General features: G+C 42.5%; 1 protein-coding gene and 2 long non-coding RNA genes across 3 annotated transcripts; 2 read left to right on the forward strand and 1 right to left on the reverse strand.

Annotated features, from left to right (window-relative positions):
- Positions 1 to 14,943: 14,943 nt before the first annotated feature.
- Positions 14,944 to 42,542, reverse strand: LOC117499363 (beta-1,4 N-acetylgalactosaminyltransferase 2-like). Its single transcript, XM_034151706.1, has 12 exons — positions 42,443 to 42,542; positions 34,140 to 34,276; positions 30,327 to 30,467; positions 27,676 to 27,782; positions 27,389 to 27,426; positions 23,339 to 23,405; positions 22,823 to 22,942; positions 22,521 to 22,607; positions 22,178 to 22,359; positions 21,686 to 21,829; positions 15,662 to 15,890; positions 14,944 to 15,542 (listed from the first exon to the last, which is right to left on the reverse strand). The coding sequence occupies exons 2-12, from the start codon at positions 34,274 to 34,276 to the stop codon at positions 15,349 to 15,351; spliced, it is 1,446 nt and encodes a 481-aa protein (XP_034007597.1). The 5' UTR covers positions 42,443 to 42,542; the 3' UTR covers positions 14,944 to 15,348.
- Positions 42,543 to 46,730: 4,188 nt separating this feature from the next.
- LOC117499370 lies at positions 46,731 to 48,246 on the forward strand. The gene is made up of 3 exons (XR_004557706.1): positions 46,731 to 46,794; positions 47,778 to 47,845; positions 47,978 to 48,246. It is a non-coding gene; the product is annotated as an uncharacterized LOC117499370 (long non-coding RNA).
- A 2,083-nt stretch (positions 48,247 to 50,329) lies between these two features.
- On the forward strand, positions 50,330 to 56,168 carry LOC117499371. The gene is made up of 3 exons (XR_004557707.1): positions 50,330 to 51,122; positions 55,690 to 55,760; positions 56,130 to 56,168. It is a non-coding gene; the product is annotated as an uncharacterized LOC117499371 (long non-coding RNA).
- The last annotated feature ends 11,240 nt before the right edge of the window (positions 56,169 to 67,408 follow it).

A 67,408-nucleotide genomic window follows, 5' to 3' on the forward strand; every position in this document is an offset into this window, starting at 1 on the left:
CTCCCTCTCCTGACAGCCCGTCAGTATCTCCTGCAGCTCACTGATCCAGTAATGAGTGACCCGACAGTGAAGAATAAATATATGTATAACTAGTTTAGCTTGTTCCAGAGGTAGATCAAATAGCTAAGTGTGTTAGGTCTAACTCTTAATGTGTGTTCTGCTCCGCTCACCGGTCCGTCACAGCGGGTGGAGCTGCAGGGTTTCTGCTTCACACACACGTTGCATACCGCTATTTTACTGTCTTTTTCGGACACCTTAAAATACTGCCAGACCGGTGAAGCCATTTTGGCGAGCTTGTTTTGCCGCGCAGAGAAAAGTGTCATGTATTTTACGTCATGCGATCGGCTCTCGCGATCGGCATGTTTAGAGAGCACCGATCGATCGGTAGAGAGTGAGTATCGGCAGATCTCGATCGGTGACCGATCGATCGGAGCATCCCTACAGAATACCTTTATTAGTCCAACAGAGGGGAAATGTACATTGTTACAGCAGAAAATAGCCAAAGACAGCTAAATGGACTTAATTGAATGAAGGGGTTATGGTGGCTCTACTCTGTATAACAGGATCGCTTGGGAAAAGGACGGTCCATATTGGCTTGTTCTCAACCAATGACCTCCTGACTCTCACCCCCAGATTCTACCGGGTCCGTCTGCGCCGCGTTGCGGTTTTGGTCCGGCCTCCTCCGGCGTCATACCCTACCGGGCGCGTTTCAGAAGCATTTCAGAAGCGGAGCGTCGTGCCTGCCGGCTCGCAGTTTTTGTTGATTTGGGCATATTTCCTGGACAGGCTACTTTGTACAGACAAAGTTAATAATAACTGTAATATTCCAGTTATAAACGACATGAATCAAAGATGTGTTGCTGTATTTTAGTGGTAAAAAAATGCATTCATCATCATAATTATTCTATAATTTACACAGTGCCTGTAAACCGGAGGAGAACGCTGGCATTTCTCCTCCTACTTGAAAGACTACGGAGGGATAGGGTCTGCACAATTAGTTTGTGTGTGTGTGTATATATCTATATATATATGCTATATATGCTCTGAAGGTTCCACTTCCTGCCTGCCCGACCTTACGTTACGGCTGCGCCGCGACAAAAATAGGATTCGATCCTAATTTTAGAGGAGCCCTGCGCCGAGCCGCTTCTGGGACGCTTCTGAGCCGTAACGCGCCGCGTGTGGTGGAATAGCACCCATTGACTAGAGTGGCCGCGATCGCCGCGATCGCCGTGAGCACCGCGGCGCAGCCGTAACGCGCCCGTAACGCGCCCGTAACGCGCCGCAGACGGACCCGGTGGAATCTAGGGGTCAGACATCCATTTACCCCTTGAGACAAACAAGTGGACATATTTCAATAAAATGTCACCGGCTGGGCTTCTACGTAGATTAGGGAATGCTCTGGTTTTTGGACAAAATTAACATGGGATCACTCCCGTCACCGGACGTACTTCGTCTCACTGGAATAGTAACGGTCATAGTGAATATAAAATCGTCCCCATGTATCCGGCCAATGACGGGAGAGTTTTGAAAGAGACAAAACACTGTTCCATACATTTAAAAACACTTAAACAATTAAACAATGTTTACCCCAGGATTCAGGCCTCTTCCCTGGCTTGTAAAGTGCAGTTATGCGCCCTGGAGATATTATACTATTTCAAACAACTTTTCCCCCCCTTTCAAACACTTATTCCTGGGTACAAGTGTTATATTTCTTCCCCCTGGGTGTGTGTGAGACAAGTGAAGTGAGTCAGCCTGCCAACAAGCAGCAGTGTGCTGTCATTTCAAACATGTTACCCCACTGTTTAACACACTTTTACCTGTGTTTTGAAGACTCTTTCCTGGGTCAATGTGTGCTCAAATGTGCCCTCTTTCTCCCCCCTGGGTGTGTGTGAGACAAGTGAAGTGAGTCAGCCTGCCAACAAGCAGCAGTGTGCTGTCATTTCAAACATGTTACCCCACTGTTTAACACACTTTTACCTGTGTTTTGAGGACTCTTTCCTGGGTCAATGTGTGCTCTTTCACCCCCCCTGGGTGTGTGTGAGACAAGTGAAGTGAGTCAGCCTGCCAACAAGCAGCAGTCTGCTGTCATTTCAAACATGTTCCCCGACCTTTTAACACACTTTTTACCCATGTTATGCGTCCTGGAGGTATCAGCCTATTTTAAACAACTTTTCCCCGCCTTTCAAACACTTATTCCGGGGTTTTAGTCAGTCATTTTGCGAGATATCATTTAACATTGACAGTCTCCTGAAAAAGCACATATTCTGTGCATTTTCAGGAGAGCGTCTATGTTAAATGATTTCGTGCAAAATGACTGTCTAAAACTCTCTTCCAGACATTTAAAAATACTTTCCCAGACCATTTAACCATTATTTCTGGCTTGTAAAGTGCAGTTATGCGCCCTGGAGATATTATACTATTTCAAACAACTTTTCCCCACCTTTCAAACACTTATTCCTGGGTACAAGTGTTATCTTTCCCCCCCTGGGTGTGTGTGAGACAAGTGAACTGAGTCAGCCTGCCAACAAGCAGCAGTGTGCTGTCATTTGAAACATGTTACCCCACTGTTTGACACACCTTTAGCCACGTTTCAAGCACTTACTGCTGGGTCAATGTGTGCTCCAATGTGTCCTCTTTCACCCCCCTGGGTGTGTGTGAGACAAGTGAAGTGAGTGCAAGGTTATGGAAGTCCCACTGTTGGGGACTGCTGCTGGAGGTCTATAGTCCGTCCTTGGGGGCTCTGTGAGCGGGCTAGAAAGGTGACCTCTCTGGGTGATTTAGTCAGTTTATGGAGCTTAGCCCACAAATCCTGGATGATCCAGGCCGAATTTGGGTGCTCATAGGCGGACATCGAAGCACCATAAAAACCACCCCCCCTTGTAAGACCACCAGGGGCACGAGAATACCCTCCACAGAAGGGGGGGTGATGCCGTGAAGAAGGCCGAATATGGATGCTGATGGGCGGACACAGAAGCACCATAAAACCACCCCCTTGTAAGACCACCAGGGGCACGAGAATACCCTCCACAGAAGGGGGGGTGATGCCGTGAAGAAGGCCGAATATGGATGCTGATGGGCGGACATCGAAGCACCATAAAAACCACCCCCCTTGTAGAGTCACCAGGGGCACGAGAATACCCTCCACAGAAGGGGTGGTGGTGCGTGAAGAAGGCCGAATTTGGGTGCTCATAGGCGGCCTGCTGCAGTCATTTTCAGGCTCCTCTCCACAATTGTCCCCCCTAAAATGATTTAAAATCATTATTTTTGCATTTAAATGCATTTATTCTATCATTTATATGGTTCCCCAACACAATGCACATAGTCTGGAGCTCACTGGGGTCCTGCATATAATTTAATCAGGCGTTTTAACACTTTTTCCCATGAAAATGATTTTTAATCACTATCATGGGGCTATGAAAATAAAATTCCGGGTAATGCAGAGCACAAGTGCACCTTTTACTATTTAAATGTATTTGTATTATATATATTTGGGCTAGAAAGGTGACCTCTCTGGGTGATTTAGTCAGTTTATGGAGCTTAGCCCACAAATCCTGGATGATCCAGGCCAAATTTGGGTGCTCATAGGCGGCCTGCCAGGCGCCCCCACCCGTGGAAAGCAAAACAAAGTGAAGAAAACGCTTAATTATATCTTAAAATAATCAAAAATGAAGTTTTGAAAAATTGTCAAAAAAATGACAGAGTGCCAACGGGAGAAGGGGCCAGACTATTGGCGCTTCGGGCCGATTTTTCCCCTTCTCCGATGGTTGGTACAACGGAGAAGGGGAAAAAGTCCCTGGGCTTCATTTCCACTTCTCTGTCAAAAAGATTCATCCATACTTTTCAAACTACCGTCTGCACGAAATCGGAAACCCAGTTTTTGGGTGCACTCAGAAAAAAAACGGCTGTTGCAAATCATGGAAGAATGTATCCGCTCACCAACCACTCTGAGTGGGCCTAATTTTGTGGCGCAAGGACCCCCCAGCCTGGTTCTCTCAATACTTTAAGTTTGACATGGAGGAATGCGAGGGCACTTTGCAGGTGACTCTACCCGATTATGAGACACTATTTTGGGGCGTATTTTTTACATTTTCCTGGTTCTCAAAATAGTTTAAGGCGAGACACGGCAGGCAAAAACATCGTTTTTCCTGCACTGGTCAATTTTGAGATTTTGTGCTATTTTGATTCCATAACGTGTTTTCTTTCAGGCTTTTGGAAGGAAAACGTACAAAATACACATTTAAGTGTTTATTTTACTATAGTTTGTCTATTTGCGTCTGTAGATTTCTCCTAAATTCACCAAAAGTTAGCATTCTAACGTAACATAAAGTACCGCGACCGCTGTTTGCACCATGTCATCAGAGGTATCGTTGGAAAGCTCCGTCTCTTCTGCACAATCTCATCGGATCCAAATATGGTCATTTCCTTTGTATCAGCAACCAATCGTGAAAGTACAAAGGGGTCTTAAACCAAGAAACGAAATCTCATTGGCTGGTGTCAATATCTGACAACGTGATTCGTTCAGATGCGTCACGTGGTGTGCTAAAGCACTTCCTGGTTAGCTTTCCGCTAGAAACATAAATCTGAAAATGGCAAAATAACGGCGAAAAAAACGTTCACAGAGAAGACGACAACAATTGTCACTTGCACAAAGCAAGGTTATACAAAAAACAAATGACCCCGAACATGAAATACCTTCATGGAGTGCGTCGATGCGCAAGCTATCATCCAGATAACAGGAGGGTTTAGCTAGCGTCACACTGCAATCTTTAAAGGTCCTTTTCTCAAAATGAGTTTTTTCTCCTACTCTGAGTTCGAAATTTCCACTTCAGTAGCAGTTACATACACCAAACCTTCCAGTTATATTCCTATCAATATTATGAAGGCTTTTACAGACGGGTTTGGTCATATATAATTCATAGCCTGAATTATATAACATTTTATACCTAAAAACATGGTGAAAATTGATATTTTAGGGCTGTTGACAGTATTTTCTGATTTATGGAGTGATACAAAGAGATATCCAAAATCCCTTCTGTAAAAGCCTTAGATACTAATATGACTACAAAATGAAACAATCATTTTGATCCTGGCTTTATCCAAAGTTCAGATTTCGGTTCCTGAAATGTGTTAAAATATGCCCATATTTCATGAGATAATGGCTCATTTGCATATTTAAACATGCTATTTCAGAAGACTTGTAATACAAAAAACAATTGCCTTATTGTAAGTAATTAACTGGAGAAATTTCTAGCTGATATCTTTAAGTTAAAAAAATTACCCTATTCACCTGGGGTGTCTCGCCTTAAGTTCAACATTTTGAGCCATGGAGGAATGCGAGGGCACTTTCCAGGTGACTCTACCCGATTATGAGGCACTATTTTGGGGTATAATTTTTACATTTTGACCCCTTTGCCCGGTTATCACCAAAGTTGAGTTGGATGATTTCGACCATGGAGGAATGTCAGGGGAGTCCGCGGGGGACTCCTGCGGGGTCATGAGGCACTATTTTGGGGTACAATTTTTATAATTTTGACCCCTTTTCCCGGTTCTCACCAAAGTTGAGTTGGATGATTTCGACCATGGAGGAATGTCAGGGGAGTCCGCGGGGGACTCCTGCGGGGTCATGAGGTACTATTTTCGGACACTTTTTTCCCATTTTCCCCCCTTTTGCCTGGTTCTTTTATTTTTATTTTTTTTCCTGTTTTGGCCCGTTTGACCCGGTTCCTTCTGCCGGGGGCACTGCCCGGTCCCGGGTGCCCCCCCAGGGCTCGCGTACAGCCGTTTCACCCCCCACATTGACGGATTTTGACCATTTTTGGCCGGCTCTCACAAAAGTTGAGTTTGTTGATTTTGACCATGGAGGAATGTCAGGGGAGTCCGCGGGGGACTCCTGCGGGGTCATGAGGCACTATTTTCGGACACTTTTTTCCCATTTTCCCCCCTTTTGCCTGGTTCTTTTTATTTTTATTTTTTTTCCTGTTTTGGCCCGTTTGACCCGGTTCCTTCTGCCGGGGGCACTGCCCGGTCCCGGGTGCCCCCCCAGGGCTCGCGTACAGCCGTTTCACCCCCCACATTGACGGATTTTGACCCCTTTGCCCGGTTCTCACCAAAGTTGAGTGTGATGATTGCTGAGTCATGATGCACTATTTTGGGGTACATTTCCCCCATTATCAACACGGACTAGAGATATCTCGGAGATGGCTCGGAGCCCACACCCTGGTTCTATGTAACCCTGGAGGAATGTCACATGAGTCGACAGGGGACTGCTGCTGGCTAATGAAGGACTATTTTGGGGTACATTTCCCCCATTATCAACACGGACTAGAGATGTCTCGGAGATGGCTCGGAGCCCACACCCTGGTTCTATGTAACCCTGGAGGAATGTCACATGAGTCGACAGGGGACTGCTGCTGGCTAATGAAGCACTATTTCCGGGTACTTTTTTTTCATTTTCACCCAAATTTCCCTGGATGAAATATTTTTTAGTTTTTTTAGTTTTTAGCCCAGTTTTGGCCACAGCGTTGCCTGGAGGATAGGACCGAGATATGACAGACTCTCTGGCCGCCTCACAAGTCACTATTGTCGGACACTTTCTTTGCTTTACCCCGGTTCTATCACTCTTTCCTCCTTTGACCATACAACCCGTTTCCTGCTGGGGTGGTGCCTGGTTCCGGGGTACCCCAAACCCTCTCCTGGTCGGGGCACCATGTATTGATGCATCGGACCCAATGTTGCCATCACCAGCCCCGCGTTGGTGCGGAAGTGGGACCATCTGACCCGGTGGTAACCCAATACTTCCCTTCGTCCATGCACCATGAATTGATGCATCGGACCCAGTGTCGCAACCACCGCTCACGCTAACGCATATAAACGGAGAACTATAACATAATTTTGATCAAATTCATTATGTGTGTTTCAGTAAGGATGTCATCTGAATGCCCGGTTGAACAAACACCTTAAGCACAAGCATGCAGTGCGGAACTTGGAGGAGAGGGGAATCCTCCTGAAAATAGCCAGTGGAAGGATAAATGTTCGGACCAAACCCTGTCCCATCGCTGGGTGTTCGTACGCTGGGAAGAGACTGGACCGTCATGTAAAACATGACCACCCTGAGTTGTTCCGACATGAGGCACATCAGGTCATGGCAAGGCTGAAGCATAGTGTGGCACTGCAGTTGCTCCATGACCTCCGTGAGACTAACCCAGGGGTCGGCAACCTTTTTGATATGAAGTGCCATTTAAAAAAAAAAAAATTATCAGCGTGCCAACGATCGAGAATTATCAACGGGGGGGGGGGGGGGGGGGGGGGGGGGGGTTGAGGATGTTGAGGAGCTTGACGCTCGTGATCTATCAACAGGAGGGCGGGGGGGGCCTCGCTGCCGACCCCTGGACTAACCCCATCCATACATCATTGGATATAGACAATGAGGAGGAATACCCCGGGCACCCTCCACCCTTCTCCCCACATACCGAGTGTGACAACGAGGACTGCAGGCAGGTGATGCTGGAAAATGTGGCATTGAGGGCTCAGAAGGATGCCCTCAATGATGAGGTGAAGACCCTGCGCTCCAGGCTGAAAAAGGAGCTAAAACCCAGGAAGCAGAGTGCTGCTGTTCTTGAGGAAGAGGACGAATGTATACGATTTAAGGGCCTGGCAATCCCAAGTACCTCCGGCATAAACACAGTAGCCTCAGGCAGCAATACCCCTGTGAAGAGCCCGGTGAAGACTGTCATGCAGTCCCCAGTAACCTCCGGTAGCGAGACCCCTGTGAGGAGCCCGGTGAAGACTGTCATGCTTGCAGTAGCCTCCGGTGGGAAGAGACCGGTCAAGAACCCTGTGAAGAGCCCAGTGAAGACTGTCATATTACCAGTTTCCTCCGGTAGCGAGACCCCTGGGAAGAGCCCGGTGAAGACTGTCATGTTTGCAGTAGCCTCCGGTAGCGAGACCCCTGTGAAGACCCCGGTGGAAACTGTCATGTTTGCAGTAGCCTCCGGTAGCGAGACCCCTGTGAAGACCCCGGTGGAAACTGTCATGTTTGCAGTAGCCTCCGGTAGCGAGACCCCTGTGAAGACCCCGGTGGAAACTGTCATGTTTGCAGTAGCCTCCGGTAGCGAGACCCCTGTGAAGACCCCGGTGGAAACTGTCATGTTTGCAGTAGCCTCCGGTAGCGAGACCCCTGTATGCCGGAAGACCCGTGCCTCTAAGCTGGCTAATGACTTGCCCTCTCCCTCAAATTACTGGTCCACTGGGTATGGACGGGGGAATACCATGCGTGAAATCACGTTGCCTAGAAGCATGGAGGCGTACCTTCAGACATACTTGGATCACTGTTTGGGTGTCGCTCCGACAGTAAAACAGAAAGACAATGTTGTGTCGAAGATCAGCCGGATAAAGAACTTCATAGTATACATGGCCCATGGTGTTAACCGCCTGTCAGACTGGCTGTTCCTAAGAAACATGAAGATGATCCGTGGCTGGAGCGAGTATATTGTAAAGCCGGGCCGGGCAGTCACAACACCCGTCCTTCGGGGCTCTGTGAGCGGGCAGAGAGAGGTGATTTCCCCCTGGTCTCTCCTGGAGGTGTGAAATAAACAGAGTGCTACATTTTGTAAATAGTGCAATATCTCCAGGGCGCATAACTGCACTTTACAAGCCAGAAATAATGTTTAAATGGTCGGGGAAAGTATTTTTAAATGTCTGGAAGAGAGTTTTAGACAGTCATTTTGCACGAAATCATTTAACATAGACGCTCTCCTGAAAATGCACAGAATATGTGCTTTTTCAGGAGACCGTCAATGTTAAATGATTTCGTGCAAAATGACTGGCTAAAACCCCGGAATAAGTGTTTGAAAGGCGGGGAAAAGTTGTTTAAAATAGTCTGATACCTCCAGGGCGCATCACCAAAAATGTACAAGCCAGGGAAGATGCCTGAATCCCGGATACTTTAGGTCTGTCACTTAGGGTGACCGCACCACTCCGACGCTCCCAGGAGCGGACGTCCATCGTTTGTAAGGCACCTAAGAGGGATTAGGGTAAGGAGGTGACGGAATACATTACAGCAAAGAAACCGTTAACCCTCATGCTCTGTTCGGGTCAAATCTGACCGATGAACTACTTTGATCAATCACAAATATTGTGTTTTACATCTGATTACCTCAAGACCTCATGATATCCTCTACAGAAGGGATCTGAACAATAACATTGCTGATCACCACTTCCATTGAATTGGCGTCAATGGTGTCAAAAACGACCCTTATAGGAAATGAATGGGTAACCCTAGATTATGTTCATCCATCAGAGTATACACATACATGGAGAAGAGGTTATTTTGGAACACATTTCAGTATCTATTCTTTGTCACAGTTATTCATGTGAACCAGTAGTCTGTAGTAGACATGTTTACAGCTTAAAATGTGGTGATGATTAGTGGATCAACACGTTCTCACTCCCAACTCGTCACATGTTGACGGTCGCCCCTCCCCGTCACCCTATTACGCACATGGTACCCCTTGAGCGTCAGTTTTCAACGGGCAGGGCGTCCCATAGACCTTCATAGACCTCCCATAGCGTTGATAATAGACGCCATGAGAATGCTCCCCACTGCATCGAAATTCCGTTCTCAGCTGAAGCGTATGGTGCGAGACGTCATTGCAACACATTATGCTCTTTATATATTGTTTATAAAAAATGACAAAATTGTAATTTACATACTCTGTGATAGGTCTCGGCGACAGTTAGGCAAAAAGAATAGGCTTATAGGCATTTTTTTCTCTTATGTGAAGTTGAGATGATGGGTAATGAATTATTTACGTGGACGTACGTAATATAGCCAGAAAATGTTCTAAAATTGTGTCTGATTTTTCAATCCATCACATTTAACATGGCATTACGTAGTGTAACTTTTGTACAGATGCTTCAGTGTTCCTGAAACTTTTTTTGGCCGGCTTTTATAGAAATTAATGTATTCATAGCGTCTGTAAATGAAGTTTTCGGCGCTGTTATGACCCTGGATCATTATGTCATTTGTGTGCAGATATTTTTCCCTCCTCCTGTGGGTGTCAGTGGGTGTTTCTCAATGTCGAGGAAGGCTGTTCCAGAGCCACTATTTCAAGCATACTACATCATCGAGTCCCGCCGAAGGACTGTTCCAATGTCCAGCATACTTGGAATTCTACCGAGGCCGGCGTACTTCGTAGCGAGAAATGTCGAGGCTGCACATGTGTAGACTCCGCGGTCTTAAAATCCCCACAATGCTTTGTGCACGGACCAATAGAGTGGCGAAGTCACGCCCACTTACTTCCGGGTAATGGGACCTTATTTCGGAAAAATTATGCATTGAAGTCAATGGGGAGAGAAAACTTATCTTTCTATCCCGTTTGAATTGTGCCATGAATTACACATATGATGTTTGTCAATCTTAAAAAATCATTTCCATGTCAAAAAAGTCACAGTTTGTCGTAAAACTGTTGAAATATAAGACTATGAAAAATACGCAACTAGAAAGACTACAAATCCCAGAGTCGCGTAAGTGATGTCACAATTGAGACACTACGATATACGTATAATACCGTATATATACGATCAGCGCCATATAGATAGAATCTATCTATATGGATAGAATCTAGATAGATATAATCTATCTATATGGCGCTGGCTAAGATAAGATAACTTTAACAAGATGCCTGTGTGCTTAGTACCAGGTTGTTATCATACCAGCAATGGGTCTTGCTCGTTCTTTCGCTTCCCGTCTGATGAAAGAGGAGTACTCTGGATCAAGCTAGCTAGTAGCTAGCACGTTAGTTAGCATTACAGCCTTGTCATTTTTATTAGCCTTAACATGAAGTAACATTAAGTAACCCAAAATGTTAAAGTGTTACTTCACAGTTTTACGACAAATTTTTTTTTTTTTTACTTGCAAAATTATCTTTTAAATTGACAAACATCATATGTGTAATTCATGGCACAATTCAAACGGGATCGAAAGATAATCTTTCTCTCTCCATTGACTTCAATGCATAACTTTTCCGAAATAAGGTCCCATGGGGCTCAACCGGAAGGGGAGGGACTTCGCCACTCTATTTCCAAATCTCTCTCGCTCTTTCTGACCGTTAGAGCCAATAGAATCGAAGGGGGAGTCCCCCACACACACTCATTGTAAAACAAAAAGGCTTTGCGCATGTAATTTTGCATTAGAGTGAAACTATCTCTCGCTCTGACATCTAGAAACGGAAAAGCAGTCTCAATGCTCATGGATTATCAGAAATCATTTCAAAGGGACACAGACACATTGGATTAACCTATGGATTAACTTCAGCAGCGTTTTTATCGTTTTAATGCCATTGAAGACCACTTTGGAGAGACTACAGAGCCAAGGTAAAAATGTTAGCATTTTTAGCTACCTAGCGCCACCTGTTTTGATGTCCGTTTTTGTTTATAACGTCACGATTTCATATAATTCAGTGATAATGAGGGTACCCTTCGATTCTGTGTCACCTCACGATGTGAATCGATGTCATGGATGTGGGGAAAAGATAAATAATAATAATAGTTTTGTGAGTGACTTTCGGTGCAGTAATCTGTTAGCATTTTTCGCTCATTGCTAATTCAGAGGCTCAGTGTTAGCATTGTGGGTTTTCTTTTGAAAATAAAATAAAAATGATCAGTTAGATGAGTTTCTTCCCGTTACATGGATATAAAACATTCATAGTTTATTAAATGAACATGCCCTCAGACACTGTTTCCTGCAAGATGTTGCGGCAGTGCCCCGGTTTGATTGATTGATTGAAAAGTTTATTAACAGCTTGTATATTGGGTACAGTACAGTACAGCTCAAAACATACAATTGTTAAGGGGATGCAGACCAGAGAAAGACTTTCGTCTTGTTTACATCAGGGTCCCCCATTTCCAATTCATCACCGGTACCGGGGTCTCTCGGGCTTAACAGGTTAAATAACATCTATTTAGACAAAGTATTTTGATTTTTCTAGTTTTAACTTTTGCATACCTCAAAGTGTGTCTAAAAGTATCTTGGCAAGAGAAAAAAGCCAAAATCTGCCTAGTGTCAGTAAAAAAGTGTTAAAATCACAAAACTTGTCTTTTAGAGTGACAGTCCTTAAGAAAATAAAATGTGTTACACAGTGATTGACATTTTACCAGTTGTAAAGTTTTCAGACAACAAACTGTATCCAAAAGTAAGTAGCAGAAAAAAGCAAAAATCAGTAAAGTCATCAAAAACGACATTGTTTAAGTGGATTGTCTTACTTAAATCAAAAACTGCCATTAAGAGTCACATTCTTAAATAACATCTATTTAGAAAAAGTATTTCATTTTTTCTAGTTTTAACTTTTTGCATACATAAACGTGTATCTTACAGTTCCTTTGTGAGAGAATTACGCACAAATCTGTCATATCAAAACATTCTATTGCAGTATTTTATCTGTTGTATGTGCTCTATATATATATATATAGTTGAACTGTTGGAGGAGCCTGTGACCTATATTTTTCATTGACATATCTGCACTGTAGCTAATGGGGATATGACCTAAAGCCTTGAAAGTTGAAACTTAAAATCAAAACTGCATTGTCTCACGGAAACAGCCCTAAAGAAACCCAATTCCATACAAAGTACTTTATATTCTACCAAGAAACTAAATTCCTTACAAAGTACCAGTTGTAAAGTGTTGCTCACTTCAAAGTGTATCTAAAAAGTATCTTAGTAACAAAAACAAAAGCAAAAAGCATTAATGTTAACAAAAGCCTCAAAGGGCGGACTCCTGAGTTCCGTAATGTCCCCCCTAACATGGCACTTAGACTATTTACATCATCCAGGGATCAACACCAGTAAATACACCTCTTTGTCCGCTCTTCAAGCCTCAAAGGGCGGACTCCTGAGTTCCGTAATGTCCCCCTAACATGGCACTTAGACTATTTACATCATCTAGGGTAGCACACCAGTAAATCTTCCTTATAGTTAATAAAGTAATTAAACAATAAAAAAAGACAAGATCAAGGGGTCATTAAGATCTTTAAATTATTATTACCCTCTTCAAAGAGACTTCCTTGTAGTTAATAAAGTAATTAAACATTAGTTCACAAGCCATACAACTTAAGAGAACATCCCGTTAACAAGCCAAACTATTTCAAAAGAACAACAACTTCATAGGGGCTTCTTTAAAGTTGTGTGAAGTAATTAAACATTAAAAATACAAGATCAGGGGGGTCATTAAGATATTTTAAATTATTATTACCCTCTTCAAAAGAGACTTCCTTATAGTCAATAAAGTAATTAAACATTAGTTCACAGGCCATACAACTTAAAAAGAACATCCTTAGTTAACACAAATCATATTAAAAACTAATCTAATTTAGAGAGGACAATAAAGTTTTAGGTGACTTAGTGAGTCAAAATTAATGGCTGATAACAAAATCAGGGGTTGACAGGAAGGGGGAGAGGAAGGGGGGAGAGGAAGGGGTGTGAGGGGGACGGGGGGAGACAGTCTCACACATCCAGACTCCATTTTTCATGAAGAGCCTCAGACGGAGGGGTCTGAACCCGGCACAGATACTGCATCCGTTTCTTGACTGGCACTCCCGACGGATGGCGGTAAGTTGTCACAGGCGTCTCGCTGATTAAACCCATATCGATGCGTCTCTTAGCCATTTTGTTTTTGAAAGTTTTAGGTGACTTAGTGACTGGAAATGACTGGCTTTTTATCTAGTTTGAACGGATTTCTTTTTTACCTAACTCCACCCCCCCTCTATCTTCTGGCATCACAGCAAAAGGAAGGGGGGTGACAGGAAGGGGTGACAGGAAGGGGGAGAGGAAGGGGGGAGAGGGGACGGGGTGTGAGACAGTCTCACACAACTTCAAAGAGACTGCCTTAATTAACACTAGTTACAAACACTGATCAAAGGACGGACTTCAGAGGCTAATTCGATTATAGATCAAGGCTAATTAGATTGACATCAAAGGCCTATAACATGCCGGTGTGATATCGCACCGGCACGTTATAACACCTCACATCAAAGGACAGACATCAAGGGTAATTAGATTAGACAACAAAGGACAGACATCAAAGGGTAATTAGATTAGACAACAAAGGGTCTACTACAGGGGGGCATATCACACCTACACGCGATACCACCTCAACCCTCACATCAAAGGATATCACACCTAACTGTGATATCACACCTACATGTGATAACACCTCGAACAAAAGGGTCATTAGCATATCAAATGGGGTCATTAGAATCATTAGGGGGGGTGGTGACCTGTCACTTTTTATGCATACTAATGTGATGGAAACAGCATCCTTATAAGCCACAGAAACTGGCTGGAGCGCAGGCTCTAAGCGCATGCCTGTTACCATCTCACTGTAGGTCACAAATGTAATGTGTGTAGATCCCTTTATTACACGTGTCCTCGCCATCCATAGTCTCTAAAGAACTTATTTCACGTATATATGATATTTAGGCTCGCTGGTCTCATCATACAACGGAAATAAAAAAAGCACCAGGGGAGGCAGCCATAACCTCTGCCGCACTGAAGGGGGCGCACGTGAGCCCATAGGTTCTTGTTGCTACTGTTATTTTACGCAGAGACGATAGACGCAAACAACAAGCTAGACTTTTGAAAGTAGAGGAAGATAATTGGAGGACTTTTACAAAAAAGTAGTAGAGATTGTTGTCCAGAAGGATAGCATGGACTTCATCTTCAAGTCAAGGTAAGACCACAACTGTAATGAAAATGGGATCTTACTAAGAGAGAACAATCCAATATTTAAATGTTGGGTATCCTTTTGTTGAACGGTCTGTTTAAAATTAAACGAAACATCAGACTAAAAAAGCTTTTGAAAATAACAGAATATTTCGATTAAGGTCAAAATATAATATTTGTAAATCTGGCTCTGAAAGAGTCAGTGCCTCACCAGCCATGAACCTCACCACACGTCACTGGCAGTAGGTCAGTAAATACCCCACTTGTGGTTCAACAACGTATCAAACAACATTGGTTTACTTTCTTATCATTTCCCTTACCTTGTTATATTGTAAGATAACATGAGAGCTTTTGTCCAATACTATATAGTGCAGTTTAACACAGTGACAGTAGGCTACTTAACACAATGTAAAAAAGCACAATACATAATATGACCATCATTAATGATAAATACAAACTCCTGAGCTTTATTTATTTAAAAAAGAAGAAGAATTGGATATCTTTTAATTACACTGTTGAGGAACCTTTGACCTAAGTGTTTCATTCATTGCATATCTTCACCGTAGTAGTGTATATGACAATACATCTTTGAATCTTGAATCAAAAATTAACATATAGGTTACTTTAATACATTATCCATATTTTATACACTTCAGGTGATTTTTGAAGAAGTGAAGCTGCAGCTTTGAGGTCACATCACTCTTTGGAGGGTATCTGAACTCTTGGTAGAGCTTGGTGTCCTTGTGTTTAAGTCTGGCCTGATGGGAAACAGACACATGGCCACATGTTGCCACCATCAAGGAGCCCAGGCCATCCATAAAGAACTCTAGAGGCAGAGACAGACATTTGCCATTTAGGAAAAAAAAGCCAACTACGATCATGGACAGCAACAACTGAAAGAGTGTGGACTTACTGCCACTTGGACTGCAAACCATCTAGACCTACCTGAGTGTGCTACCCTCTTGAGCTGAGGGTCGAATCCCACCCTCTGTACGGCATCTGTACGAGCCAGGAAGAAGTTGACCACCCCACTGACCAATGAGCATTCTGGGTAACCAGGAAGAGAGCGGTACCTCCCTCTGGACTTCCTGTACATGCAGCCACCTTCCACTTCGTCTCCTTCCTCATAGATGAGAGAGAAATAAAACTGGTCTCCTTGTACTTTACCGCCAAGCTGAAAGGAAGAGAGAGACAAGAGAACTGCTTATAATCTTACTACCTGCTCATTGTGTACCTGCTGGAATAGGCTCTTGTTAACACATTATCAATCAATCAATCACATTTTGCAAACGGTGAGAGACATGCCCCTCCATTTGCGTAATGGTGATTTCAAAAACAAAAATAACGAACCAAATAATACTTCTGTTAACCTGTTACGCACGGCCCGCCCGGTACCGGGCGGAAAAACGCGTTATTTGCAGGAAACAACGTCTAAGGAATGTTAATATTTAATAAACTATGAATGTTTTATATCCATGTAACGGGAAGAAGCTCAGCTAAATGATCTTTTTAATTTTTTTTTCCAAAAAAAACCCCACAATGCTAACACTCAGCCTCTGAATTAGCCACGAGCGAAAATATTTAACCTGAAACGGCACTCCTAACTCCCTTATTACTTATCCTAGATGCACAGCCAACCACTCATTTTTGGTGTCCTGGAGACACAGAATCTAACGGTGCCCTCCACAACACTCAGTGATAAACATTCGCGACGCTATAAACGAAAGCGTACATCATAACATGTGGAGCTAAGTAGCTAGAAACGCTAACATGGCTTACCTTGGTCAAAACTGGTCTTCAATGGCATTAAAACGATAAAACGATGCTGCAGTTAATCCATAGGTTCATCCTATGTATCTGTGCCTTCTTTGAAATTATTTCTGATAATCCATAAGCAATAAAACTGCGTTTTAGTTTCCAAATGCCAGAGCTAGAATGTAGCTCCACTCAAACCTAGATTTTCAAACGCGAAGCCCTCACCTTTTCTCTTTACAATGTGTGTATGTGTGAGCCTCCGCCTTCGATTATATTGGCTCTAACGGTCAGAAGGGTGTGTCAAACCTCAAAATCGAGCAAGGTGAGCCAGAGATAGAGAAAAAAACCATTTTCACCCAAATCACCTCAGAGGTGGAGTGGTTTTGGCTAAACCTCTCTAAACAGGTCAAATGTCACTTGTTTTGCATCAATCTTGATACAGGGTACTTATTATATGTTGTACTTTGGATTCCTAAAGCTTTTAGTCTACTAACCCATCATCCAAGGGTAGTTTTCACTATCTGTAAAAAATAAATTTTGGACGGACACTATAATTTACAGTTTTTTACTATGTAAAATCTGAATTTTCTTTAAAATAAAAAACATTTATATTGATTCTGACACTTCTACATCCAACTGACAGATGTAACCTTGCTTTGATAAAAGAAATTATTCATATAACCCTTTTAGAAGTTAAGTTGTAGTCATTTCTTTTGGGCATGTCATTTTCGAGCCTGAAACATGAAAAACAGGCTAGGTGCTTAACAGGTTAAAAAAGTGCATTACATATTATATAAAACCCCAGGTCGTGGAACATTAACTGGGTATATGTACAACATATTCATTATTATTCACTAGGGGTGTAACGGTTCACAAACATTTCGGTTCGGTACGTACCTCGGTTTTTAGGTCACGGTTCGGTACGTTTTCGGTACAGCAGAAAAAATGATCACAAAACATGAAATATTTTTTGGGGGTTTTTAATTATTATTAAACTGTGAATAATGTATTCACTCAAATAAATACAAAATATAATAAAATAAACATTAAGGTGCAGCATTTCGATGAACTGAAATAATCTGTATTTGAACGTTACTGTACTAGTACTCACAAAATATAAAATATTTGTTTTGGGTTTTTAATTATTATTAAACTGAATATTCACTCAAATAAATACAAAATATAATAAAATAAACATTAAGGTGCAGATGAACTGAAATAATCTGTACTTGAACTGTACTGTACTAGTTTGACATTAGGACTTGCTTGCTTGTCATTGTATTTTCATGTTTTTTTTAAAGAAAAATTCATTTGTCCACATTGCTTGCCGAAAGGGCAGATCTGCTGGCACTAACAATGTCTCCTGCTGTGGAGAACACCCTCTTGCTAGGGACAGAGGTAGCGCTTTGCTAACATGGCACTGAACTTTTTGCGAGGCTTAACCTGTTACCTGGTACCGGGCGGATAAACGCGTCATTTGCAGGAAACAACGTCTAAGGAATCTTAATATTTAATAAACTATGAATGTTTTATAGTCGGTTATGTAACGGGAAGAAACTCAGCTAACTGATCTTTTTCATTTTTGTTTTAAAAAAAAAACCACAATGCTAACACTCAGCCTCTGAATTAGCCAGGAGCGAAAAATGCTAACCTATCACTGCACCTAAACTCACTCATAACTCCTTTATTACTTATCCTAGATGCACAGCCAACCCATCGATTAGCATCGCCTGGAGACACAGAATCTGGGGGTGCCCACCTCAACACTCAGTGATAAACATTTGCGACGCTATAAACGAAAGCGTACATCATAACATGTGGAGCTAAGTAGCTAGAACCCATAAGCAATAAAACTGCTTTTTTGTTTCCAAATGCCAGAGCTAGAATGTAGCTCCACTCTGCTTTACATTTACATGCGCACAGCCCCCACCTTTTCTCTTCACAATGTGTGTGTGTGTGAGCCTCCCCATTCGATTCTATTGGCTCTAACGGTCAGAAAGAGGTGTCAACCATCAAAATCGAGCAAGGGGGGCCAGAGATATAGAAAAAAAACCATTTTCACCCAAATCACCTCAGAGGTGGGGTGGTTTTGGCTAAACCTCTCTAAACAGGTCAAATGTCACTTGTTTTGCATCAATCTTGATACAGGGTACTTATTATATGTTGTACTTTGGATTCCTAAAGCTTTTAGTCTACTAACCCATCATCCAAGGGTAGTTTTCACTATCTGTAAAAAATAATTTTTGGATGGACACTATAATTTACAGTTTTTTACTTTGTAAAATCTGAATTTTCTTTAAAATAAAAAACATCTATATTGATTCTGACACTCTACATCCAACTCACAGATGTAACCTTGCTTTGATAAAATAAATTATTCATATAACCCTTTTAGAAGTTAAGTTGTAGTCATTTGTTTTGGGCATGTCATTTTCGGGCCTGAAACATGAAAAACAGGCTTGGTGCTTAACAGGTTAAAGAGTCAAAGTACAGGTTTGGCAAGACGGTGAGAAGGCCCCATTTACACGGGAACGCAAACAAACCAAATTCGATATAAAAAAAGTCTTCCGTTCACACGAGACCGCTCGAAAGCGCTGAAGACGCTATAGTACATATGCCAGGCCTGTAAGTGGCGCTGTACTTCCACCACAAAATACACCAAAAGCAGCGAAGAAGACCCCCCGAGCATGGTTGCCATGGTTGCCATTCTGTTTATGCTCCGTTGTGGATTTAGCAACATGTAGTTCATGTAGTTCTACATGTCCACTTGTTGCTGATGGTTGTGGTAGAGGAGCTGTAGATTTTGCACTAACATCTGTAGCATGGTCAGTAGCAGTAGTTACTGACAGTAGCTAATGACCATGCTACAGCTGTTAGTGCAACATCTACAGCTCCTCTACCACAACCATCCGCAACAAGTGGACATGGAGAACTACATGAACTACATGTTGCTAAATCCACCGCGGAGAATAAACAGAAGGGCAACCATGCAGGGAGGTCTTCTTCGCTGCTTTTGGTGTATTTTGTGGCGCCACTTACAGGCCCGGCATATGTACTACAGCGTCTCCAGTGGTCTCGTGTGAACGGACACGTTAAATGAGCCGAATGCGTGTGAACAGAAGACTTTTTTGATAACGAGTACCATGCTACAGCAGTGAGCAGCAGAGGTGGGGAGAGGTGCGGCTATGGCTTCATCGTTATCAGGAAATTATCGTATAGGGCGTACACACGGAGCCGTTTGGCCCCCCAGAGCGTTCCGTCCGCAGATCTATCCACCTTTGGACCCGTTATCGTTTGAGGGGTCCGTTTCCGCCGTTCCGTTACGGCCTTGTGTGAACGAACGGGCTATACGAAAGAGAAAAGTAGCGGATACAACCCATTTCGTTCCCGTGTAAACAGCGCCTAAACGACTGTACTGTGAGAAACTCCAACACCAGTTCATAGCTAACGACTTTAATCCAAAGGCCTCCCCCTCCTTGAACAACCGACACCTTGCATACGAGTTGAACCAGTTGTCGCTTTTAAGAACAATAGCCGCTTTCACACCAAGTACTTAGCCGGTACTTGTCCCCGGTACTTGTTCCCCCCGAACTCTTTAGTCCCTGGAACTGTCCTAGTAGATCGCGTTCTCACCTGAATAAGTACCCGAGGGAGGATTAGACAAATGAAGCCGCATTTATCTGTGACGTTCTGTTTGTGTAAGAATGTGTGGGGACTCTAAAAATGTCCTTTTAAGGGTTGAAATAGATCCTTAAAAAATGCTAAATGGGGCTGAAATGTTTTCATGTCATAATGAACTGTTGGAGTCATCTGAACAGGAAGTGGCTTTGTGCGTAACGGAGGAACATTTAATCACGGTTAACATGCATTAACTCTCCTTCCTCTTTCAGTGAGACGGTTTGCTGAAGTGTCTTTAACAGGAAACATGGTGAGGAACATTCAGACACGAGATGAAAGGACATAGAGACGTCATTCAGAGGGACATGGACATCATTAAAAAAGCTGTTTAGTTTAGAGAACGGGAAGAAGTACACAGATCCTGAGCTTAACTAAAAGACCACATCCTTTTGTTCTTAAATACTCTATTTGAATGCAAAGTCTTGTATTGAATTTGTTATTTAAGTAAAGAAGCATCAACAGCTTGTACTTTAAATATAAAAAGTACTCAGTATGCAGAATAACTATGATGTTATACTACAGTGTTTAATATAACGTACTGACATGTTAGCCCCCGTAGCACTACAGCCTGAGTACAAACATGTGTGTCCTTAGATACTCACTTGAAGGCAAAGTATTGTATTAAAAAAATAGCAGCAACTTTAAATATAAAAAGTAGAAGCGCTCAGTATGTTACATTACAGCGTTTATTATAACATGGTAACATTTGAGCCCCGATAAGATCAGATCAGATGGAACTTTATTTCAGGCGTTTATAGTCAGAGTTAAAAACAGGTACAAAATAAAGATAAATTAGAATTGAAAAGAATAATAATAATACAAATAAAGTGATAAAGTAACTGTTGAAACAGATATCACAGTAAAAAGTGGAGCATTTTAATGAACATGTTAAATATATTTACATTTAAGTGAGCAGACGTGAGTTCAGGTTGAAGTTTAGACTGTATTGTGCAGCCTGATGGCTACGTGTGTGTGTGTGTGTGTGTGTGTGTGTGTGTGTGTGTGTGTGTGTGTGTGTGTGTGTGTGTGCGTGCGTGTGTGTGTGTGTGTGTGTGTGTGTGTGTGTGTGTGTGTGTGTGTGTGTGTTTGTGAGGGGGGGGGTCGGTGGATCAGAGTGGCAGGTAACGCTCTCTGCGGCGATTAATGTCCTACCTACGCCTGGTTAATGTTGCGTGACATAAATAAATGTTTACTTTGAGTTCTCAGCTCTATTGCTTCTGCTACAACTTAATGTGTTTTGCAGTACTCGCCATGAACTGTTACTGCTCAGGCAAATCTCACACCAGCCTCCGACATAAATCTCTTTCGATGCAGTTCTCGGTTCCATCCCAGCAAATTGGTGGTTCCAAATGCAACCAGTAAATTGGGGCAGAGAGCCGGAAGAACTGGTTGGCAATTGGGCATCGTCTCCGAAACTGGCCCTGGAACCTCTTCGATGGAAAAGGGGATGAAAGTCTCACATGCTTCACAGCTAGTAGACACAACAAGTATTTAACCCAAGCGGAGCCCTTTAGAAACGAGCCATTTCAGTCTTACCACGTCCAGTTCTGGGACCGCCTCCATCACCTTCACCAGCTCTTCGATTTTGGTCAACTTGGTAAACAGGAAGTCATCGTCCACCCACAGGAAGTACTTGGTGGTGACCTGGGAGACCGCCAGGTTCCTGCCAGCAAACCAGCCCTGATGGAGGAAAGCATTATTCATGTTTTATTGGTAATTTTAGATGTTACGCCTCTTTGAGTTGCATTAGGCTTGTTCTCACATTACAGTGTGTACACGTTTTTGTTGGGGTGTGTGTGTGTGTGCGTGTGCGTGTGCGTGTGCGTGTGTATGTGTGCGTGTGCATGTGTGCGTGTGCGTGTGCGCGTGTGCGTGTGCGTGTGCGTGTGCGTGTGCGTGTGCGTGTGCGTGTGTGTGTGTGTGTGCGTGTGCGTGTGTGTGTGTGTGTGTGTGTGTGTGCGTGTGCGTGTGCGTGTGCGTGTGCGTGTGCGTGCGCGTGTGCGTGTGCGTGTGTGTGTGTGTGTATACCTTAGCTGGAGGCATGATGAAATGCTGGATGTGAGGTCCTGTAATTTTCTCTGGTTCCATGCTGTCATCTGCAATGATGATTTCAATGTCTTTGTAGAATTCTCTGATGGTTTTCAACAACACATTGAGTTCTGGGTAGCGCAGGAACGTCTTTGTGATGATGGTGACTTGAGAGTTGATATCTGACATATAGAGAAGAAGAGTTATTTCAAGAAAAGACACATGAAGACATCATGAGATCCACTGTCCAATGATCAAGAGCATCATTTGACAAAGAAGAGAAGCAGCTCCTTCCTGCCATAAATAAATGAGTGTGTTATCCCCACGGTGAGTGAACTCCCACCTTTTCCCATGTCGTACAGGACTGGAGGTTGAGGCTGTTTGATGGTAATGGGAAACACAGCTTCATGGTCCTCAAACTGGAAGGATGCTGAGAACAGAAGCACAAACACATTTCTCTAGATTAAATACACACAGACACAAACCTGTACAAAGCATCGACAACTTTATGATTTTGCAATTCTATTTAATTACATTTGCTCTAATAGGTCTTCTGTAATTTTGTGAATTTAATTCAGGCAAAGACATTTGTTCTAAATAAAGACAGACTTTTTCTAGTTTAGTTTTAATGTCTTAGATGCATACCGAGGTCTCCGGTGTGTATGTGGTAAATAGTGCTGTTATAGGACACATCAGCCAGCAGCTCATTGAGGGCCTCCAGGCTGCTGGACTCCACCATCAGTCGGCTCTCACCATTACCTGTCACTGTTTCCACAACAGAAAAGAAAGATCATTTTAAATGGCTACGCGTTACACTACGGCTACTTTAGATGGCTCTAAAAAGACAACAGCAAAGCAAATCAGTGTAATGGAAATCCACATGTCCAATGGAGATAATATCTAAGCCAAATGCAAATATTTGAAAGACTACAGCATGATTTGATTAATAGATGACAGTAGTCCTTAGGTCAATCGTTTGTAGTAATCACTAGTATGTTTGCGCTGGTATGACTTGCTCACTGTTAGACAATGCACAGAGTTTAGCGATGATGCATTTGATCCTACTTTTAATCTGGCCCTAAAATTAAGTACATACCTTACATATCCACTATTGTCAGATATTGTTTGCTCCTTTGTTTGTCAGGTTCAGTTAGATCTTACCTTTTACCTGCACTCCTTTAGCTGGAATAGTTGTTCTCAGGACTCCTTCCGACACTTCCAAGGAGACCTAGAGTCGACACATCTCAGTAAATCTTCAATCTATTTATTTTAACCAAACTAAATAACGTTATTTATGCTGGGCATCTTATCTATATATGAGGCAGTCCAGGAAAAGAAGTCAAGATGGAGAACAAGGTGGAACGAATAGAAAATAGAGAATGCAATTCCTGAAGAAATTGCTAGTGGGAATGCTTTATGCTGAAAAGCTGATGCTGAATTGTTATGCTAAAATGTAATGTGTAAGAAGAAAGTGAAGAATTTAGATTGAAATGATACATGAACACTGGGGGCTTGAATGTGTGATGAGTGAAGAAAAGAAAGTAAAAAGGCTTGGAAAAGCAGCAGAGTATTTGAACTGCAAACTTTTTAACTAACTTGATGGCGAATGATCTGTCGCCATGGCAACGGTATTTGATGACACCCCGTAATACACTTAGATGTGTTGATTGCTGCATCGTTACCAAACCTGTGAAGTTTTGAGCCGTTTGGAGCATTTTCATAGGAGTTATAGCAATAACGTGTTTTACGGCGAGGGATGCGTTGCTATGGCAACAGCTTTTGAGGAAAACTCACTAATGACACATAGACATGTTGAGGGCTGGACCATTAACCATCATCTGAAGTCTGGTGGTGTTTTGACCATTTTCATAGGAGTTACGACAACATCGTGTTTTATGGCGAGGGATTTCCGTGGAAACGGCATTTGGTGAGATCTCAGAATACGCGTAGAGCTGTTGAGGCATGGAGAGGTGATATACAAGTGAAGATTGGGGGACAATTGGACCGTGTCCATTGGAGTTACAGCAACATCGTGTTTTATGGCGAGGGATGCGTTGCCATAGTAACACCACATTACGTAACATCAGATTTGACGTAGAGCTGTTCAGTGTTAACCATCATGTGATGTTTGGTGGCGTTCTGAGCATGTCAGTTGGAGATATGACATCATCATGTCATATCTCCAACACACAGGTGTTTATGTTTGAGCTAACCACGTTATGAAACACCTGTGCTTGAGCCCAGAGATCAAAGGTTTCCATGGTGATGTGCAGTAATCAGCGAGAGGAGAGCCTTTCCATTGTTCTGAATGAGAGATAAACCTCTTACATGTGAACGTTTTGTTGAAGAACCGTAACAGATATCGGTGAAATGTCAACGCGTGAAGCATGTCAAGGACCCTGAGCATCTGAAGTGTACTTTTTGTGTACTTTCGGGTCAATAATTTGGCCTTTTTGGCAGATTAACTAAAGGTGTGCAGCTGCTGCTGTGAGGAAAGATCAGGCTGAATTTAGAATGGGCCTTAAGGGAGACATGTTGAACGTTTTTGTCACTTCATGCCCTCAAGAGGCATTTTGCTTAATTATTTTTGCCTAATCTTTTTTTATTTTCCAACCTAAGAGAGGTCTTTCATGAAAAATGATGTCTCAGGAGTGTAGGGTTTGGGAATTATGGCAGGTTTAAAAAAAATATATGAAGGCGAATTTCAAGCTGTCCTGAGATTTCTTACACTCTAGCTGTGACATCACGCACTCTAGTTAATGTTAAAATCTGAAGAAAGCCTCTTTACCAAGGTCTGAACCATGTTTAATATTTCTAAAAGTATGAATCTGATTTAAAAGTTGTCTTACACGAATAATGTCAGAAAGATGTGTAACATTTTAAAGTTGGAATGAGGTTTCTGAGTGAAAGTATGAATGAACAGTTAGCAGTTGAAGTCGCATGAAGATTTTTCAAGTCTGAAGAGTTTCTCCATTGACTTCCATGTTAAAAATGTGATGAATTATGGGATGTATCTCTGGAATTATGAAAGTTATGAATGAGAAAAGTAATATCGATCGATTCCCGACCGAGCTGAACTTTTTGATGTTTGAACGGAGTTTCTGCGATGTTGAATGTGGGAGCAGAAGAGGCGCAAAATAACCCGGCGGAATCAAAATAATAAAGAATTTGTGCGTAGAAGAACAAGTAGTTGGAATGCTGTATCAGCATTCTCACTAAAATAGATATATACTTTTGCGTTCTCATCACACACTTCTTTTTTTAGCATTCCTTCACACAGGATTTCAGGTAGAAAAACGAGGTCAATATACTTAAAGGTCAGTTAGGCTCCATTGAAACAACAATGGAGAGCACTGACCCAACACAGAGCTTCATAGTTATAGTTACAGAAAACCACCTTTGTGTGCACTACCATTGATTTGGATGCCATTTGAGAGAATTGGCATGGACCTCATCTGGTTATTAGACCGGAGTGCACATGCTTTGTATTATTCCTCGTAGGTAATGCAATGTGATATCCCAGGGCGGTGCCGCTGCGTATTATCCCTGCCAAGAGTCTTGTGCAGGTACTGTTTCATACTATTTATGGATCCAAAAAGATATGTTGACCAACCAAGATCCTTTATTTCACGCACAATACGCAAGCTGTTTACATTACTGGGCGTTCACTCAATCTGGACTAGTGGTTACCATCCACAGACAGATGGGCTGTTGCCACAGTTTATTAAAACACTAAGGAACTTGTTTGGTCAGTTTGATCACAAAGAGATTTCGAACAATACGGGAGGTTCCCCATGATCCATGGGGTTTTCCCCAATTTGAACTGTTGTTCAGGGTATCCTGAACCTTGTTAAGGACAACTAGGAAGAGGGTCTAAGTTTCGGACCTACGAGCAAACCTCTATTCTCTTGGGCAGTTATAATGGGAGAATTTGCTTTAATTCATTAAGAGTTGGTACGATCTGATAGGGTTGGTGGAATTGAGAATACCCACCTAATGCCCTGAAGCAAGGAGGAAGGTTGCATCTGCCTCTCTTGCCAAGGCGATGAACAAGAGAAATGAGTTGGGACCGGTGTTAAAAAGCAAACAAATCAGTCCTGGTCTTTTGTAATGACCATCTCTCACTGGACCAGGAAGCAGACATTGCGTCGTTCGGCCGTACAACTGCCTATGTTATCCATCAATGACTGATTTCGCCCTTTCGTTCTGGTACGCACGTCCAAGAGGTCAATCCAGGTCTGTATGGACTATCTCAGGGTTAGTGAGGCATCGTTAGGTTATTCAAAGCTTACCCAAATCAGTTTGTCAAACTCCTGGATGGGAACGACTCCCCCTGTCTCCACTGTCTAACGAAAACCGGGCTTATCTGGCCCTCTGTGGGAAACCACTTTAGTTTTGTAGACCAATGCCCTAAACAGTTGGGTTGGGGGTTGTTTTGTCCCAGGAGGTAAAGGGGGGAGAACACCCGGTAATGTACATTAGCCGGAATCTGGCTCACCAAGAGATGAACTAGAGAACAGTGGACAAAAAAAAAGTGCAATATGGTAGCTGACCCACTGCGAAATACCTGATTGGACGCCCATTCAGCTTCTAGTTTGACAACGCTTCACTCCAGTGGCTCCACCACATAAAGAGGCCAATGCCGGATCACTTATTTGTATCTAGCTTTACAGCCACGTTGACTTAAAGGCTTAATAGGGCAAGCAAGAACCCTCACAAACAAAACAATTATACGGTAAAAATCATACTTTGACTTTTAGGTTTAAGACGGTAAGTTGAAACCCAATCAAATTGTATTCACACTTGGCAAGAAATATTGGCTTTCAAAACCCACTTGCACCATTTAGCAGTTTCAGGAGCTGTACCAGATATTTGCAGTAAGGTTTCTGCCCCTCTCCCAAAGGTTTACACCAAGATGGCTGCTGTGCAACGTAATCTATGAGAATATAATTGCAAGTAATTTGAATGCGACTAATATGACAGACCCTTGCCTTCACAAACATACAGTATTGTTATTTGTATGTTTTTTTTCTAATGTGTCATTTACATGAAGTATTGAATAATGTAATACTTTCAATGTGTTTTACATGTTTTATACATATTATACACATTATATAAACACCCAGCAGCCATCTTGTATGAACCGGCCAAACACTAGCCCAGGTTTCTCTAAAAGCTGTGGATCAGCTGAATCTGTGGGATCACACCAACCGTGTAGTTGCTTCTTTGTTCTGCATGCACTGCTAGACCTGAAATCAAAATGAAATGTGCTTTCATACTCTTCATTTACACAAGTACACTCATTCACCTCTGGCTTTGTTGACCCTTGACACATAATGCAAATATATGAGGGCGTGATCAAACCAAACCAAACATCCCCTCCGTGTCTAACTAGTTCCTGAGTCATACATCAATATTTGTTTACTGTATTTTAAACACAGCCTTCTGTTGTGTCACAATGAGAGTAATGAAAGGACATACTGTACGGTGTAGCATACCTGGGATGAAGGTGGGGGTCATAGGTCGTACTTTGAAACCCTGGATAGGGTACTGCAGGGGAGAGTTAGACGGAGCATACAGCCGTGTGGATAACACAGACTCAGTCCTGTTGGGGAGATAGGATGGTTAGTAGTGAGGATGAGGTAAAGTCAAAGTCAAAGTCAGCTTTATTGTCAATAATTCTACATGTTGTACATCCAGAAATATCGAAATATCGTTTCCTTGGGGGGCCCCCGTGCTCAGTATGAGGGTGTCTGAGGTGTTATTGTTGACCCGTACAGCTTGTGGTCTCTCTGTGAGGAAGTCCAGCAACCAGTTGCAGAGAGAGGGGCTGAGGCCCAGGTCTGTACGTTTTTGTACAAGCTGCTGGGGGATGATGGTGTTGAATGCTGAGCTGAAGTCTATGAATAGCATTCTGACATATGGGTCCTTAGTCTTAGTCTTAGTGTTAGTGTCCAAGTGTGTGAGGGCTGGGTGGAGAGCGGAGGAGATTGCATCCTCTGTGGACCGTTTAGCTCGGTAGGCAAACTGAAACGGGTCCAGCGATGGGGGGAGGGTGGATTTGATCTGCTTCATGACCAGCCTTTCGAAGCACTTCATGATGTGGAAGTTAGTGCGACGGGGCGGTAGTCGTTGAAGCCGGATGGAGATGACTTATTTGGCACTGGAATGATGGTGGTTTCCTTGAAGCACGAGGGAACAACAGCCTGGCTCAGGGAGATGTTAAAAATGTCTGTGAGGACATCTGTGAGCTCTTCCGCGCAGTCCTTCAGCACACGACCAGGAATGTTGTCAGGTCCTGCAGCCTTGCGGGAGTTAATCCTCAGCAGTGTGCTCCTCACACTGGCTGGTGAAAGACGCAAAGCCTGGTCGTCGGTGGGGGGGGTTGTTTTCTGCACAGGTGTGTTGTTCTGTGCTTCAAAGCGTACAAAGAAGCCGTTGAGGTTGTTGAGCAGGGAGGTATTACTGTCACAGGTCTGTGGCGGTAGTTTGTAGTCCGTTAGGGTCCTTATGCCCTGCCACAGGCTCCGTGAGTCCCTGCTATCTTTGAAATGTCCTGTAATTTCTCGGGTGTATTCTTGTTTTGCTTTCCTGATGCCACGGGACAGGTCAGCCCTGGCTGCTTTCAGCCCAGCTGGATCTCCAGCTCTGAAGGCGATGTTGCGGGCCTTCAGCAGCGTGTGGACCTCCCCTATCAGCCATGGCTTCTGGTTAGCCCGGATGGTGATGGCTCTGTTTTGTGTCACATCGTCAATGCACTTGGTGATGTAGCCCGTGACTGTCTCTGTGTATTCTTGTATGTCGGTGTGATGGTTGTATGTGGCTGCCTGCTTGAACATGTCCCAGTCTGTAGTGTCAAAGCAGTCTCTGAGCTGTGCTGTCCTCTGACCACACCCGAACCTGTTTTGAAACCGGTTTGGTGGCTTTTACCCTGGGTCTGTAGGCCGGTTCCAGCAGAACAGTGAGGTGGTCAGAGAGGCCGATGTGGGGGAGGGGGGATGCCTTGTATGCTCCCTTGATGTTGGTATAGACCAGGTCTAATGTGTTTTTCCCCCTGGTTGGAAAAACAACATGCTGATATATTTTAGGCAGCACAGTTTTTAAGTTAGCGTGGTTGAAGTCTCCAGCTACGATGAGTAGGCCGTCTGGGTGTGCTGTCTGTTGCTCACTGATGGCTCTGTACAGTTCACAGAGTGCCTCCTCTTTACCCTCGCTACTGGGGTTAGGCGGGAGGTAAACAGTCGCCACAAGAATCGCTGTAAGCTCCCTCGGCAGGTAAAAAGGACGGCATTTTAGAACCATAAATTCCACCAGTGGCGAGCAGTGTTTGCTAACAACAACAGTGTCTCGGCACCAAGCGTCACTGATGTACACACACACACACCGCCGCCGCGAGTCTTCTTTCCCCCATTATCTTTGTTCCTGTCTGCTCGGTAGCATGTTAGCATGTTAGCTTGTCTAGCTGAATAGCGGAGTCAGGGATGTTGTTGTGGAGCCATGTTTCCGTGAGCACGTAAACACAGCAGTCTCTCACCTTTCGCTGGGTTGATCGTAGCAGGCGTATGTTGTCTATCTTGTTATCCAGTGAGCGGACATTTGCCAGAAGTAGTGATGGAATTGCCGGCTTGTGTGGGCTAGCCTCTAGCCTAGCCCGGATACCTCCACGTTTCCCCCTCTTCTGCTTCCTCTCACATCGTCGGCGGCGTCTCCTTTCCGGGTGGGGCTCGACGCGAGACGGGTAGCAGAGGAGCTCCAGGCGGCTGAGTTCCTCTACGAGTTTAGCTTCCAAATTGAAGAAAGTTGATCTTCTTCCAAGAAGAAACTCACAGCTGTATTGTTGTCCTTTACGGTATAAGTCCAACGGAGACGACGAACATAGTGACAAACTCGACAGATCTGACGAACAAGACGAAAACACTGTTTTTTCTAGACCGCGAGGGGCCGCTGCGACTGCTCGCGCCGCCATCTAGTCTTAAAGGCTTAAAACATTGGCAGGACTTATACTTGTAATAGAGTATTCCTACACTCTGGTACTTTTACTACAAGATCTGAGTACTTCTTCCACCTCTAGTAGAGCACGCATTAAACAAGTGTTTTAAGGTTAAAGAGCGACTGAACAATAAGTCAATGGAAAGCAGCCACTCCCTACCTGGCTTTGTGTTGTTGCAACTCCTTTGCTCTGCGTTTTAACAGCTCCTCTGAATCTGGAGGCAAGAAGTCTTTGAGTTGCGCTGAACCTGGAGAACAGGTGCATGCCGTCTTTGAGGGAAGTTGATTCCTGGCTAGCAACCTGTCAAGTTAGGGGTTACATGGAAGACCTGAGGTTAACATCTGGTTTGACTTCTGTGTCATATTCCTCATCCTAATCCCCATCCCTTGATCCCTCCCTCCCTCCCTCCCTCCCTCCCTCCCTCCCTCCCTCCTTTCATGCATCCCTTAATTCATCCTCCCATCCCTTTCTCAGTGCATCCCTTCCTCCCTTCCTCCCTTCCTCCCTACAACCTTTCATCCCTCCCTTCTTGCATTATCTTCATCACTAGACCCCTTCATTCTACCTTCCCTTCCTACATCCCTTCCTTCATTGCCTTTGCATTTAGCTGAGGCTTTTATCCAAAGCGACTTACAATAAGTGCATTCGACCAAGAAGATACAAACTTGAAGAAAACAGAATCCTATAAGTACATCATGTTTCATAGAGCCAAAACATTTCAAGTGCTACTCAACTAGCTTTCGATAAGCCAGTCCTTTATTAGTAAGTGCTTTGTTAGTAATTCTATTGCTCGAAGTGGAGTGGAAAGAGATGAGTTTTCAGTCTGCTCTGGAAGATGTGTAAGCTTTCTGCTGTCCTGATGTCAATGGGGAGCTCATTCAAACCCACGTGTTTCTGCTGATGGGAACTTGGGTCCCCCTCGCAGTGCGGGTGCAGCGAGCCGTTTGGCCGATGCAGAGCGGAGTGCACGTGCTGGGGTGTACAGTTTAACCATGTCCTGGATGTAGGAAGGGCCAGATCCATTCGCAGCATGGTACGCAAGTACCAGTGTCTTGAAGTGGATTCTAGCAGTTACTGGAAGCCAGTGAAGGGAGCGGAGGAGCGGCGTGGTGTGGGAACATTTAGGAAGGTTGAAGACCAGACGAGCCGCTGCATTCTGGATGAGCTGCAGAGGTGGGATGGCACATGCAGGTAGACCAGCCAGGAGGGAGTTGCAGTAGTCTAGGCAACCCTTCCTTCCTACATCCTTTCCTTCATTCACTCTGGCATCCATCCATCCATCCCTTCCTACATCCCTTCCTTCATTCACTCTGGCATCCATCCATCCATCCCTTCCTACATCCCTTCCTTCATTCACTCTGGCATCCATCCCTCCCTTCCTACATTCCTTTCTACGAACATCCCTTTGAATTTCAACCCCTTCCTTTTTTAATCGCTCCCTTCCTACCTCCCTTTATCCATTAATCCCTTCCCTCTTTCCCCCCTTCCGTACTTCATCCCTCACTCCCTTCATCCCTCACTCCCTTCATCCCTTCCTCACTCCCTTCATCCCTCACTCCCTTCATCCCTTCCTCACTCCCTTCATCCCTCACTCCCTTCATCCCTCACTCCCTTCATCCCTCACTCCCTTCATCCCTTCCTCACTCCCTTCATCCCTCACTCCCTTCATCCCTTCCTCACTCCCTTCATCCCTCACTCCCTTCATCCCTCACTCCCTTCATCCCTCACTCCCTTCATCCTTCCTTTCTCCCTTCATCCCTCACTCCCTTCATCCCTCACTCCCTTCATCCCTTCCTCACTCCCTTCATCCCTCACTCCCTTCATCCCTTCCTCACTCCCTTCATCCCTCACTCCCTTCATCCCTTCCTTTCTCCCTTCATCCCTCACTCCCTTCATCCCTTCCTTTCTCCCTTCATCCCTCACTCCCTACATCCCTTCCTCACTCCCTTCATCCCTCACTCCCTTCATCCCTTCCTCACTCCCTACATCCCTCACTCCCTTCATCCCTTCCCTCACTCCCTTCATCCCTCACTCCCTTCATCCCTTCCTTTCTCCCTTCATCCCTCACTCCCTTCATCCTTCCTCACTCCCTTCATCCCTCACTCCCTTCATCCCTCACTCCCTTCATCCCTCACTCCCTTCATCCTTCCTTTCTCCCTTAATCCCTTCAAACCTTTACCCTTCCTTCTTTCATATCTTTCTCCCTTCATCCCTCACTCCCTTCATCCCTTCCTCACTCCCTTCATCCCTCACTCCCTTCATCCCTTCCTCACTCCCTTCATCCCTCACTCCCTTCATCCCTCACTCCCTTCATCCCTTCCTTTCTCCCTTCATCCCTCACTCCCTTCATCCCTCAACTCCCTACATCCTTCCTCACTCCCTTCATCCCTCACTCCCGTCATCCCTTCACTCACTCCCTTCAATCCCTCACTTCCCTTCATCCCTTCCTTTCTCCCTTCATCCCTCACTCCCTCATCCCTTCCTTTCTCCCTTCATCCCTCACTCCCTACATCCCTTCCTCACTCCCTTCATCCTCACTCCCTTCATCCCTTCCTCACTCCGTCCTCACATCCTCAATCCTCACTCCCTTCATATCCTTGCCTCACTCCTTCATCCCTCATTCCCTTCAATCCCTTCTTTCTCCCTTCATCCCTCACTTCAGCTCTTCATCCTTCCTTCACCTCGCGCGTTCATCCCTCACTCCCTTCATCCCTCACTCCCTTCATCCCTCACTCCCTTCATCCCTTCCTTTCTCCCTTACATCCCTTCAAACCTTTACCCTTCCTTCTTTCATATCTTTCTCCCTACATCCTTTTATCCATCTATCCTTCCCTTGCTAAATTCCTTTATCTATTGTTCTCGCCCTACATCCCTTCGACCATTTATCCCTTCCTCTCTTCCCTCACTCCCTTCCTACATTCCTTTCTACGAACATCCCTTCGAATTTCAACCCCTTCCTTTTTCATCGCTCCCTTCCTACCTCTCTTTATTCATTCATCCCTTCCCTCTTTCACCTCTTCCACCCTTCACAGACAGTAAAACCTGTAAGAGGGGGAAGTAGTTCATAATAATAATAATAATAATACGCATAATGCGTGGAAGACCTAAATTGGGACAAAGTGTCTAATCTTTTCGACATATCTAACATTAGCTGTCCAGATGCCAACCATGCATGTCTCTATTGCGATTAACAGGCGAGAACTAAATTAGTGATGTCATAGATCATGTGACAACAGGACCAGGGGTGTAGTGCTGCCGGAGCGCACCGGAACGCCGCTCTGGCACTTCAAATACTGCAGTACCAATAAGGAGCCGTACACATGCTGCAGTTTTTGCGTGGCTGTGTCTTTAGTTGAAAGCCCAGTGGCGATCTGTTCATCTGTCATATGATCATAAAATAACGCCATCGAAAATAATATGCTACATTACAGTACAAGTACTTCTGGGTCTCTGTGTGTCATTCAAGCTCGGCTGTGTGTGTGTGTGGCACGAGCGCATTTTCTGTGAGTGCGCTAGCGAGCGAGAGAGAGAGCGCACCGGTGCCGGGGATTGTTGTTGTTAGCATCTGGTTAGCTAGCTATGCTAACGGATATAAGGAGCTGTTTCCACAACATCTACTGTCAGACTGAGAGGCTCTGATAACTACAGCTCAGTGACGTAAGGACTCTGAGTGTTTAGATAGTTCACTTTAGTCTAAGTCATCTCAGTCTCAATCGATCATTACTTATACAAATAGCACTACACCCCTGAACAGGACATTGAGTCATAGTGCCAACCAATGATAACCGAAACCCAGCCTCATGTCGCCCACACACACACACGCACGCACGCACGCACGCACGCACGCACGCACGCACGCACGCACGCACGCACGCACGCACGCACGCACGCACGCACGCACGCACACACACACACACACACACACACACACACACACACACACACACACACACACAGAATTGGATACTTTACCTCTTTGTATGTTGTGAGGGAAGTGGGTTGGCTTCAGGACCTCCAACAATTCCATTTAAATACAGATATGAAAGAACACACACCAACACACACCCAAGAGTAGCAGTCTGAAGTTTTGTTACAGTACAAAGAGCCATCTGTAGAATGTAGAAACAAAAAGGTTCAGTGAGAGGAATGTATGATGCCAGTAAACAAGAAGTAGGTCAACTGTCCATGTCAGACATGACACTTGCTAACCTCACTAACCCAGACAAAACAGAACAGAACTGAGGCGCCTCATGTGACAAAAACACCAAGAAAGTGTCATCACTGGATAAAATGACATTATAGTTGACTGTAGTATAAAAGAAACCTTTATTCGTAACAGTGTTTTTCCTACGGTATAGTGCAGATTAATAATATAGTGTAATGTGAGGCTGTGAACACGGTCAGATCAGTGTTTCCATCAGAATGTGTGTGTAACTTCATGTGGCCAAGTTAAAAAAACAAGGCCTCACATTAAGAGTGTTCATGTCAAACTGAAAGGCCACCTTTAGTAGGTTCAGGTAAACTATTCTTCACAATATCTGAAGTTAATGAGGTCCGAAGTTACGATTACGAGTAAAAACTCCCCTCTCACGTGCTGGAAAACTAACAAGGTCAAGTGTCGGTCAATGTCGTGACCATGGACACCTGTAAGTCAAATCAAGTTTTATTTTTATTTATATAGCACATTTAAAAGCGATTTTTGGTCGAGCCAAAGTGCTGTACATGTAATAAAAACACATTACTACAATCACAATAAAAGACAATAAATTACAACAGATATATATAAAAATAAAAATAAAACACAAGGAAAAGTCAGGAGTCGTGCTCCGCTCTAACTAGAAGGCCAGAGAGAAGAAGTGTGTCTTTAGTGTTGATTTAAAAACCCCTAGGGTCTGGGCCGACCTCACATGGAGGGGCAGAGTGTTCCAGAGCCTAGGGCCAGCTGCTGCGAAGGCTCGGTGCCCTCAGGTTTTAAGCCTGGTCTTGGGCACTACCAGCAGCAGCTGGTCAGCAGACCTTAAAGCTCTGGCTGGGGTGTAGCGCTGGAGGAGTTCAGCTATATAGGCCGGAGCCAGCCCATTTAGGGCTTTGAAAACAAATAAAAGGATTTTAAAATCAATTCTGAGCCGAACTGGAAGCCAGTGTAGTGAGGCCAGAATAGGGGTGATGTGGTCACGCTTTTTGTGGCCAGTCAGCAAACGTGCAGCTGCGTTTTGGACTAGCTGCAGGCGTCTAATTGAGGCCTGGTCCATACCCACATACAGAGCGTTACAATAGTCCAGTCTTGAGGTAACAAAGGCGTTAATAACCCTTTCTAAGTCATTAAAGGGAAGCGTAACATGTATGTTAATATTCGGGTGGTTTACCAGCCTTCACCTCGGTCAACCAACAAGAAGGCTTTGGCTATAAAATGCAAATACAACATTTGTGTATCAATACAATCCCGGGATCTTTTGCATCGCACTCTGTCTGCCTCCAGCACTTCTTCTGAACCTGTTAGTTAATTTTAATGCTGCAGAAAATAAGCCATGAAGTTAAAAGTGTTGAGAAAGATGTCCGGGCTTCGATCTCTTCCAACAACTGGAACATGCAATAACCAGTTTTTTAAAGCTGTACACTAAATGTCATCGATTCTTATCCACACACCGCGCCCTATTAACACGGCCAAAGTGTTTCCTTACAAGTGTCCAGCAGTGGAGATCTTCGGGAAGCCTGGAGGGGAATCAAATCAATGTCCTCCATCTCCCAGGGTAACAACAATGACAGGGCTCGGAATCCTATTAGCATTGAGGGAACAAATGAGGCAGACCTCCCCAATGCTGAAAACATTTTCTATTCTCGATTCGAGAAAAATGATTTCTCCATAAACACCTCAACCCTCAGAGAGTCTCTCTCCCCTATCTCAGACATAGTCATTGAACAGGATGATGTTAGGAATCTCTTCAAACGAGTCAACATTAAGAAGGCCCCAGGCCCAGACCATATCTGTGGGCGTACACTCCAGTATTGTGCTAGCAAACTCTCTGGTGTTTTCCAGCATATCTTCCAACTGTCACTTGAGAATAGCCAAATTCCTGATATGTGGAAATCCTCAACTGTAATTCCCATCCCTAAGAAACCTCATCCTAAAGTCCTAAACGACTTCAGACCGGTGGCTTTAACGTCATTGGTAATGAAAATGTTTGAGAAGATTGTGAAAGGCCTTGTGATGTCAGTAGTAGGTGGTGAACTTGATCCTCTCCAATGTGCGTATCAGGCAGGGAGAGGCGTAGAGGATGCAAAGCTTCTAACGGTACGTCTACACAGCAGCGTTAAAAAGATCTTGGAGGTGGGCGTATCTGAAGCTTGGGGATTTTTTGCGAACAACCAATCACATGAATCTCCCTGGATATAAACTCCCCAAAACAGGCGAAAACATACCACTGTCTCTGCCACCTCCCTCCATGCCTGGCTCCTCCGGTTTATATCCCGGTAGGACTGGTCATAAAGCACCGGGCGATTCCCTACCGCTAATTTCTCCTCCATTTTTTGGAATATGAGGAAATGACCTGCGGTATGTCTCTCCCAGCATACACGCCGTTTGATTGGCTAGAGCTTGAACTGTCAGATTTGCGTACACGGGATTTGATTGGCTGACGCTTCCACCTCAGCCTCAAAAGTTGAGCATTGTTCAACTTTGAATCCTGAAAATCCTGAAAATCTCCGCTCGCCTGCCCACAATGCATTTCGGCGAAAAGTGAGGGAAAGTGACGTCACCCCATTCAAAGTGAATGGGCAGAAGCGTTTCAAGATTTTTTTAACGCTGCTGTGTGGACGGTCCGTTATACTGCACACCCTCCACAAACACCTTGAAAAGCCACAAGCCCACGCTAGGCTTTTGTTTGCTGACTTTTCTTCAGCATTGAACACAATGCAGCCGCATCTCCTGGTGGAGAGCCTGTCATGTCATTTTAAACTGCCCGGTCAACTTGTTTTATGGATTTTAAACTTTCTAACTAATAGAGAGCAGAAGGTGTCTGTCAATGGACGCCTATCAAGCTCTTCCTTAGGTTACTCCGAGACTAAGGCCAGAGCATATTGACATTTTCATCTTATGCAGATTTTATTCAAAGTGGAACCCAAATGAAGTTCCAGTGGATCCACTCAGGGAAATATCCTGTAGAAGAATAGACTAATATAAAAACAGCTGAGGCCCAAGTGATATCAAAAATAAGTTAATACTGGAAAAGGATTTACAATGTTGATTTAACATTTGATTCCCTGCTTCTTCCTGTAATATTAAAACCACCTGAATATGTTTAGAGAGCGAGGCAATAAATGCACCAAACACAATATCCATATATTTGCGCTTTGGGCACCAGGAAAAGCGCTTTATAAATGTAATGTATTATTATTATTACCAAGAACTTTAATGCTTGCAAAAGTAAGTGAGCAACACTGGAGAGTAAGGTTCAGATGCCCTGTCCTCACTGTGCAGCTCCTTCAGCGACAGGCTGCTGCACCCCCGCTGTCTCACGGAGAGATACCGCAGGTCCTTCAGCGACAGGCTGCTGCACCCCCGCTGTCTCACAGAGAGATACCGCAGGTCCTTCAGCGACAGGCTGCTGCACCCCCGCTGTCTCACGGAGAGATACCGCAGGTCCTTCCTTCCTGCAGCGGTCAGACTATACAACCAGCACAGCTGTTTTCTTCCTGTATGTTCCTGCCTGTGTACGTGACACAAGCTGCTGCTCGTAACCAATTGCCCCTTGCAGGATTAATAAAGTTGTTGATTGATTGTCCACACAGATTTTCCCTGGAAATGTACAAGACTCTGTGTATCCTTGTACTCTATGTACTCCAGGGGTGTCAAACTCAATTTCATCACGGGCCACATCAGCATTATGTTTGCACTCAAAGGGCCGGTTGTAACTTTAAGACTATATCATTAATTAATATAACTTCATAATTAACTACGTCTGAAAGCAGAAGTCTAGAGCAAATAATTGCAAGTCTCTTCAGTAAGAATGTCACAATATGATTTTAAAAGAAAAGCCACATTCTGGAAAAACATTGATTGTGACATTTTGAAAAAGAGGTGACATTTTGAAAAAAAAATCTATTTATGAGAAAAAGGCTAATTCTAAGAAAAAAGGCATATTTGGACAAAAAAAAGTCAAATTCTGAGAAAAAGTCAAATTTGAGATGCATTGTGGGACATGTCGTTTATGGGCAACGTGCTTCTGTAAAGTAGCATGTAACCGTATAATAAACATATTATATTCTTTGCAAGCTCTTGTGGGGCCACATGAAATGAAGTCGCGGGCCGGATTTGGCCCCCGGGCCTTGAGTTTGACACCCCTGATGTACTCTATGTACTGTGTATCCTTGTACATAGAGTACAAGGATACACCCCGGCAACAATTATAATATTATTATAATTTCAAGACAGTACGTTACATGTGTTGTAAAAAGATTTGTGTCAAGCACCTGTAATGCTGACAGAGTGCAGCGCCTTCACCTTCACCTTTTTGCCGCTGCTTTCAATTGAACTATTCACATCTTAAACTGCACTGTAACTTTTATTCATGTATTTTTTTCTTTTAATGTTTATTTTATTATCTTTGCTGTGATGACTGTTTTGAAATGCCATTTCCTTAATGTCTTTCATTTTTGTAAAGCACTTTGAATTGCCTTGTGTTGAAAGGTATATACATTTTTAGCCTTAAATATAGAAGTGGCAAAGGGTCAACAGGTCATGGTGGTGGGCTGTTACAGACCCCCCTCAGCTGTCAAGGACTCCTTGTCTTCACTAGCAAAACTTTTATCACAACCAGACTATAAGGAGATAGTGCTACTTGGAGATTTGAACTGGGACTGGTTAACTGCAGTATCAGAGGATTTTAAAAACCTTTGTATCTCTCTGAATGTTACTCAGATTGTTGACAGTCCTACTCGCCCTAACGTTAAGTCCCCTAATAAATCCTCCCTAATTGATCTCATTCTAACTAATGTTCCCTATAAATGTTTTGTTTTGTTTTGTAGCCTTTATTTATCCAGGTTAAAAATCCCATTGAGATCAACGATCTCTTTTACAAGGGAGACCTGCGGTACATTGAGTTACACATATAAAAACAAACAGAAAACAAAAGGACATCACAACATAATTACAGGGGTATACATTAGCATCTATTTACATTTACAGGTATCCAATAATATTTCATCCAGTCGTGCTTTAAAACGATGCAAGGGAATCAAAATGCTGAGTTTCAATATTTTTTGCATGGTGTTCCAAGCCAGAGGAGCAGCGCACATAAAAGCTTTAGCACCTAAAACAGTCCTTGCACTTGGCACATGTAATAAAAACACATCCTGTGATCTCAGGCAATAGCTACTTGCCACTCTCCGTGAGATCAAGGAGCAGATATAAGAAGGTAGTTTACCCAGCATGGCTTTGTAGATGAACATGTACCAATGACTGAGCCTCCGACCAGTTAGTGAAGGCAGACCTGCCTTGGCATACAGGGTACAGTGATGAGTAAGTGCTTTACAGTTAGTAACAAATCTCAGAGCACTGTGATAGGCGGCATACCCATCTGTGGGAGTATTTGCAAATGATGTGAGTGACCACTGTGCTGTAGCCACAATTAGGGACACTAAGGTCCAAAAGGTTAAACCCCGTATTATTATTAAGAGACACATAAAACATTTTGTGGAGCAGGGTTTTGTTCATGATCTGTTTGGGTTTGATTGGGGAAAAATCGATCTGTGTGCTGATGTTGAAACTGCATGGTCTTATTTTTATCTTGGTTTTATGGAAATTATAGATAAACATGCACCCCTACGTACTTTTAGAGTAAAGGGACGAGACAATCCTTGGTTTCCTGCTGAACTGTCCAGTCTCCTACATGAGAGAAACAAGGCCTGGGCAAAGGCTAGGAAATCAGGCTCAGAGGTTGAATGGCTGCGTTTTAGGCAGCTAAGAAATAGCTTCACTTCACATGTCAAAAGTGCTAAGTCGAAGTACTATTTGTCAGTTACTACAGAAAACCTAAATAATCCTAGGAAATGTTGGAAAGCCATAAAATCGCTATCCACCGGTGAGATCCGAAATGAGCTACCTCCGTGCATTACCACAGCATCTGGCTCTATATCGGACAGGGCTACTATGTTACATTGTTTTAATGAGCATTTTGTGTCCTGTGGCTCTCTGTTTGATTCTGTGACTAATTCTGCTACTGTGAACACCACAGTCTGTGACTCTGAACAATGTGGTCTGGAAAACACTTTCAGTTTTACTCCTTTTACTGTAAATGTTGTTCATGAAGCTTTATCTAAGTTAGATCCTAAGAAACCGGCTGGCCCGGACAACGTGGAACCTTTCTTTTTAAAGATAGCTGCAGAGTTTATTGCTCCACCTCTCACTACTCTTTTTAACCTCTCCCTCAGCACAAATGCAATTCCTAAAGTATGGAAGTCAGCATATGTCCTGCCTTTGCTGAAAGGAGGGGAGCCAACTGTTTTAAATAACTATAGGCCCATCTCTAAGTTGTCAGTTCTGGCTAAGGTTCTTGAACGCCTAGTGAGTGAACAGGTAAAGGAGTTTTTATGTAACAATGACATTCTGTCTAAACATCAGTCAGGCTTCAGAAAGCAACATAGCACCATCACTGCCACAATGAAAGTGGTGAATGACATTACAAGTATTTTAGATAATAAGCAGAGCTGTGCAGCTCTATTTATTGACCTTTCCAAAGCGTTTGATACCGTCGATCATCACATCTTAAAGCAGAGGCTACTCAGTATTGGCTTATCCAGCCATGCAGTGGGTGGTTTGTGAACTACCTCTCTGAAAGGTCCCAATGTGTTCACTTTGATGGGCTGTCTTCTGAGTGGTTGAACATTGCTAATGGTGTTCCTCAAGGTTCTGTTTCAGGTCCACTTTTATTCTCCATCTACATCAATAGTTTAGGTGGAAATGTGGATGAAGCTACTTTGCATTTTTATGCGGATGACACCGTGATGTACTGTGCAGGTCCCTCCATTAAGGAGGCTGGTGTTAAATTACAGGCTGTTTTTAACATTATTCAGACTCAGCTCTCTGAACTAAAGCTTCTTTTAAATGTTGAGAAAACCAAAGTAATGCTCTTTTCTAAAGCTAAAAAGACTCCAGAGACTGCTTTGGATATTGTGACTATGCAAGGACAAGTACTCCAAGTGGTTAGCTATTATAAATACCTTGGTATCTGGCTTGATGATTGTCTTAGTTTTAAACTTCACGTCACTAATCTGCTTAAAAAGCTGAGGGTTAGGCTAGGTTTCTTTTTCAGAAACAAGTCCTCTTTCTCTTTTGAAGCCAGGAAAAGGCTCTGTGACCTTTTGACCTGTGCTAGACTATGGTGATTTGATCTATATGAATGCACCTGCCCATTGCCTGGAAAGGTTAGATGCCGCCTATCACAGTGCTCTGAGATTTGTTACTAACTGTAAAGTACTTACTCATCACTGTACCCTGTATGCCAAGACAGGTCTGCCTTCACTAACTGGTCGGAGGCTCAGTCATTGGTACATGTTCATCTACAAAGCCATGCTGGGTAAACTACCTTCTTATATCTGCTCCTTGATCTCACGGAGAGTGGCAAGTAGCTATTGCCTGAGATCACAGGATGTGTTTTTATTACATGTGCCAAGTGCTAGGACTGTTTTAGGTACTAAAGCTTTTATGTGCGCTGCTCCTCTAGCTTGGAACACTATGCAAAAAATATTGAAACTGAGCATTTTGATTCCCTTGCATCGTTTTAAAGCACGGCTGGATGAAATATTATTGGATACCTGTAAATGTAAATAGGTTGCTAATGTATACCCCTGTACTTATGTTGTGATGTCCTTTTGTTTTCTGTTTGTTTTTATATGTGTAACTCAATGTACCGCAGGTCTCCCTTGTAAAAGAGATCGTTGATCTCAATGGGATTTTTTAACCTGGATAAATAAAGGCTACAGACAAACAATAAATAAACTTGGCTTCACCTAGATCACCTGCTTTAAATTAAATGTGACAGAAGCCTACGTCAGTATCACCAAACAGAGCGAACACATGTCACACTCCCCGGTTAAATCTCTATATTCTTCTCTTTCACGGTGGAAACACCCGGTGTGGGCATCATCACTTCTTGTCTCGTTTTAAATACATTACAGTAGTTTGACATTTATTACTAAACTATACAAGTTGACAAACATCACAATCATTATAATACATCATTACAAACACCACATTCAATAGTTATAATAGTAAATACCTGATGGTTAAACAATACTCCAGGTGTCTTCGTCTTAGCGCACTTCAGACCTGTGTTAAACCTGTCTGTGAGCTGCGTTGATGTTATCCTGTGAACCTGAGGGCTGTAACATAGTGATGAGCTGTAACAACACACACACACACACACACACACACACACACACACACACACACACACACACACACACACACACACACACAAACACGTCATTGTTTCCCCCAAGGAAGCAAGGTACGTGACCTCAGGTTTTACATGTCTCCACATCCGTGACTAAAGCAGTAATCTGCACGTCACCATAGGCAGTACAACCTGTAAGTGTCGGAAGTAGTTAAGAATAATAATATTAATAATATGGATAATGCGTGGGCCTTAACGCAATTAACCTGCTAGACCCCAAGCCTGTTTTTCAGGTTTCAGGCTCGAAAATGACATGCCCAGAACAAATGACTATAACTTCACTTCTAAAAGGGTTAAATTAATAATCTTTTTTCTCAAAGCAAGGTTACATCTGTGAGATGGATGTAGAAGTGTGAGAATCAATATAGATGTTTCTGTGTCAGAGTGAATTCAGATGGAACATAGTAAAAAAGTGTAAATTCTTACCTCCGCCTAACAAAAAACGATTACTTATAGTGAAAACCACCCTTGAATGATGGGTTAGTAGACTAAAAGCTTTAGGAATCCAAAGTATAACATAATAAGTACCCTGTATCAAGATTGAGGCAAAACAAGTGAAAATTGACCTTTTTAGAGAGGTTTAGGGGAAAAAAGTGCCATTTGACCTTTTTCATGGAACCAGACTGTAAAAATCATTTTATAACATTGAATCATCACTATAGTTATTCATTCCATAAAAAAAAAAAAAAAAAAAATTATTGTAAAATGTAACCTGCTAATTATTGTCATGGATTTGAAAACTGATGTTGTTTATTTGCTATGTTCTGGCTGCTAGCTCAGTGAATTCTTGCCTGCAGTGATGGGGTGTATACCCATGGAATCTGTGGAATCTCAGCTTTCAGATGATGTGTTGTTTGTGCAGAAAGTATAATTATAAATGATCATTTTTGTGAGTTATGAGCAGAAATAGCATTAGTCCGTATTTGCTAAGGGCTCATTGAAAGGCTTCTTCTGGGAATTATTATTATTATTATTATTTATTTTTTTGTATAGTCAGTTAGCTGAGTTTCTTCCCGTCAGCTAGGTGTGGAACATTAATAATTTCATAAATGACACTTCAGAGATCACACTGGTGCTAGCAGATGTAGCATTTTCGGACCCTTCGGCGGGTCCATGGGGTTTAACAGGTTAAGGCCTTAATTGGGACAAAGCGGCTTTTATCTTTTGGACACACTGTAAAAAAAAAAATGTTTTTTTACAGTTTTTCCCCCAAAAAATTACAGTTTTTTATTGTATTTCATAATTACAGGAAATCATATTCAATTTACAAGAATAAACGGTTTATTGAAATGTGTCATGTATTTTAACAAAAAAAAACTGTAGAAATGGAAAACATTATTTATCTGTTTTTTAGCAGTTTTTAAATGCGAATTTAACAAAACTAACCGTAAAAATAAATGATTTTCTGTTGGCAAAATTAGCTGCATTTTCTGTAATTTTACTAAAAAAATACTTTTGTTATGGCTATATATAACTGTCAAATACATAACAAATACTGTTAATACTCATTTAAAAAATGTATAATTGCAAGAAAATATATGAGTAAAGAAAGAAATATTTTGTAATTTTGCTTAATTTAACCACTACTTTACATTGATAAACTGAAAAAACACAGGTATTGACTATCCTATTATAGTAACAAAAAAACTACATTTTGACTTTCACTTTATTGCTACATTTGTATTAATTTGAAGATTTAATTGTTAAATATGTGAATTTCATGTTATAAAAACTGTGTAAAACCATAGAGTTAAAAAAAAACTTGACTGTTAGCATGTTGGGTGCGAATTCCTACCAGAGCACAATTCAGATATAAAATGATACTATAACCCACCAGTAACAGCCTGTGGGTTATATAGGAGACATTTGGCTATGCCATGATACATCTATAAACTAGCTCATAGCTGTCAGCATTCACTGCAGGCAAACCTAATGTGACCATTCACTTATGATTTCTAAGTAGAAGAAGAAGAAGAAGAAGAAGATATCATGTATTCATCACTCAGAGGGAAAAGTCTTCCCCCTCTCTGTTGTGTTTAAACACATTACACACACAGGGAGGATATACTGTACATGCACAAACACACAGAGCATATACATGCACAAACACAATCACATGCGGATAGGAGAGGGGATCGCAGAGAGGCTGCCAGATAGCCGGCGCCAGGGAGCAGTTTTGGTGTTCGGTGCGTTCACAGCCCAAGTAACATTGACCTGCTGATCTCTTTCAACACAAGAAAAAGCTGTGCCAATTTCTGACATCATTTAGCTTTTCAGATGATCAGAGACGCGAAGCTACCGCAAAGTCACTTGTGCAGCTAACGGTGATTGGCAGACAGTATGCAAAAAAACATATTGAGTTTCACTGTAAGCGAAAAATGAAAGGATCTAGAAGTTAAATAACATTAGCATCTTCCCCTAGGCCTTATCACACTAGCATAAGCCCATAACATTGAACATGCTAGCAAGCACTTACAGCCAGCCTACTCTGAATATCAAAACCTTGTTAGCAGTTAGTGCTACCACTATGCTAAATTGGTATTAGCATTGCGATTACAGTAAAGCAACTCTACTAACAAACAACCAACTGTTGTGCGTTCACAACCCAAGTAACATTGACCTGCTGATCTGTTTCAACACAAGAAAAAGCTGTGTACATTTCTGACATCATTTAGCTTTTCAGATCATCAGAGACGTGAAGCTACCGCAAAGTGCCTTGTGCAGCTAACACAGAGTGCATTCTCGTAGCGATTGCTACAACTGCACCGTGTTTGTTAGGAAAGTAGCTTTTAGAAATGTATCAATGTTCTAAAATGTGTGACTTTAACTCAATATTTAAAACACAGAGTGATTGGCGCACAGTATGCAAAAAACATATTGAGTTTCACTCTAAGTAAAAAATGAAAGGATCTAGAAGTTAAATAACATTAGCATCTTCCCCTAGGCCTTATCACACTAGCATGTACAATTTAGCCCATAACATTGAACATGCACTAACAGCCAGACTCTGAATATCAAAACCGTGTTAGCAGTTAGTGCTACCACTATGCTAAATTGGTATTAGCATTGCAATTACAGTAAAACGAACAATGTTGTCCTTTTAGACGTCTAATAATATCCAACTATTCAATGCATCACATTGAAAGAATAGGCCTTCACCAAAGCATGTTGACAAAGCTAGTAGCTACAGCGAAATACATTTACAATCCAAGTCAATTAACTTAAATATGTATTGTGATAATGTCCCACACAGCTAGTTGGTTACAACAATCTACAGTGATGTCACAGATTTCAGGCAGCAGGTAGTTGAAGGTTAAGTACCTAAATTCACTTGTTAATCCATTTGCTATGGCTACAACTGCCTCGTGGAACAACAACGATTTATTTTCTGTTTGTTTAATATAGGAATGCATCTTTGTCTATCACACTTTGCTTCTGTAGATCTCCCATCTGACTTTATTGTGAGCTTGTGTTTTCAAAAAGTAAATTGAGCATGTTTTATGAGACTGAACAGTCTCATGGGGTATTGGACTCTCTTAAAACCCAGGTAGGTGCAGAATAGGTTTCTCAAAAATAAAGCAAACAGGAAGGCAGTACTATGCATGACTAAAAATGATATGTACACGTTGATTAATACCTACTTAACTTGTACTTGGGACAGGACTGCAAAGTACAGATGGGATATTCCTGATCATAATCAAACTTATATAAATGTGCACCAACATTAGTTATCAGTGTTCTGTATTCTCAATTTAAAAGAATAAACTGACAATAAAGAAGTCTTATAACATATTTTGCTTGTGTCTTTGGAAGGCCTTCAGTGTTTGTTTTATTATTTATCAACTAGTTACATTGTCATTTTGTAAATTAAGAAAATAAAATCCAAAGAATTAAACAATTATAATTGCAATGTAAATAGTTTGCACCCCATTTTTTTACTTTTAAATTAATCTTTATGGTGTGGTGTTACCAATTCTTAAAATAATACAAGGATTGGATGTTCATCAAAGGATTTTCAGGGCAATCGATTTGCAGCCAATCAGAGACGAGACTTCTGCTGCAGCACCCATCATGCCTTGAGGCACTGATACTACAGAGACCACTCAGTTAGCACGCAGGAGGTGAAGAGCACTGCACGTGGCGCGCCCAGAGGAGAGGAATCAGCACTTTCAGAGGTAACGGTAAAAACTATTTATCAACGGATTCAAAACACTCAAGACTTAAAACATTGCAAACGTCAAAGTCCTAGCTATGGTATACATTTTGTTTAACGACCGAAAACAAAGTAATGTTAGCTAACGTTACCATAGCTAGGTAGCAGCTAGCTAGCTATGGTAGCAGCTAGCTACCATGCTTTGAAATTGAGCTGTTCTATGCCGTCATTATGCAGGGTGTTACTTTTTTAATGGTGCTCGAGTGGCTGAGCTGATGTGCAGTGAATGTTTCAGAGTTACTTTTTCGCAATATTATTTAATAAATAGTTTAGCTAGCTAACTAGCATACATTGTCACTAACTCCTAATGTTAGCTCAATCCTTAGTTTTATAATCGATTTTTTTGTGGGCATAATGTTACACACAATGCACATTATCCATATCTTTTAAATCCTATGTTAAGGCTATAATCAGAGGTGAGAGAAGTTCTCTGATCTTGTACTTGAATAAGAGTAGAAGTACTCAGGTCTTATACTTAAAGTGGCAGAGTTCCCGTTAGAATATTTTTTTGCCGGTCAACATGTCCGTTAAAGTTTAAATCTTCCGGACAAAATGAGAAAAGTGCCGGTCAAAGGTCTTCTTATTTATTGAGCTTTTAAACAAATTGATATGATTCGATATTAAACAAACTAATTCTAGTAGATTAACTACATTATTCAAAAGTGTACAGTAATTTATAACACGGGAATAATAAACGGAGCGCTCTCTCTCCCTCTCCTGACATCCCGTCAGTATCATTGTGCTAAAGGGAAATTATTTTGACCGGACATTTTGACAGGAGAGATTTAGATTTGCCGGTCTTCAGCATATTTTACCGGTCATAGTCCGGTAATTACCGGCTAACGGGAACTCTGAGTGGTATTACTGTATTTAAAGCTGCTGCTGTGTTATTTAAGTTATTTTTGCTTAAGCATGTGCAAACTTGTGTCTCTTTTTTTCCCTCAGCTGTTACTGTAGCTGCAGTACCAGTAATTGCAACCTACCAAGAATAAACAGCAGCCAGAGATCCTCAAGTAAGATTTCTTGCCATATTACAAGTGTTATCAATTCTCAATGTCCTATATGGTATTGCTATGCAAACAGTGAAAGGATATGGAAATTATCAAGAGGTGGCTAAAATATGTTTTTCTGCTGACCCTGTCCAGAGCAGTACATTGCTTTGCTTCCAGGTGGTTGCTCCTGTCTGCATCTCCAAGCTCGGGGCATACCGGCCATCAGTGGCGGACTGGCCATCGGGACGTTCGGGACGAATCCCGATGGGCCGGTCGGGCCACTCGGCCCACTTCGGTACCGGCAGGGGCGGACTGACCATCTGTAGAATCACCGAACGGCCGGGTCGGTTTGCTGTTTTTAAACGGCATCATTGAAGTTGCGCTGACAGGCGACAGAGGTCCACCGTTTCCCAGTCCGCCCCTGCCGGCCATCATCTACTCTAGGTAATACACTGACTATGGATAAGTACCTTTTATAAAACCCCACTTTAAACACCCAAACTATCCCTTTATGATGTGACATTTTCTACACTGTTAACATTAGGAAACATGAGCTGATCATTCCTAAAATACAATTGGCCATGTGATCACCAGTAAAAAAACAAAACAATCTGCACTAAATATTTTTTGGATTTATAAATGTTTTGTGACTTTTTCCTGTTGTGTACCTTAAGGGAGTTCTCCCCTGACAGCTGGACACTACCTGATAGCAGAGGACCAGACCATCGTCAGTGGCAGTGTCCTGAATATTGTCGACGCCCTGATACTGATGTTTGCAGCATATTACTGCCTCAACATCAGTTATCGCTCAGAACTGGGAGCTACCCTGGAGTTCTTGCAGAGGTAAGACTTGAATTGTAATTATTAAGTAATTCCATCTTAAACCACAGAGTAGAGGATTGTGCACATTTCTGACACACGATAAGTGCTCCTGACAATACAAGATAATCGAGATAAAAAGATTATTGTGCTGCATTCCAACCCTGTCTCCTAAAAATTACGTTCCCACAGAACTAAACTGCATTCTCAATTACGTTTAGCTAGAAACGTATTTTCTCCCACGTTACGTTTGTTATGAACTTATCTCAAATACGTTTATTTTCTACATATCTTTGCCATTTATTGTCTTGCTTATAATAATGATAATAGTCATTTATAAATATCATTTTAGAGCACACATTTGAAATCGACGATCGGGCTCGATATCCTATGGTTAAATTAAAATCAGTAGGCGAGGCTGTAATTTCGCCAGCTGCGAGGCAGAAAATAATAGTTTTAACATGCCAAAAAGCTGCTGTGTCGTTTATTGCACCTCAAACATTCAAACAAATCCAGAGTTACGTGTTTCTGTACTTCCTCTAAGAAGAAAGGACAGAAGAGCTCTGTGGCTTCAGGCTTGATCGCCGTTCAAATGACAGCTGGTTTCCCCAAAAGTGGGCGGGGCTGTAAAGTGACGTAGGAAAGATCCTCAGCTTGCTGATTGGATGTTTTAGCCGCAATGCACGTCGGGATATGGTGTTAATGCGATATGAAATCCGAAAAAAAAATCAGAGTTTAGGATGGCCGAAGACACTACACTACCCATAATCCCCAGCTATCGTTTGGGACTACAGTCCCGTTGACCCGTGATTAATCTTCAAGCTCTGGGATTGGATGTTGGAGTGGCAGTGCGCCAAGGTTACGCCGAGCGCCAAACAGCTCTTTGAAATGGAACGAAACCACGGCAGACTTTCCAAAACTGGACTCGAACGCCCCCCCAGAACTACATATGCTGGCTATTGTGTTTCGCAACATGTTCTATGGCACGTCTCTACTGGGAATTGTAGTTTTAAAAGACGTTTTCGTTTTTCCCAAAATTAGAAGTTGACAGTATTAAACTGTGTACAGCCCTGGAGGTTTAGGCGATAGGAAACAAATTGGTGTGTACAAATGTAAAACATGTAATTAATAAATGGGTGAAAATCGCTTGTGTCCATAATGGGAAGCATTAATATATACCCACATGCCAGCTCATTGTTACTTTCTAATTCTACTCCACTACAATTCAGAGGTTAACCTGGTATTTTTACTCCACTACATTTATTTTAGTTACTTTGCAGATTCTGATTAATGATGTGAAATATAAACAACCCTTAAAGCAGACTTTAGTTACACCTGAGTAAAATTCAAGGACAGGTGATTGTCAAGTGCCAACAATCAGGAGAGATATTAGTTGGTGCTTGAGAAGACTAAACATTTATCTGCAGATCTCTATAAAGTATATTCATTACTCGTTATTCTCTACTAATAGTTAATTAAAGACTGTATATAATAGCTATTTTGCACATCCCTTTCAAGATTTTCTAAGGTTTATTGACATATCATATACACAACTATGTTGAAGTCATGCAATTAATGAAAAACTTGGGTCACAGGTTCCTCAACAGTGCATTACAAGACATCTATCAATATGTGTGTATACCTCCACCATTAAACTCAAATTCTGCACATGTCTTATACTATCTACTGTTGAAGAGAGGAAGAAAATGGAACAATGTATTTTATTATATAAAGCTTAAATATGCTAAAAACTGTGTTAAAACTCTGAATGCCATAGACATGTATCGTATAGTTTAATGCTTTAGCAATATAAACAGGATGTATAACATAAATCCTTACATGGGTGCTCATAAAGACCCGTGATGCAAAGTACGCACTTCCTCTTTCGAGGACTTGAACTCTCTATGCACTTCCCTTTTCGAGGAGAACATCTGTTATGTATTTCCTCGCTGGAAGTGAACAGTTAAACACAACAACGAAGAAGGACACCTCTAAACGCGCCAGCTTGCACAACAAGCATGTGACAAACCACGTGTCAGACCATGTGACAAACCGCGGGAAAAAAGAGGATAAAAGAAGACTGAAAAACACTGGAGGGCAGTTCCTCTTCGAACCCAGTTTGAACTTGAACTCTCCAGCTTGTTTAGCAAGCAACGGAAGACGATCGTATTACTTACTCGTATTGAGGCAAAGATCTCGGATATAATATGTATCTGGGCAAAACGCATTTCATTTTTTATTGATGTGTGGTGTTGTAACTTGTGAAACTTTAATAAAACTACCTGTTCACATTTGTGATAGGAAACTAAAGTCCATGTAGCCCTTCTGATTATTGTTGAATAGGTGACAATTCAGACGGCACTGTAAACCTGTTCCCACATAGCTTGAGTCCTGAGTCCAGTCTGATTCCAGTGTCCTGTTCCTTGGCTGAGGATCAATCCCTGACGGAGTCTTGCAGAGACACGAGAGAGAACAACAGGTAAGTCGCACCTAAGCTAAACTCTGTTGCTGGATTCTATGTCATATTGGAGGTCGCCACGATCGGTTGATCTTAAATACGGCAGCAGTGCTTTACGGGTATTGAATCCCAAGGTTTCAGAGGTGTGTTCATTAAGGTCTCTGTTTAAAGTCTAAAGGGAAAAACTAACAGGGTAAAAGCTGAAATGATGTGCAAAAACTGATTAATGGAGGTAGTATAGAAAGAAGGGAGTTTGTCGGTACCTCGTGGTGGTGTGTGGGTCACACCTTTTATGCCCGGTCTGAGTAAAAACCGCAACCTTTTAACACTACATACATAAGAGTATAATTAATATATATATAATATCAGTTAAAATAAGTGCTTCAACACAGTTAACATTGCAGGAAAGCAATATATTAGACGTTAAGTACTTTGTCAGGCTTAATATTTATCTGTAGATACCCCCAAAGCTTTTTTCTTATTTGAAAGAAGACCTTAACCTAAAGTATTCTTTAATGTGTTATTAAAGGTTAATTAGTTTGTCTGTTTTGCACATCCTCATATTAATATCTTTGTACATCAGGCACTAAACTGTTTTATTGTAGAGATCACTTACAGTATCTTCTTGATTTTTTATATTCTATATTTCTATCATTGACCTTCTACTTTCCCCCTAAGTATGTACTCTTAATATTTTATTCATCAAATAACATTATTCAACAAAAATAACATTATTCAACGAAAATAATTAAATAACGTGCTTTAACCACTAGGCGGTGCACACAAGGTACACACAGTATACTAATAATAACTTTGTATTATTAGTGTAGGACACTTATGTATGTAGAACATCTGAAGATGTGTAGTTTTATTCATGTTTTTACATAATTTTACAGGATATTGCTATATTATTTCTCATGTTTTACTTCTCCACATTAATATCTGATTTGTAAAACATCACAGACAGAAAGGTATATCCGTCATTTAACAGTAAGCTATTGAAATTGTGATTCCATAGATGTGTCTCCCATCACCCAAATCCCCTGACTATTCTCTCAACTCAGTATTTACATTCTTATATTCAAAGAAAATCAGTAATATCTTTAAAAACGACAAGTCCTTTTCTATCAGCTGTGCACCGTTATGGTATAAATATAACCTATCTACCAATTGGATCAAATATAAAAGTCAGCCGAATTACTATTGATACTGCAAGGAGACGTATTTTGTGAAAAGAAATGTAAGATGTTGTTTCATTGCTGATATATTTATGATCCACGTCACGTATTCAGTTTCGGCGGCAGTTCTTCCTGTTTGTCCAGAAGTCTTCTCATCAAGGCTCTATAAATACAGAACTACGGCAGATGTGTAATATTTAATGCAGCCGAACCGTGTATTACAATGCCGTTATGTGATGACCTCCAAAGAGAAAAGCAAGAACACTCGGAATAAAGTATTATTATTTTTTTTTTTAATGTTTTCGGATTTCACATCGCATAAACACCATATCCCAACGTGCATTGCGGCTAAAACATCCAATCAGCGAGCTGAGGATCTTTCCTACATCTGTTTCCGGTATTGTTCCTGTAATGAGAGTTCACATTTATGCTACATTGAAGGGTGGAATTGACTACACATCTTCAGAAACATAATTTGCTTCAGATATATACTGTAACTCATAGCAATATTGTAACCATTAAGAAAAGCCAACTGCATTAAAAACCCAGTTAACAAACACTAGGTAAAGTATTTTTCGTTCAGTAATGAAGATGTAATTCCAATGTAGACACACCTGGGGTCGCTGTTCAGTCTGTTACGCTGAGCCATGCATTGTCTGGAACGTAAAAGGGACGAAGAAGACGAAGTGAAGTGACGTACTTCCGGTTCAATGTGAAAACATTCCCAGTTAAACAACAGAAACAAATCGCTTAATAAAAAGATAAAACACTGGCATGTAATTTACGTTAGAATAAATAGAATGGTTTTGAATAATAGATGAGAGTAAAATCTACGTCACTTTACAGCAGAGGTGGGGACTCGAGTCACATGACTTGACTCGAGTCCCATATTTTTTTACTTGAGACTTGCTTGACTAACATTGATAAAAGACTTGACTTGACTTTGACTTGGTATTCATGACTTGAGACTTGACTTAAGCTTGAGACAGATGACTTGAAAGGACTTGTCTGTTTCAAATTAAATATTTGCATTTGTTTTTGTAGTGAGATATTGCGTTTAGTTTTTTCGAAAAACGTGATTGGGTGATTTTAGCGCCGTGCGCGCAAACCTGGCAACCCACTAGACGGCAGGAGTGTCAGTTAACATGGCAGCGGCTAGCGTTACTCCACAAATAGTGAAGTTTGGATTCAAGGATTATGTTGTCGATGACGCTAATAAGAAGAGAACAGCGGTATGCAGGGTCTGCAGCATAAAGATCAGTGACACGACCACCACAACATCCAACTTCATTCGTCACTACAAAAAACCCACAGAGAAAGTGCGTGAATGTGTTGTTAGAAAGCTAACGTTAAGTTTAAGCTACGTTAGACTTGGTTTCAAATCGATTAAGCATTGAGAAGAGAAGACAAAACGGTAAATTAACACTAGAACCGCCAAGGGATTCATTTTGACTAACCCTGATACTGACGGGCTGTCAGGAGAGGGAGAGAGAGAGAGAGAGAGAGAGAGAGAGAGAGAGAGAGAGAGAGAGAGAGAGAGAGAGAGAGAGAGAGAGAGAGAGAGAGAGAGAGAGAGAGAGAGAGATAGAGAGAGAGAGAGAGAGATAGAGAGAGAGAGAGAGAGAGAGAGAGAGAGAGAGAGAGAAGAGAGCTGTGTTATCAGAAGTTACTGTAAACTGTTGAATAATGTAGTTCATCTACTTTTAGTAGTTTGTTTAAATGTTTTAATTATGTTGTTTTTGTTGGTAGAAGTGCATCATTCCTTGATTTATTGTAAAATGAATCTGAACTTTTTGATCTGTTATGATGATAAACTGAAGCCATTTCTAAATTAACCCAATTAAGTGAGTTTTAAATCGTCCTACTTAGTTTATAAGGAAATGATGAAGAGGAACAAATTAAATGATTTGAACATGATATCTCTGTAGGTGCTGACGCTGTTGGTGGTTCTAGTGTTAACAGACATTTAAATTAAATATGTGTAATGGCAAATGCCATATATGATTTTCTTACCTGGAATTCTGCCTTTTTGAACAGACTGACTGAGTCCTAGCTATATTGTCTGCAGTTCTAGGGTTAATATGAATCTGATATGATTGTCATCGGTCTAAATTAGATTTCAAATGATTAACTGTGTATGTAATGAAGATCATAGTGTGGGTTGAATCCATTTTCATAACCACTGTCTTTTAACTGATTTAAATGCGGAAACTGGGCTTATTCATCAGAATTTCGTATGACTTGACTTGACTTGCTTGACTCTCACCACAGTGACTTGGGACTTGCTTGATACTTGTAGGTCAAGACTTGAGACTTGCTCATGACTTGCACATGTAGGACTTACTCCCACCTCTGGTTTACAGCCCCACCCACTTTTGGGGAAACCAACGCTGTCATTTGAACGGCGATCAAGCCTGAAGCCACAGAGCTCTTCTGCTGTCCTGAGAGGAAGTTTGAGGTGTTTGAGGTGCAATAAACGACACAGCAGCTTTTTGGCATGTTAAAACTATTATTTTCTGCCTCGCAGCTGGCGAAATTACAGCCTCGCCTACTGATTTTAATTTAACCATAGGATATCGAGCCTGATCGTCGATTTCAAATGTGTGCTCTAAAATGATATTTATAAATGACTATTATCATTATTATAAGCAAGACAATAAATGGCAAAGATATGTAGAAAATAAACGTATTTGAGATAAGTTCATAACCAACGTAACGTGGGAGAAAATACGTTTCTAGCTAAACGTAATTGAGAATGCAGTTTAGTTCTGTGGGAACGTAATTTTTAGGAGACAGGGTTGCGCATTCTGTTTCGCATTATGCTCTCATTTTGTCTTGGGTTGTAAATGCAGCGTACCCCTTTCCTTTGCAGTGGTGTGCTTTGGCTCCTCCCTAAAAGCCCAAACTCACTCTTAGCCAATCGGTGGTATGTTTACTTCAGCTCAATGAAAATGACGGAAAGAGGGCCCTTTGTGGACAACAAAAGAAAACCTGGTATTATTGCAGTGAACAAACACATTAAAACTTCTTTCGGTTAACTACGATGCTTTTACACCGCTCACTCTGCTGCTGACACGCACCTCATCTGCCCCAGTTACACACTCTCAAGATGGGACTCGTAGCTACCCACATTCAAATGATCTTCAAGTGACCGCTTGCTCCTGTTTACAGACCTGCTGCGATACTGTCCAGTGTGATAGTGATGCCAAGTGACGACTTTATATAACAAAATCTATTCAAACCAATGCTTTAAATGCACAGATATGATCATAGCAGTTAATGAAAAGTACATTGAAGAGTAGCATTGCCCTTTGACTTCAAGCTGTATAACTGTAAAGACAATTAATGGCTGTATCATCCACAGAATGTGTAATTAAACACTAAATGTAAGTGTACTTCTGTCTTAACAGGTGCCTATTCAAGATCAATCCGGACTAGAGTGGAGAGGAAGGAATACAAACACAAACAGCACTCGATAAAGGTGCATTCATTAATTACAAACGTCGCTGACTTTGAATGGAGAGAGTTGAAACACACATAGTCATGTACACACGCACGCACATAACTGGTAGATTTCTTTAGTGTTTATAATTGTTATCTTTTGAACAAAATGTTGGCTATTTGTTAAATGTTGAAATGTTTCATTGCCGGTCTATTCTGCTTTATTATTACTTAAAATATATTTTATTTATTGTTTATTTTTGTGATGTATATTATTTTCAATAGTATTATATAGTATATATATATTTGATTTTTTTTTCTACTAAACATCGGACAGTTAATGTAAACTTGGGCTTTTGCAAAGTAAAATGACATGTTTACTTTGTGTTTTACATGTAAATGGTCTTAGATTTCATGAAGTTTGCTGACGACACGACCGTCATCGGCCTGATCACCGACGGCGACGAGACGGCGTACAGAGAGGTCGAAAATCTGACATCTTGGTGCCAGGATAACAACCTCCATCTCAACGTCAGCAAAACAAAGGAGCTGATTGTGGATTACAGGAAGCAGCAGGGAGAGGGACACGCCCCCATCGCCATCAATGGGACTACGGTGGAGAGAGTCAAAAGCTACAGGTTCCTTGGGGTCCACATCACTGAGGACCTGACATGGACTCATCACTGAAGACCTGACTCATCACTAAGGACCTGACATGGACTCATCACTGAGGACCTGACATGGACTCATCACTGAGGACCTGACTCATCACTAAGGACCTGACATGGACTCATCACTGAGGACCTGACTCATCACTGAGGACCTGACATGGACTCATCACTGAGGACCTGACTCATCACTAAGGACCTGACATGGACTCATCACTGAGGACCTGACTCATCACTGAGGACCTGACTCATCACTAAGGACCTGACATGGACTCATCACTGAGGACCTGACTCATCACTGAGGACCTGACATGGACTCATCACACTAACACCATCACCAAAACAGCGGCTCTTTAAAAACAAAATTGTATTAGTCAATTTATTGAACATGTTAGAAACAAAACAAACAATAATATTTATCGTATTTTAGCTTAAAAACGTTTCTGGTCAGGTCCTGCTCGGAACCATTCAGGATTTGGTTTCTAAATAAGAGTTTTAGTTTAGATAAAGTTGCACAGTATTTCAGCTCATCATTACAGTTATTCCACAGATGAACACCTTCTGTTGTGATGCAATGAAGTTTGGAATTTGTTCGAATGGGTGGTTTTAAAAAAATGCAGTTTCCTCTCAACATGTGTATGTTTTCTCTCCGTGTGAAAAGTCCCTGGACATTATGATGTAATTGTTCTGCAGGCTGAGGAAGTTCAACATGGACTCCAGGATACTCTGCATCTTCTACAGGTGCACCATAGAGAGTATCCTGACTGGCTGCATCACGGCCTGGTACGGCAGTGCAATCATATTCCGTTTACTTGCATATAGACTCTTCTTGCACTATTTCTATTCTATTTTATTTGTTCTATGTTCTATATATATGTTGCACTGTTGGAGGAGCCTGTGACTTCAGTTGTTCATTGCCATGTCTACTCAGAAGCTAATGTACAAATGACAATAAAGCCTTGAATCTTGAATTTACGGTATTTTTTCAAATGACAACAGTAATCTTCTTTCTTTCAGCTTTTTTTGATCATTTAAAAAAATATTTATTCAGTTTTTCTAGAGGTGTATAACTCTATTCTAACAATTAATATATGTTAAAAGAAAAAGATTTCCTGTAAAATTACAGATTTTTTTTGGCAAAAAATGTGATAGTTAATGTAAACTAAAGCTTTTGCAAAGTAAAATGACATTCTTTTCTTTGTGTTTTAATGGTAAATGGTCTTAGATACACGGTACTTTTTTGTAATAATAAAAGTAATTTTATGTATTTTAGCTTTTTTTTATCATTTTTTAAAGATAATTATTCCGTTTTCTAGAGGTTTATGACTCTATTCTAACAAATAATATATGTTAAAATAAAAAGATTTCATGTGAAATTACAGTAATAGAGGCTACTTGTGGTAAGGTAAGTAACTTTTTTTTTACATGTTATCTCCGTATTTTATTTTACAGTTTTTTTCCTTTTTTTAACGGACATTTTCTGGCGCCCCCGTCGCCAGAAAATGTCAGTTTTTTTACAATTTTTTTTTTTACAGTGCACAGAAAGATCGAAATACTGTTTCCCACAGTCCAGAGGTATACAAAACACACATTAAAATGCAAGAACACTCTATAATTACAAAAAAACACAAAATAACAGTTTACTTCAGTAAGCAGGATATATATAAAAAGATGATGTACATAGTGCAAATGAGAGTGCAAAAATGTTTCCATAGCAGCGTAAAAGTGACTGGTGCTGGATTTGTTGTGTCAGTTGTTGAGATATTTGGTTCTGGACAGACTTTGGTACTAACCTGAGGAAGCTGCACATTTATTTTTAGAGCTGCAGTTATGAGTTAGGATCCGGACTGATCAAACTAAGAGCAGAAAACTGAGGAAGAGATAAAGATGCCGTTGGGTTTGTGCCGGTGTGACATGGTTCAGGGAAATGTGAGAGGAAATGCAGCCAAAACCACTGAGGCTGTCTTCAAACACAGATCACAGAATACTTAAAGCTATTTTTTAACGATCAAGCATTTAATAAGCACAGCAAGAAAATAATGCGTAGGCCACCTGCCAGAAAGTGAGAATGAACAATTCTCTGTGGCCACGGTGTAACAGGAGGAAACTGGTATCTGGACCCCCTCAACTCAAACCACCAGATCAATCCCTCTCTGTGCAGCAAACTCAAGAGATCAACATGTTCAGGTCAAAAGTTCAAACACGTACAGCGTGGTTTTCATGTACGTCTGAAAGCCAAAGGTCACCTGATAACCCTGACGCTCAAAGTTTCCACTGTTGATGTGTGCTGATTTTCTCGCGTCCAGGAAGAAGTTTAAAGATTAAGAGAAAAATGAGTCTCTGAAAGGGTTCAAATTGGTTACTTTAATTTAAGCAGCGTGGTAGTGAAACAAACAAAGGGTAGTTGGGAGACAAAGCCGGTGTTGTCTCGCAGCTGGTACCAAGGGAAGAGCGCGAGCACACGTTGATTCTCCCGCCTGCATCTCTCCTTCGCTCCTCCTCTCTGGGGGCTGTGACGTAGGGAGCCGCCCACCTCGATCTGCACAGGAAGTCGTCATTGTTGTCAACGTCTTTAGATACAGCTTTTCAAAATAAACTTTACTCTGAACTGTTTTCAGAATAAAACAGTTTTTAAAGCTTACTATGTGTTTACGCTAAAATACATCATTGAATATTGATTTTAATTTCTAACAATCCCTCCTTTCACACCTTTTAAGGTGTGAACACAATACTGAAATCAATGAGTTCTTCATCTGAACTTTGCATAGTACATAACTCATATCAAAAACATACTATCAAAATGGAATGGTTCAAATAACCGTCATCAAAAATACAAACAATACATTGGTTGGTCTTCTGGTGTAAAAGTTTTCCCTTGTGCATAACTTTTAGTTTTAACATTCAATATCACTTTTTAAAATAGCAGCAACTTGTGGTATTAGAACATTTCTTACTCCCTCCTTTCACAGAAACCGTTCCCATACCACATTCAGTGTTAAGGCACTTGTTTTACAAAGTATAAAAACATACTATTTAAAAATCGCATCACTAATAACAGTATAAAACATAAAAGTTAGAAACCTTTTTGGAATAGTGCAAAGTAATACCACTTTGTAGCTGGTTCTTCATTCTAATGATTTCATCATTTGAAATATCACATGATTTGGACATTCTTTGAACAATCTCATCATTTATCATCCATATCATTTAACATCATTTACACACTGTCTTCATTTTCATCAATATCTGTATATGGGTTGGGTCGTCTTGTTCTGCTAGCAATTGAAACTGTTCCCTTATGAGAAATGTACCCTCCCCCCTTTCATACTTTTAAAAGTATGAAAATAATATGTTCTCTAGAAAAGGCCGTGGTGATCAATCGGTACGTTAGGGTGCGGGTACATGGAATGCAACTACAACATCTAGCACTCCCCTGGGCACCCCTATGCTATCCTTGTACACTGTGGAGCCTAAACTCCCTCCTTTGACTGGTCTCTTAGCCCTACTGGTTTTGGGGTGTTTCGCCATGTTGATTAACTGCCCCACTGTCATTGGTACTGCATATAAAACATCACTGGCTGTACAAGTGCACAGGTCCCAGTCTAATCCTGTGGCAAGACTGCGTACAAGGTTTTAGTTCCATGATACCATCAAACATCTACTCTGGGATACGGCATTTCAGACAGTCATTTCTGGGAGAAGATTTTTTCAGTTACAACAATTGGAGAATTTCATCACTTATGGTTCCTACTTCAGTACCTTTGGGTGGTCTGTTCTAATGCAGTGATAAAGTTCCTTAAATGGTGTGAAAACCGGTGGAATATCAATAACTCATTATACTAATTTATCTTCAATTCTAGTCTACTTAAAGAACTATGCTAACCCCTTTAACAGTGTGTGGAACCTTGGGTGTCCGAGCATGTAACAGTTACTCCCTCCTTTATCAAGGATTTTAAAAACAGAAGTTATTTCATCAATGGTTTGTAGTTCAATTTAGGAATTTTCACTTATGGCGGATATGTTTCTACTTTAAATAACATCTCTAAATTTCAGGTCATCCCTGATTAAATGGATGACCATCAGGAGGTGGTGGCGCTTGTCTTTTAAACTAATAATTTGGTGCCGTGCGCTCCCTGTGAAGCTACAAGTAAGATTTAAAACAACTGCTGGGTGGGTTGAGTGACCCCTTCTCCCTAAACGATATGGGTTGTCAAAAATATGCATCATTGCAATGAGTGATCCAAGGCCCCGCATGTATTACTCCCAATTATATAGCTTTTTCCAAAATTAAATTTGCAATCGCTCTTTGCCCAGTGTCCTTTAAAACTCTACATCTTGGACAAACAAATGTTATTTCCACCTTAACAGTTCTCCTATGGTAATAACTATGCTACAATGGTGAAAACAATACTTTAGATTGGGATACTATATTTGGCTTGGTATTAGCTCTCCCTTTAACATTGTCCAACTAACACAGATTTGTCTGCTCTTATAGAGTGGTCACTAAAACTATCCCTTTAACTGTAGATCAATATTGTAACACATTAGATCTCTACCAAATTCACCCATGAATAAAATCTCTTAGGGAATAATTCGTTTCCATGATGGAAAGATTGAAAAATATGTTCTACTCTGTACTCCTAAGTCCAAAACACTCACTGCTTAAAGTGTAAAGTGTGGTGAATATTTCCATCATGTCTACCCCTTTATCTCACAGTACCCTCAGTGTGTTTTAGGATTATTTCCTCATTTTACTTTAACAGTTTCCTCTTTATTACTATTTTAATTTACCAATTTATTAATTCATGGCTAATAAATCTTTTTGTCTTTACGTATTTATCAAATCAATTCAAGTTTGTTTGTGAATAAGTGTGTTTATGTATAAACTCACTCACTCCCGTTTTCCTTTTCTCCTCCTCTTGTTGTCTCAAGCCACGACCCCCTCACATTCTGTTAGACCATTGCCAACTCCTCTGGTTCTGTCTTCTCCTCTGGTTCTGTCTTCTCCTCAGGCTCTGTCTTCTCCTCTGGTTCTGTCTTCTCCTCAGTCCATCAGCTCTTGAATCCTTCCGCTGGTACTCTTTTCAGTGGCCCAACTGCTTTGCATTTCATCTCCTTCTTTACAGTCTCTTTGCTGTTGTATGGAGGGCGTATTCTGCTTTCATGTCCCACCCTCTGCTCTTGTGCCAAATCTCGTGGCTCAGCTTGGAACTTCATGTCCTGTCTGAGGGACTGATGAGAGTATGCCTCTTTATGTCAGCATGCTGTTCTGGTTCTGGATGCCTCGGGTGGAGATGGTTCTGGATGCAGTCTTGTCGTTGTTGGTTCAGCTCTGGTTCTCTGTCTGTTCGATGGAGAAGGAGGAGGAGTCTCCTATAGTGAGGTCTTTTGTCTGATAGGGGTCGTAGCAGTCTGACAGGCAGAGAGAGAGAGAGTCCAGGTCTCGGGACGCATTACCTATAGAAATTCTAACACACTGAGGTAAAATAAATCCAACCTTCTCCACTCTATCTTCTAATCATACTATCTGTTTTAGTTGTTAAATGCAATCTAAACACAATTAATGTCTACTAATAAATGTACTATATCCCTACGTCTACTCCAAATAACTCTTTCAGAAAACCATTTTCTTCTATAAATTGAAATACTTACATGTTTCACACACTATAAAAGGACGTCCCCATATATTCTCCAATATTTTAAATCTCACTATTACTTAGAGCAATAGTAACTTTTGTGACTGGATACATCTGTGCACAGTCGCCACAATCTGTTGGGGAATTTTGTTCATAGAGTTTGTACATACAGTTGTCCTCGTGGGTTAGTACCCTGTTTCTACTGTAATAACTTTTCAATAATTGTGCTCAGGTCACCAGTCGGTTGTCCATAGTCTTAACGGGGGGTGTTTCTGGTACAGACTAAAACATGGATCCAGTGTATTTGGAGATTCCCCTAAATTGTAAATCCCCATCACTTAAATATTCCGATCACTTAAACCCATCTCATCATTTGATACAAGAACTGCATATAGGGGGGGTGAATCATCTTGATTGTAACCTCCTCTTCTTTGGGAACGAGTATTTCTAACTCCTCCTCTTGTTGCTCAACTGATCTTTTGGCTCTGGGGATAAGTGAAAGTCTCTGAAACACAGCTGGTGTTTTGTTAGTGATGTGGGCATTTTCTATGAGTGAACTAATGGATCCATGTCTTTCATGATATTGTACTCCCCATCCAACCAGAAAGGTGCCAAGTGTAATGAGCACAATCAACAATGCTATTCTGACTCTTATCCCTCTTAGGTGCCTTACAAACAATGGACGTCCGCTCTCGGGAGCGTCGGAGTGGTGCGGTCACCCTAAGTGACAGACCTAAAGTATCCGGGATTCAGGCATCTTCCCTGGCTTGTACATTTTTGGTGATGCGCCCTGGAGGTATCAGACTATTTTAAACAACTTTTCCCCGCCTTTCAAACACTTATTCCGGGGTTTTAGCCAGTCATTTTGCACGAAATCATTTAACATTGACGGTCTCCTGAAAAAGCACATATTCTGTGCATTTTCAGGAGAGCGTCTATGTTAAATGATTTCGTGCAAAATGACTGTCTAAAACTCTCTTCCAGACATTTAAAAATACTTTCCCCGACCATTTAAACATTATTTCTGGCTTGTAAAGTGCAGTTATGCGCCCTGGAGATATTGCACTATTTACAAAATGTAGCACTCTGTTTATTTCACACCTCCAGGGCGGAGACCAGGGGGAAATCACCTCTCTCTGCCCGCACACAGAGCCCCAAGGACGGACTAATTACCTCCAGCATGGGCCCCTAACAGTGGGACTCTGCACCTCCAGCAGAGACCAGGGGGAAATCACCTCTCTCTGCCCCCTCACAGAGCCCCAAGGACGGACTAATTACCTCCAGCATGTCCCCATAACAGTGGGACTCTGTTTCTTTCACAGCTCCAGCAGAGACCAGGGGAAAATCACCTCTCTCTGCCCGCTCACAGAGCCCCAAGGACGGACTAATTACCTCCAGCATGTCCCCATAACAGTGGGACTCTGTTTCTTTCACAGCTCCAGCAGAGACCAGGGGAAAATCACCTCTCTCTGCCCGCTCACAGAGCCCCAAGGACGGACTAATTACCTCCAGCATGGGCCCCTAACAGTGGGACTCTGCACCTCCAGCAGAGACCAGGGGGAAATCACCTCTCTCTGCCCCCTCACAGAGCCCCAAGGACGGACTAATTACCTCCAGCATGTCCCCATAACAGTGGGACTCTGTTTCTTTCACAGCTCCAGCAGAGACCAGGGGAAAATCACCTCTCTCTGCCCGCTCACAGAGCACCGAAGGACGGACTCGAGACCTCCAGCATGTCCCCATAACAGTGGGACTCTGTTTCTTTCACAGCTCCAGCAGAGACCAGGGGAAAATCACCTCTCTCTGCCCGCTCACAGAGCCCCAAGGACGGACTAATTACCTCCAGCATGGGCCCCTAACAGTGGGACTCTGTTTCTTTCACAGCTCCAGCAGAGACCAGGGGAAAATCACCTCTCTCTGCCCGCTCACAGAGCCCCAAGGACGGACTAATTACCTCCAGCATGGGCCCCTAACAGTGGGACTCTGTTTCTTTCACAGCTCCAGCAGAGACCAGGGGAAAATCACCTCTCTCTGCCCGCTCACAGAGCACCGAAGGACGGACTAGAGACCTCCAGCACCAGTCCCTAACAGGGGGGACTCTGTTTATTTCACACCTCCAGGGCGGAGACCGGGAAAATCACCTCTCATTGCCCGCTCACAGAGCCCCGAAGGACGGACTAATTACCTCCAGCATGGGCCCCTAACAGTGGGACTCTGCACCTCCAGCAGAGACCAGGGGGAAATCACCTCTTTTTGCCCGCTCACAGAGCCCCAAGGACGGACTAATTACCTCCAGCATGGGCCCCTAACAGTGGGACCTCCATAACCTTGCACACCCTGAGTCCCCGGGCCCCCCACAGTTAAGCACTCCCCCACGGACTAAACACAGGTATTCACACCCACCAGAACCTCGTGCCCCTGGTGACCTTACAAGGGGGTGGTTTTATGGTGTTTCTGTGTCCGCCCATCAGCATCCATATTCGGCCTTCTTCACGGCATCACCCCCCCTTCTGTGGAGGGTATTCTCGTGCCCCTGGTGACCTTACAAGGGGGTGGTTTTATGGTGCTTCTGTGTCCGCCCATCAGCATCCATATTCGGCCTTCTTCACGGCATCACCCCCCCTTCTGGGCTGGAGGGTATTCTCGTGCCCCTGGTGGTCTTACAAGGGGGTGGTTTTATGGTGCTTCTGTGTCCGCCCATCAGCATCCATATTCGGCCTTCTTCACGGCATCACCCCCCCTTCTGTGGAGGGTATTCTCGTGCCCCTGGTGGTCTTACAAGGGGGTGGTTTTATGGTGCTTCTGTGTCCGCCCATCAGCATCCATATTCGGCCTTCTTCACGGCATCACCCCCCCTTCTGGGCTGGAGGTTCAAACACTTTAACTTTTGTTCACCCTCCTCTGGCTTACACCTCCTCCGCCAACACTTGAGCGCTCATCACAGGGTTCAGCACCAAGGAGAGTGCCTCCCCGGTGCTGATGGAAAGTGGCACTTTTTCTGCCCCTGGTAACCATCAAGGTTATTGTTTTTTTTTTATTTTTTATTTTATTTTAACAAAAAACACAGTACACAGAGGCTAAAACATAAACTATTTACACGTACTACTGCTGCTATAACAGTACTACTAAATTTCTTAACCTACGTTTAAAGTGCAGTTATGCGCCCTGGAGGTGTTGCACTATTAACAAAATGTATGCCCAGGATTCTGGCACCTTTCCTGGCTTGTAAAGTGCAGTTATGCGCCCTGGAGATATTGTACTATTTACAAAATGTATACACAGGATTATAATAATAATTATATACACGGTATACATATTCACAATGTTTAGCGGGATTCAGGGGACCAAATTAGGCGTCTAATTCTTACGGTGCACCAGGGCAAACAGGTTGAGTCCACGGCCCCTGCCCCATCATCAGGAGTGTCAACCAGCCCCGGTCCCGACTTCATTGGCCTCTTTCCCTCCCGCTTCCGCTTCCGCTGCTGCTGCCGCTCCAATGACCCATCAGGTGAAGATGATAGAGCAGTACTGTTATAGCAGCCCTCTTCGGAGGTCTCCCCATCTGACAGCGGTAGACATCCTTCTGATGATGATGCAGCTGCTGCCGCATCTGATGACGCCCTGAACATGGAGCGGATTCTCAATGCCTCCTTTATACCTGGCGCATTCGCGTAGAACCGGTCCGCCGTGGTTACGTCGTGACACATAAACCTGGCGAGAATCGACCGGCTTTCTGGATCTTGGTGATGCTTGATATTGTCAGCCAGGGCAGTGCGCAGGATTGTGAAGGTGACGGCTGTTTCTAGCCCAGCATTAGCCCATGCCCTCTTCAAGTGAGCGTTCAGGTTCTTGGAGGCCTGATTCCCCCTTGTGAAAAGGAAGAATTCATTCTGAGGACCCAGCAATGCCTCTTTAATCCCCATCCACCGCATGACCCAGCTAAACTCCTCTACTGTAAGCGCCAGCTGTGCTTCGCCATATGTCTTGGCCGTCTTGTGATCCTGCACATGGATGATGTAGCCCTCAGCAGTTCCCCTTATGGCTGCCTCTAAGACCTCACTGTTTTTCATGTTTGCGTACACGCCCGTACGGTGGCCATACAGGAGGCTCCAATGGAGGGTGAGATAGCCATAGAGAAGCTTCTGGGTGGTTGAGGTCGGCGTGCCGGCCATCAGGTCGAGGAGCTCCGGGATGCGCTTCTCAGCGGCCGCCATGGCGGCGAGAAGCTCCGCCTGGCTCGGCAGACGATCCAGTTTGTTCCTCTTCACCTTAAACTGATGTAGAGTGACTGCCTTATTCAAGTGTTTCATGTTGGCTTTCACCTCTCTCATTATGTGGGTCATATCAGACTGGGTGAGCTTGCACCCCCGGGGCTTTGACTCAGACATGTACCCCATGAACTGGTGCACATTCTTCAGGAAGAACTCTGATGTTGTGACTGCCCGGCCCGGCTTTACAATATACTCGCTCCAGCCACGGATCATCTTCATGTTTCTTAGGAACAGCCAGTCTGACAGGCGGTTAACACCATGGGCCATGTATACTATGAAGTTCTTTATCCGGCTGATCTTCGACACAACATTGTCTTTCTGTTTTACTGTCGGAGCGACACCCAAACAGTGATCCAAGTATGTCTGAAGGTACGCCTCCATGCTTCTAGGCAACGTGATTTCACGCATGGTATTCCCCCGTCCACACCCAGTGGACCAGTAATTTGAGGGAGAGGGCAAGTCATTAGCCAGCTTAGAGGCACGGGTCTTCCGGCATACAGGGGTCTCGCTACCGGAGGCTACTGCAAACATGACAGTTTCCACCGGGGTCTTCACAGGGGTCTCGCTACCGGAGGCTACTGCAAACATGACAGTTTCCACCGGGGTCTTCACAGGGGTCTCGCTACCGGAGGCTACTGCAAACATGACAGTTTCCACCGGGGTCTTCACAGGGGTCTCGCTACCGGAGGCTACTGCAAACATGACAGTTTCCACCGGGGTCTTCACAGGGGTCTCGCTACCGGAGGCTACTGCAAACATGACAGTTTCCACCGGGGTCTTCACAGGGGTCTCGCTACCGGAGGCTACTGCAAACATGACAGTCTTCACCGGGGTCTTCACAGGGGTCTCGCTACCGGAGGCTACTGCAAACATGACAGTCTTCACCGGGCTCTTCTCAGGGGTCTCGGCTACCGGAGGAAACTGGTAATATGACAGTCTTCACTGGGCTCTTCACAGGGTTCTTGACCGGTCTCTTTCCACCGGAGGCTACTGCAAGCATGACAGTCTTCACTGGGCTCTTCACAGGGTTCTTGACCGGTCTCTTCCCACCGGAGGCTACTGCAAGCATGACAGTCTTCACCGGGCTCCTCACAGGGGTCTCGCTACCGGAGG

The sequence above is a fragment of the Trematomus bernacchii genome, unplaced genomic scaffold (genome assembly GCF_902827165.1).
Source record: "Trematomus bernacchii unplaced genomic scaffold, fTreBer1.1, whole genome shotgun sequence".
Lineage (NCBI taxonomy): Eukaryota > Metazoa > Chordata > Actinopteri > Perciformes > Nototheniidae > Trematomus > Trematomus bernacchii.

What these genes read in the sequence shown, in the direction of transcription:
- LOC117499363 (XM_034151706.1), bottom strand. Translation starts at nt 34,276, where the DNA reads ATGGCTCTTTGTACTGTAACAAAACTTCAGACTGCTACTCTTGGGTGT. An exon ending in TAAAGGAGTGCAGGTAAAAG is followed by an intron (nt 22,943 to 23,338) that starts GTAAGATCTAAC and finishes TTGTGGAAACAG; the next exon opens with TGACAGGTAATGGTGAGAGC. An exon ending in CAAGAGGGTAGCACACTCAG is followed by an intron (nt 15,543 to 15,661) that starts GTAGGTCTAGAT and finishes CTCTGCCTCTAG; the next exon opens with AGTTCTTTATGGATGGCCTG.